The 72,089-nt window shown below is 42.7% G+C and overlaps 1 protein-coding gene and 1 long non-coding RNA gene across 2 annotated transcripts; one reads left to right on the forward strand and one right to left on the reverse strand.

Annotated features, from left to right (window-relative positions):
• Positions 1 to 23,305: 23,305 nt before the first annotated feature.
• Positions 23,306 to 24,144, reverse strand: LOC124070888. Its single transcript, XR_006845252.1, has 3 exons — positions 24,052 to 24,144; positions 23,919 to 23,980; positions 23,306 to 23,410 (listed from the first exon to the last, which is right to left on the reverse strand). It is a non-coding gene; the product is annotated as an uncharacterized LOC124070888 (long non-coding RNA).
• A 3,239-nt stretch (positions 24,145 to 27,383) lies between these two features.
• On the forward strand, positions 27,384 to 58,120 carry LOC124071025 (CXADR-like membrane protein). Its single transcript, XM_046411450.1, has 9 exons — positions 27,384 to 27,432; positions 27,578 to 27,690; positions 27,746 to 27,818; positions 47,100 to 47,257; positions 49,110 to 49,308; positions 54,482 to 54,649; positions 55,023 to 55,145; positions 57,146 to 57,287; positions 57,742 to 58,120. The coding sequence occupies exons 1-9, from the start codon at positions 27,384 to 27,386 to the stop codon at positions 58,118 to 58,120; spliced, it is 1,404 nt and encodes a 467-aa protein (XP_046267406.1).
• The last annotated feature ends 13,969 nt before the right edge of the window (positions 58,121 to 72,089 follow it).

Below are 72,089 nucleotides of genomic sequence, written 5' to 3' on the forward strand. Positions count from 1 at the left end.
GTCTGCTCAACAGCGAGCGTTAATCTGGACAATCCTACTCCCACCTGCACTAGATGTAAATGCTATTCATTCATATAATATTTAAATTTTATTTACCTATTTTTCGGTAGCAGGGACATAACGAATTTCACTGCACATCGTACCGTGTAAGATTGTGTGTGTGACAAATAAACCTATTTTGTATCTTGTATCATTAACATGAACAAATTGAGATTGATCTCATAAATAAGACCATTAAGACCAATAGCCAAATTAACAGGTGGAAATAACATCCTCTACAAATATTGATGAAGGGTAAATCCGAGCACTGACTTTCATGAATCCAACTGTTATCACAAGTGCATTCACAACAACCACAGATGACAAGTTAAATTATAACTGGATGTATTGACCAGCAACAACCATCCAGAGATAAGTATCACTTTGCAATAAACACTATTAGAATCTACACACATTAACTACTAACTAGGGAAAAACCAAGATGGCGCCAAGGACGGACGCCCTGGTGTTTTGGTGCGCTCTGTCTCGTCTGTTTTTGTGTAATTATTGTGTGTCCGCATGCTCTTACACCAGAGAAGAGCTCATGAACATCAGATACTCCACACCAGTTGACTTATCTCCAGTTTTTTTAGCATCTGCTGCGGATTTAATCCGCATTGTAGTCAAAAAAGTGAGGCGCCGACGCAGAGGAAAGCGAGCGGGTGCACTCGTGCGCCTCCGCAAACGCGGAACGCGCACACCGTTACCTGGGATCTTTCTCTCTAACGCACGCTCACTCTGCAACAAAATGGATAAGCTGGCACTGCTGATGAGAAATAACAGGGACTTTTCTTCATCTTGTGTTTTGTGCTTCACGGAGACGTGGCTTTGTGAACAGATACCGGACTGCGCGCTGCAGCTGGAGGGATTCCAACTTCTCCGAGCGGATCGTCACAAGGAACTTTCCGGCAAAACTAAAGGTGGAGGTGTCTGTTTTTACATCAACAGCGGCTGGTGTACCGATGTGACTGTGATCTCCCAGCACTGTTCACCTGCTCTGGAATACTTATTCATACACTGTAAGCCGTTTTATTCTCCGCGTGAGTTTGCTTCATTCATTCTGGCCGCTGTTTACATCCCGCCGAGTGCGGACGTGCACGAAGCTCAGCGCGTACTCGCGGATCAGGTACTGTGTGTGGAGCAAACATACCCAGACTCCTTAATTATTGTCCTCGGTGACTTTAATAAAGGAAATCTGAGCCAAGAGTTACCCAAATACAATCAGCTGATCAAATGCCCGACCAGAGAAGAGAACACACTGGATCACTGTTACACCACAATAAGCGGAGCATATCGTGCAGTGCCCCGCGCCGCTCTTGGTCTATCTGACCACGTCATGATCCACCTGATCCCCACATACAGACAGAGGCTGAAGCTCGCCAAACCTGTGGTGAGCACATCTAAAAGGTGGACCAGTCAGGCTGTGGAGGAGCTTCGTTTCTGTTTGGATTCAACGGACTGGGACGTGTTTAGGGCTGCTACAGATAGTCTTGATGAGTATACTGATACTGTAACTTCATATATCCAGTATTGTGAGGACAGTATTGTGCCAACACGCACCAGGGTGAGTTATAACAATGACAAACCCTGGTTCACAGCTGAACTCAGACAGCTGAGGCTAGTGAAAGAGTCTGCTTTCAGGAGTGGGGATAGAGACAGCTACAAAGAGGCCAAGTACAGGTTTAGCAAGGAGGTGAGAAGCGCTAAATCACTGTACTCTGAGAAAATTCAACAGCAATTCTCAGCTAATGACTCGGCCTCTGTGTGGAAAGGGCTTAGGCAAATCACCAACTACAAGCCCAAAGCCCCCCACTCTACTGACGACCTGCGACTAGCCAACAGTCTGAACGAGTTCTACTGTCGCTTTGATGGACTATCTGCCGGCCCTGACACCCCCACTCACCCCATCAACACGGCCATTCACACCCCCCACACCCCTGAAGTCATTCCACCAGTATCCACCTCGGACCCCCCCTCCTCCACCACAGCCCTCTTTATCCAGGAGGAGGACGTTAACAAGCTGTTCAGGAAACTGAACCCTCACAAGGCTCCTGGACCAGACGGTGTGTCCCCCTTCATCCTGAGACACTGTGCAGATGAGCTGACTCCAGTTTTCACAGATATTTTCAACACCTCTCTGGAGTCATGCCATGTGCCAGACTGCTTCAAAGCCTCCACCATAGTCCCAGTCCCCAAGAAGTCAAGGATCACTGGACTTAATGACTACAGACCTGTGGCACTGACATCTGTAGTCATGAAGTCATTTGAGCGCATGGTTCTGTCCCACCTCAAGTACATCACAACCCCCCTCCTGGACCCCCTACAGTTTGCCTATAGAGCCAACAGGTCTGTAGACGATGCAGTCAACCTGACACTACACTTCATCCTGCGGCATCTGGACTCCCCGGGAACCTATGTTAGGATCTTGTTTGTGGACTTCAGCTCTGCCTTCAACACGATCCGCCCAGCTCTCCTCCAGGACAAGCTGTCCCTGCTGAACGTGCCTGACCCCATCTGCCGGTGGATCACTGACTTCCTGACAGACAGGAAACAGCATGTGAGGCTGGGGAAGAATGTCTCGGACACCCGGACCATCAGCACCGGTACCCCCCAGGGCTGTGTACTTTCCCCTTTGCTCTTCTCCATCTACACCAACTGCTGCACCTCCGGCCACCAGTCTGTCAAGCTGATTAAGTTTGCAGACGACACCACCCTCATCGGTCTCATCTCAGACGGGGATGAGTCTGCCTACAGGAGGGAGGTGGACCGTCTGGTGTCCTGGTGCGGTAACAATCACCTGGAGCTGAATGCCCAGAAGACGGTGGAGATGATCATCGACTTTCGGAAAGTGCCAGCTCCATCGCTCCCCCTCACCCTGACAGACACCCCCATCTCCACGGTGGACTCCTTCCGCTTCCTGGGTACCACCATCACCCGGGACCTCAAGTGGGAGCTGACCATCAGCTCCCTCATCAAAAGGGCCCAGTAGAGGATGTTCTTCCTGCGGCAACTGAGGAAACTCAAGGTGCCTACCAAGATGATGGTTCAGTTCTACACAGCCATCATCGAGTCCATCCTCACCTCCTCCATCACCGTGTGGTATGCTGGGGCCACCGCCAGGGACAAGCACAGACTGCAGCGTGCTGTGCGCTCTGCTGAGAAGGTGATCGGCTGCAGCCTTCCATCTCTCCAAGACCTGTACACCTCCAGGACTCTGAGGCGTGCAGGTCGGATCACAGCTGACCCTTCTCACCCTGGACATGGACTCTTTGTGAAACTCCCTTCAGGCAGGAGGTTACGGTCCATTCGGACCAAAACCTCACGCCACAAGTTCAGTTTCTTCCCCTGTGCTGTTAGACTGTTGAACACAACTGACTAACATGCTGCCCTGCACCTTAGCAATTAATTTTGCTCATTCACTGTCCACCTGCAGTTCATTTGCACTGTCTACCTCACCCACTTGCACTATACTCCACCCTGCACTACCTTACTTTGAACTACCTCCAGTAAAGTATTTATTTCACTTATTTTATTTTGTGTTACCTTATTCTATTTTATTTTTATTATTTTTTATTTTTTTATTTTTTATTTTATTTTATTCTTCAATTATATGTTACTGTTATGTTCTATGTATGCACCAATCACCAAGACAAATTCCTAGTAATGTGAAACCTCTTCACTTACATGGCAATAAAGTCTTTTCTGATTCTGATTCTGATAACACAGGTACAGCAGCAAGGGTACATCTATACATGTATATGGGTATGCATATATATAGGTACAGGAGTGTGTGTGTGTGTGTGTGTTTGTGTGAGAGAGAGAGAGAGAGAGAGAGAGACAATAACGGAGTCAGTAAACTGAAGTTTATCTGATAAAGTATTGGTCCGTTAACTGGTCATGCGCAAGCTCGCGGAACTGATGAGGGTGGATGATCGGTAACAAAAAGTAAATAAGTGCAGCATTTACAAGTCCAAAAATTACACATTAACAATGCTATCTTAATAATGCCTCTGCCCAGACATAAGCCTCTTTCTGGGAGTGTTGTTCCGATTCTTCTGAGTTTGGAAAAGAAATACTCCGCTTGAACGTCCACAGCCATGTCCTTGGCTGGGTGCTGACGGCCTATTTCTTCGCCCCTCTGGCGATGCTGAGTATTGATGTGTTCCTCAGCTGCAGCGGGGAAAATCCTCGTCCTCGTTAACGTGAGATCAGCTGATTGCGCAGTGATCCACGTTGGAAAAAGGAAAAAAGGAAAAATTAAAGGAAAAACACAGCAGTCTGTTTCTCAGCCTGCGAGTTGAAGACCCAGGATTTCAAAGGTGAATAATAATCAAAAGTTTGAATGTTGCTCCCTTTCGGTGACCTGGACACCTAGGAGAGCCTGGAGTAGCTCTCACTAACTGTCAGTCACTCTAGTTCAGGTCTCTTGAGGTACATGTAGGCCGCTCTATTGTTCTCCTGAGCACATGGCCAGAGGTTCCAACAGTACCGTCACCCAGCCTCCCTGGTTTCCCGGCTGCTCGGGAGCTACTGGGCACTGGGGCTAAAAGGAGCTACACCAGATCGGTCCACACCGGCTAATGGGGGCTGGCTAACTACAGCAGATAAAGATTTTGTTTCCATGGTTCGAAGCTGCATTTCCAATTCACTAAGCTGCGCCTCCAGCGCTACAAGTAAACTACATTTATTACATTTACTCTTTTCACTAAACGAGGCAAAGGAATAGCTAAACATGTGACATACTGAGCAGGAGTGCGAGAGGGAGACAGAGAAGTCATCGCTAATGAACCGGCAAAGATAGCTTAGCGGAATTTAACAGATGCTAATTAATTATAAGATTAGCATGAAATGGCTAAAGTGAGTGATAAAATGTTTGACTAGAACAGGTGTTCAAAGTATCCATCCATCCATCCATCCATCTTCTTCCGCTTCATCCGGGGGCAGCAACTTGAGCAGGGATGCCCAGACTTCTCTCTCCCCAGACGCTTCCTCTGGCTCTTCTGGGTGGACCCCAAAGTATTCCCAGGCCAGCCGAGTGACATAGTCCCTCCAGCGTGTCCTGGGTCTTCCTTGGGGCCTCCTCCTGGTGGGGCATGCCTCCCCAGGAAAGCGTCCAGGGGGCATCCGAAGCAGATGCCTGAGCCACCTCAACTGGCTCCATTCGATGTGGCGGAGGAGCAGCTCTACTCCGAGCTCCTCCTGGGTGACAGAGCTCCTCACCCTATCCCTAAGGGAGTGCCCTGCCACCCTGCGAAAAAAGCTCATTTCAGCAGCTTGTATCCGAGACCTCGTTCTTTCGGTCACGACCCAAAGTTCATGGCCATAGGTGAGAGTAGGAACGTAGATTGACTGGTAAACCGAGACCTTCATCTTACGGCTTAGCTCCCTCTTTACCACGACGGACCGATACAACGACTGCATTACTGCTGTTGCTGCACCGATGCGCCTGTCAATCTCACGCGAGATACTTAAACTCCTCCACTTGAGGGAGGAACTCTCCTCCAACCTGGAGGGGGCAAACCATGGCTTCAAATTTGGAGGTGCTGATTCTCATCCCAGCTGCTTCGCACTTGGCTGCAAACCTCCCCAGCGCATCCTGAAGGTCCTGGCCTGAAGAAGCCATCAGGACAATATCATCTGAAATTCTGTGGTTCCCAAACCAGACACCCTCAGACCCCTGGCTGCGTCTAGAAATCCTGTCCATAAAAATAATGATCAGGACCGGTGACAAAGGGAAGCCCTACCAGTGGCCAACATGCACTGGGAACAGGTCCGACTTACTGCCGGCAATGCGGAACAGACTCCTGCCCCGGGAGACCGCACAGCCCTGAGCAAAGGGCCTCGGACCCCATGCTCCCGGAGCACCTCCCACAGGATGCTGCGGGTAACATGGTTGAATGCCTTCTCCAAGTCCACAAAACACATGTGAACCGGTTGGGCAAACTCCCATGAACCCTCAAGCACCCTGCGGAGGGTATAGAGCTGGTCCAGTGTTCCATGACCAGGACGAATACCGCATTGTTCCTCTTGGATCCGAGGTTTGACTATCGGCCGGATTCTCCTTTCCAGTACCCTGGCATAGACTTTCCCGGGGAAGCTGAGGACTGTGATCCCTCTGTAATTGGAGCACACCCTCCGGTCCCCCTTCTTAAAAAGAGGAACCACCACCCCGGTCTGCCAGTCCAAGGGCACTGTTCCCGACTGCAGAGTCATGTCAACCAAGACAGCCCCACAACATCCAGAGCCTTAAGGTACCCAGGATGAATCTCATCCACTCCCGGTGCTCTTCCACTGAGGAGCTTCCCAACTACCTCAGTGACTTCAGCTTGGGTAATGAGTGGATCTGCCTCAGGGTCCCCAGCCTCTGCTTCCATGACGGAAGACGCGTCAGCAGGATTGAGGAGATCCTCGAAATATTCCTTCCACCTTCCAACAATATCCCCAGTCGAAGTCAGCAGCTCCCCACTTTCACTGTAGACAGTATTAGCAGGGCACTGCCTCCCCCTCCTGAGGCGCCGGACGGTTTGCCATAATTTCCTCAAGACCGACCAATAGTCCTCCTCCATGGCCTCCCCGAACTCCTCCCAGACCTCCCAGTGTTTTTGCTTCCATAACCGCTCGGGCTGCTGCACACTTGGCCCTCCGACCCCCGTCAGCTGCCTCGGGGGTCCCACAAGCCAACCATCCTTGATAGGACTCCTTCTTCAGCTTGACAGCATCCCTTACTTCCGGTGTCCACCACTGGGTTTGGGGATTGCCGCCACGACAGCCACCAGAGACCTTACGACCACAGCTCTGAGCAGCAGCTTCCACAATGGAGGTGGAGAACATGGTCCACTCGGACTCAATGTCCCCAGTCTCCCTCGGGATCTGGTCAAAGTTCTCCCAGAATTGTGAGTTGAAAACCCCTCTGACGGAGGGTTCTGCCAGACGTTCCCAGCAGACCCTCACAACGCATTTGAGTCTGCCAAGTCTGTTCGGCTTTCTCCTGATCCAGCGGATCCAACTCACCACCAGGTGGTGATCGGTGGACAGCTCAGCCCCTCTCTTCACCCGAGCATCCAAAACATATGGCCGAAGGCCAGATGACACGACCATGAAGTCGATCATTGACCTCCGGCCCAGGGACGCCCTTATGCATGAACATGGTGTTTGTTATGGACAAACTGTGACTAGCACAGAAGTCCAACAACAAAACACCACTTGAGTTCAGATCGGGGAGGCCTTTCCTCCCAGTCACGCCCCTCCAGGTGTCACTGTCGTCGCCCACGTGGGCATTGAAGTCCCCCAGTAGAACTATGGAGTCCCCGGTTTGAGCACATTCCAGTACCCTTCCCAGGGACTCCAAGAAAGCTGGGTACTCTGCACGGCTGTTCGGCCCACAGGCCAAGACAACAGTGAGAGGCCTATCCCCAACCTGAAGGTGCAGGGAAACAATTCTCTCGTTCACTGGGTAGAACTTTAACACATGGCGGCTGAGCTGGGGGGCTATAAGCAAGTCTACACCAGCTCACCGCCTCACACCATGGGCGTCTCCAGAGTAGAAGAGAGTCCATCCTCTCTCCAGGAACTGGGTTCCAGAGCCCAGGTCCCGTGGGCGGAGACCCGGCCACTAGACACTCTCCTGCGACCCCCAGCCCCAGGCCTGGCTGTAGGCTCCCCAGTAACGCCAATCCGGGCGAAGTACATGTCCTTGTTGTTTTATCATTCATTCTGAACTGCTTTTGGTCTGACCTGTCACCTAGAACCTTGGGAGACCCTACCCGGGGCATTAAGCCCTTGACAACATAGCCCCTAGCATCATTCAGGTGCTCAAACCCCTCCACCACATTAAGGTGGCGGTTCAAGAAGGGGGTGTTCAAAGTAACAATGTGAAATTACTAGCTGTAGTGAATAGCAGAACAACTTAAGCGATATTAAAGAGCAAACAGAGCTGGTCGTAACACCAGTAACACACAACAACAGGAAATGACATATGACGCTTACCGCAGCAGGAAGCCCACAACAACATTGAATACATTCCATAAAATACTAGGATTCACTGTCCTGTTATCATTGTCATTTAAATATACACCTAGGTCTGTTGAACTCCTAAAAGCACGATTGTTCAACATGCCAGTGCTTGTGCCTCTATGTCTTGTGTTCAAATGTAATATCACATAAACTTTAGAGTGGTGTTCTCTCTAGTCTATTTTCCCTTTGATTAGAAAAAAATCTTCCTCATTTTTTTCCGTGTTTCGGATTAGAGTTCAAACCAAATCATATTTGAGATCAGATCTTTTACCATTTTTCTGATGATGGCAGAAAGTAATTGTGCTGTCAACACCAGAGAGAACGGTTTCTTGCCAAAATGCTTTATTTGTCCTCTCCTTTTTCATTTTTAGTCAACATTTTTCTTTTTTGTATTGGGTTGTTCAGCCCTTTTAAATTCAGGGTGTTAAGTTATGATGCTGGTAATACATGACCATTTTCATGCTTAAATAAATAAATATTTAAATAAATAAATAAATATATATTTATAGACTCTCAACTATCAATTGTCAGTGCACCCATGTACGTGTGTGCATGTCCAGCTGTGTCTGTAAGCTCATATGTCCATTGCAGACTGCTGGCCAGCTGGGTCCCTCTGACATTGTTTTGAACTCTACCATAAGATTAGAAAATGACAGCTACTGGCTACATAGCAAGCACACACTACAGTTCTGCAGGCAGAAACACTCAGCTCCATATTACGCAATCTTTGCAGTTTCTTTTCTCACTCTTCAACTCCAGCAACCTTATACTGCAGATTAAGCCATTTTTGTTTTCTTTAAAAACATGGAAAAATATGATTTGTGAAATCTTTAGCAGATTAATTGTAATTTCAATCTTTCCAAGGAAAAATCAGCTTATAGGTGAGAGAAATCAAGTACTTCAAACAGCTGTTTGTTCTTTCATAAAATTTCATTTAATTGATCTTTTAATTAACTCTTTTGTTTCTGCATCTGATCATTAAGCATATCATTACTGATATGGAGGACTCTATGCAGAGTAAACCTAAGGAAGGCTGGACGGGACAACATCCCTGGTGGGGTTCTCAGGGAATGTAAAGACCAGTTAGTGGACATTCTCTCTTCAACATTTCTCTGAGCAGAGCCATCATCGCAAAGTGCTTCAAAGAAGCCACCATCATCCCATACCTGTTGCACTCATGCCCAATATCATGAAGTACTTTGAGAGGCTAGTCATGAGACACATAAAGGACCTGCTGCCCCCCACCCTGGACCCCCTGCAGTTTGCATATAATCCCAACCACTCAATTGATGATGCCATCACCACTGTGCTCCAACAGGCTCTCACACAGCTGGACAATAAGGACACATATGTTCAAATGCCGTTCATGGACTTCAGCTCAGCATTCAGCACCACCATCCCTCAGCAACTGGTTAGTAAGCTCAGCCTCCTGGACCCCTCTACAACTGGATTCTGAACTTTCTAAATGAGAGACCACAAAAAAGTCCAAATTTCTTGGTTTCCATCCAGCAGACAACCTCAACTGACCCTCAACACCAGCTCCACTGTTAAGAAAGCAAAGCAGTCATCAGGGTCTCTCTCCCCTCCATCAAGGACATCTACACCACATTTTGCCTCTGCAACGGCATCAACAGTGTGGATGACCATGCACACCCATCACACAAACTGTTCACTCTTCTGCTTTCTGCCAAAAGGTAAGAAAGCATTCAGATTCTTACGATCAGACAGCTTGTTTCCCCAAGCCATAAGACTCCTCAGTTCTAAGAGGCTGACTGACATTAGCTACACAACACAACAATGCACAACACCACTTTACACATGACACTGTTTACAATGACTGCTCAACCCATACCTTATACTGTTTACAATAACTGTCCTACATGCACTTCATGGCATTTGTGTTCACTGTTCTCACTTGCACTGTGTGAATTCTTTGTGCACTATGTATAGTCTGAATAGCCTCTGTGTTCTGTGTATAGCCCTTGTGTGCCATGTGTAGTCTGGATTGTTTGAACTATATATAGTTGTGTACAGATTATATTTAACCTCTCTTGTAGTGTTAGTGTAGCACCTGGTCCCTGGAGGAACGTTGTCTTGTTTCACTATTCGGTGTACTACTGTAAACAGCTGAAATGACAATAAAAAACACTTGACTTGACTTGATAAAATCAGATTCCAGACTAGGTATCTCAAGATTATTGTTAAACATGTGTGGCTGTATTTTAGATAGCTCTGAAGTATCAGAATTTATCAAGAGGATGTCTGGTTTACTCCAAACAATTTTACTGTAAGAACATGGGCTTTATGTGTGATATTTCAGATGGGTAGTAAATTAATCAATACTAGATTTAAAACCAATCCTGTCAGGAAATTTAAGATGTTAAAATGTTTTGCCTTTTGTGTAAATTGCACAGCATTTCTAATGGGGAAATGCACCTATTTCTGATGCTGATGGATGCAGTTGATGTAATTTTTTAATCTGCTGTACCCACATATAAATTTGATTTGTGTATCCTTAGTGGTTACATAGCCAAATGTCAATAATAATTTGAAGCATGAGACAGGATTTGTTTAATTAATTAACAGGCTAACCAGCTACCAGGACTCAGGAAGCAAATGCAGGCCTTTAGTGTCAAAGTCCTGTGCAATATACTCTAAAACCATAGGGATAAACCATAATACTTTACTTTAGAAAACACAGCCACTGACAGTAATTTCCAAATAATTTCTTCACAATGAATATGGATAATTCTTATTTTTAATTTTTGTATTTTTTTTTTTAGAATGAATGAGAAAACATGGGTGGAAATATGGCAACTTGTGAGGAAAATTTCCAAATGTAATAGAAGCAAAGAGCCTCAGTTTAGAATATTGTATCATTTATTATTTGGTACTCCAAGACTGTTGTCACTCCAAAGTTTTGTGGATTTATGTCATGGAAATTTTCAGCTGTAAGATCAAATAATATGTTTTGGTGTCAAGCTGGGGCTTGGGGCAGGACTCGGACGCAGAGACTCGGCATCGAATTGACAGACTTTATTGATAAAGTCTGAGACACAATCCTCTTGGCACCCTGCAAGGTGCCACTTCCTCATCAGCTATATCCATTCACATGAACATTCACACAGTGATGGAACACCCATAAGGAGCAATTTGGGATTGCCACTTTGACATGCAGACCAAGAGGCCAAAGATTGAACCCTGGGCAATGCTGGACAACCGTTCTACCTCTTGAGCCACAGCTGCTATTACTAGCCATCTTCTGTAAAACCTCTTAAAAAGATTTGGCTGATTGTGCAATTTTTAAAATTAATTTTAGAGACATTATATGCATGGACTTCTTTAAAAACAAAAACATGGCTCATACAAAATTAATCTCTCAATCATCACTCATGACCAAGTGTGTGGCAGTGCCTGTCCAGAGACCCTGTCCACTACCTGTATCTTGTTTATTTATTATTTTCCCATTATTATGCTGGTTCTGGACATTTTTCTGTGTCCACAGTTATGAAGAAAGATGGTTGATTGTTGAGTCTCACTCAAAGGTTGTCAAATATTTTGAGTTATGTTGTGAGTTAGTAGTGATTTAACAACCAGGGAATGAGACTCAGCAATCAACTACCTTTCAATCACTTAATTATGTGTTTGTGAACAGTAAATGGCAATTGCTGCAAATTATGCTTTTAAAGTCAGCCTATGTAGAAATTAATGGGATATTATAATTTCAGCATTTAATCATTAAAATGTTGTAGTAATGTATTTCAACAAAACGAAACTATTTGCATATATTTAGCCCTGTACATATTTATGAATTGGATAGCACAATTTAACCTCTGCTTACAAGTAGGTATTGATGCAGTGAGACAGACAGGCAAGCAATTTCCAATCCAAGTGTCACGCCTTGTGTTTAGGTTATGCTTTGTCTTTTGGTTTTTAGTCCATGTGCCTTGTTTTATGTTTGTCTTGTCATGTGTTTCCATGTATTATGTGGTGTTAAAAGTGTCACTTCCCCTGTGTGTCTCTTTTTCATGTAGCTTTGCTTTGGTTTATCATGATTGCTTTCTCCTCCCCTTATGTGTTTCACCTGTTTCTCATTATGTAGTCTATTTAGTCCTCGTCTTCCCCGTCACTGTTTGCCGGATTGTTTTTGGTCTTCATGCCAGAATATTCTTGTTTTTGTCACGCCATGATTTTTGCCACAGCTTTATGTTGATCCTTGTGCCACAGTGTGTGCCTGTTTGAGTTATTTTTGTAATAAATAAAAGAATATTATTTTGGACCACCACCTGACCACCTTTTTTGAGATTCTGCATCGGGGTTCAGCTCTCTGCATCAGCGACGATGCTGCTCCTTGACACCAAGTTAGAGTTAGAGTTTTGGTAGTAGAAGTTCTAAAGCAAAAAGAAATAAAGTAAGGCAAAACTGCAAATAGGACAAAATGAGAGATCATTAGTGAGAATGGACTGATTGCACACCAGACATTTTGTCTCATCTCAGCTGAAAAAACACAGGTGAACATCATTAATGACAGCTCAGTTCCATTAAGTGCCTCAGTAACAGTGAACCAGCACACAGAATAGTAGGACCTCCTCTAAATGGAATACAGCAATCATCAATACACCAGTTGTGCAGCACTGACAAGGAAATGAGATGCAGGTGAGGAAGTGGATGTTAGGTGACTGCAGGGCAGGAAACATTGGCTGGATGTGGGTAAGAAAAGTAAGAAAGAGAAAAAGTCACAGGGAATGCAGTGGACAGCCCAAAGATGGCACATGTGGGGCGTTAGAGGAAAGCATTTGGTCTGTGAGAAGTGAGCAGGGGGTGGAGACAGGGACAGAGAAAGGCAGAGAGCTGAGAATGAGAGAGTGTGGCTGAAGGGAGGGACTGAGGGCTAAAGAAGACATTGTTATACCATCTAAAATCTGTTAAAATGAATCAGTTTTAAGATATGACAATGTGATGGTTAGGGTTTGATTAGGATCAAGCAGAAAGAGAGTTTGCCAGGAGTAGGTGAAAGATGATGGTGAAAACACATTTCTACAAAGTAATGTCAATGAATTAAAAATATAGAATGTAAAATAAGTTATTGCATAAATATTTACCTCTCTTTTAGTTGCCTCACAGTTAGTGAAATGGAGAAATTACCTAAGTGCCACGAATGGGTTTCAAGTGATTGTAGTATAAGAAGAAGAAGAAGAAGAAGAAGCTTTATTGTCATTGTACAAAATACAACGAAATTTCATTTGGTTGCCTCTTATAGCAGCAGCAACGTGTCACATTCACAGTCAGTCTTGTCTATTCCAGGGGCTTTTCCACTTACTTATTTATTTTTTAATTACATCTTAAGCACAGTTTACACCAATATTTCTCTCTCCCTGGACTACTTCCAGTTTTAGCCTAAGTTACTGTTGGCCTCAGACACCATTATTTTTGTATAATATTTTGTATAATATTTGTATTATATCTTTGTATAATATTTATTTTAAAATGTACAACTATTTTTTTAAAATAACTGTTTTATGCAAAATTACAATAACATGTTCATTTCAGGCTTACAGTGATTATACTGAAGTTACATCGACAGTGTGAAAGACAAGACAAGACAACTTAGACAAGACAAGACAACTTCCCATTTTTACATGCAAAGGGCTTTACATGACATCATAGCAACTATCATAAACAGCTCACAACTACACACCTTCCATAGCTTACATGCCCTTAAACTGTTGTACCTTTTCAGTACAGCTGTATCTTGCTTTTCTTTCAGTCATAATCAGAACATAACATGACTATTTCATGCTATCATATGTCATTGCATACTACAACATTAGCTCATCACAACTTACTTGGAAATTATACCACAGTGCAAGCTCTCATGACTCTGAGCCTGCCAGAGGGGAGGTTGGAGAATAGACTGTGTCCTGGATGGGTGGGGTTGTTGTGGATGTTTATGGCCCATCAAAGGAGCTGACTCGAGTGAATCTCCTCTAGGCGTGGTATTGAGGAGCCAATGATCCACTGAGCAGTCTTGATGATCCGCTACAGTTGTTTCTTTTCATTTGCAGTGCAGCTGGCATACCACACTGTACACTGTACTTAAGGAAGTCAGTGATGAGTCAACCTCTGGTGTTGAGGTTGAGGTGGTTGTTACTGCACCAGGTTGCCAGTGCTTGGACTTCCTGCCTATATGGTACCTCGTCATCATTATTGACCAGTCCAACAATGGTTGTATCGTCTGCAAATTTGATGAGGGTGTTGGAGCCATGGGTGACGACACAGTCATGAGTGTACAAGACAGTACAAGACTGGACTCAGAACACAGCGCAGGGACACACCAGTATTGAGGATGATGGTGAAGGATGTGGAGGTGCACATACTGACATGCTGGGGTCTGTTAGTCAGGAAGTCCTTGATCCACAGGCAGAAGGAGGTTCCAAGTTGCAGTGTCTGCAGTTTGTTGATCAATCGACTGGGGCTGATGGAGTTGAATGCCGACTCCATCAGCAGTCATTTTTGAAATCCACAAACAGCATTATCATGTATGTTTTGGGACTTTCAATGTGGCTGAGGGTGATGGGGATGGCATCATCTGTGGATCTGTTGGACCTGTAGGCGAACTGATGTGGGTCAAAACCAGATGGGATATGGGCCTTGACATGTTGTAACACTAGTCTCTCCATGCATTTCATGATCACCGGAGTTAGGGCCACAGGCCGTTAATGATTCAACCTTGTGATGGCAGAGCATTTGGGCAGGGGGATTATGGTGGCATTCTCCAGGCAGGTGGGGACAGTGGCTTGCTGCAGCGAACGGTTAAAGATGTTGGTGAATACAGCAGCAAGCTGATGGGCACATGATTTCAGCACTCTCCCTGGTATTCCATCTGGTCCTGGTGCTTTGCTGGTGTTGATGCTTCACAGGACTCAACCTGGTGTTGTTGGATGTGAGGGGCTGTTCATGCTCTGATGGTGTCAGCTGTGTGTCCTCTGCCTGTCTGCTGTTCTCTTCAAAGCATGAGAAAAAGGTGTTAAGTTGATTTGGTAGAGAAGTGTTGGTGGGGGAGGTGATGTTGTGACATTGTTTGTAGTCTGTAATGTTCTGGATGCCTTTCCACATGGAGTGGGGGGGTCGCTGAAATTGGCCTCTATCTGCTCTCTGTATTTTGTTTTAGCAGCCTTAGTGCCTCTGTTCAGGTCCATTCTAGCCTTCCTGTAGGCCTCTCTGTCTCCTGAGCTTAGTGCTGAGTCCCTGGCCTGGAGTAGTGCTCTCATGTTGGTGTTGAACCAGGGTTTTTGACTGGGAAATTAGCATTAGCTCGCGGGTGGATATAAACAGCAGCTACACTTAGATGTGTGTTTGTAAAAAAACAAAGATAAGATAAGATGAACTTTATTGAACCCGCAGTGGGAAAATGTACTTGTTGTGGCAGCTCACAGGAACAGAAAAAGAGTGCAAAAAGCATAAAGTGTGCAAAAACAGTTACCAAGAAATAGAGATAATAAATTAAATTAACAATTTACAGTACAGTAAACACAGCATAATATACAGCTATATACAAGTCCTCATAAGGGAGGAAAAGAGGTCTAGACCTTTGAATTATGTGGTCTAACAGCAGCGGGAATTAAGGACCTGCGGTAGCACTCCTTCCTACACTGAGGGTGTAGCAGTCTGCTGCTGAAGGAGCTGTTCAGAGTCTCCACTGCCTGATGCAGAGGGTGAGAGGTGTTTTCCATGACGGATATCAGCTTGGCTAACATCCTCCTCTCACCAACCTCCGCCACGGAGTCCAGTGGGCAGCCCAGGACAGAGCTGGCCCTCCTAACCAGCTTATTTAGTCTCTTCCTATCCCGGTCTGCATTTTAACAGTAGAAGCTCTAGGTCTGGACAGCAGTGTCTCTCAATAAAGGCAGTGTCCATGCACCAGCTGTTGTTGATATAGACGCACACACCTCCTCCTCTTGTCTTACCAAAGTCTGATGTGCGGTCCACCCGGTAGACTGTCTGGGATGTTTTCATGCAGCCAGTTCTCTGTTATTACCATGATGCAGCTTTTGTTGAAGCACACTTGCTTCCCCGAGTAGGTTGATGTGAAAGAGTTAAAACAGAGTCGTCGATTAGCCTTAAAACAGAGTTATTTATTTAGAAATAAAGATCTTTGGAGATCCCGCCACAGAGTACAAGTCTGTTTCAGCCAAACGCCAAGTGGGATCTAAAGCGCTCAAGGAAGTACATCATTATATACTTTAAGATAACACTGGTTGTTAGTCTCAACACCTTTCCACTCAAGCCAGAGGGGAGGGGTGGTGTATCAGTGTCTTCGCCCATCGGTCAGAGTGACTCGAGATATGGTGTCCGTCTCCTACTATGCATGATACCTCTATCTCCCTCAGCGTGTGCAGTCCTGAGACAAACAACCAGTTCTACATGATTATAACATTATGAATTATACCAAAGCATTAAACAGAATAAGGCACGTTAAACATTTATTAATCCACACTGTCTATCCGGTTGTTAACATCCTGTAGCTTGATCTCGTTGTGGCTAGCCTAGCTCTGATGCCGGCTTGTTTGCCCCGCTTCAGACGTCTTTCACAGAGCCTCCATCGCTTCCTCTCTGTCCGCTCCCGCCGGAGTCGAACCCTTCCGGGGTCCAGCCAGTCCAGTTTTGTTTCAGACTGATAAGTCCGGCAAAAGTATAAGTCATTCTCAATGTGTAGCCGCTGACTATAGAGGAGTACCGGGTCGCTGCGTCTACACATGCCGCCATCTAGGAATGCTATAAAGGTTCAGTCACTGGTTAATCAGGAATACTGAGAAATGGCTCTCGAAAAACTCAAGGGGATAGATACAAAAATATTTCCAAGTTGCTGAATATCCCCTGGAGTTCAGTTAAATCCATCATTAACAAATAGAAGGAATATGGCACTTGTATATCTGCAGGTCATCCCACACTGAGTGACTATGCAGGAAGGCCACCTACGACTACTTTGAAGGAGGAGGAGGAGGAGGAGCTGTGATGGGAGAGACGGCATAACACAACTGCTGCGTGGGTTCTTCGCTAGTCAAACCCACTGTTCGAGAAAGCATCCATTAAATCTCAGACAAAGTTCACTCTCTCTGGCATCAGTGTCATCAATGAAATTCATACTCAGATGCTGCAGCCAATCAGTAGACGGCTCACAATCATAAAACCTGTTCTTGGGCGGATTGATGTCAAATCTTGCTCAACTGTGGCGCTTGTGTCACAGCAGTGATAGCCTTCCTTCAACATAATTTGATCAGCATACTCAGACCTACACAAAGGAAAATGATATTATGAAATTTGCAAAACAATTCAAGCAAACTTGTTTCACTTTGTCATTATGGGGTATTTTGTGTAGAACTTTGAGGGAGAAATTTATCTATTTAGCAATGAGACTGTAACATAACAAAATGTGCAAAAAGCGAAGTGGTGTGAGTACTTACTGGACGCACTGTATTGTTACGGCATGTTTTTTTATGCCTGTAGTAAGTTAAGAGAAGAAAAAAACACAACAAACCTGGAAAGGTAGCATGCACCAAAATGGTTTTAATCTCTACAGAGAGGATACAACACACAGAACCACGCGGCAGTAAGTAGTTCAGAGTTGTGCCCCACTGACTGAAGACTTCATCCCATTTTATACTTTGTGATGTGTCTCTGGTCCTTTGTTTGGAGCTTCACAAACATTCCTCCACAGGCTGACAGAAAACAGACAGGGTGCAATAACTGTTAGTGCCCCATTTCATGGTTTTAGATCTCTTCCTGACCTCTGCTTTATCCAGGACGTTATTTATAACGGGGTTATAACAGTCAGTTCACCAGATCATGACTTGGTCACCATAACACTACACAACTAAAGCTACAGATTAACTACATCAAGTATAAAGTAAAAGTATAACATTATGTCATTGTTACTACAAAGCATACAAAATTTTCATCACAGTATGTAAATATCTGGTTTCAAATGTGTAAGTGCAACATTCTGTACCAATTAATTGTTGGGATTCATGGAGTATGTTGATTTGCAACATTAGTGTCATCATCTAGTCGTTTAGCCAAATCTTTCCAGACTGTTTTTAATCAGCTTCAGAGAATTGAAGTGGACTAAACATAGGCAAAGGAATAGACGTTGGCATATTTTAACACCACCAACAATTGTTGAGGTTATGCTCTCGCGCATAATTAATTATGAGACTGTTTTCTCTGTTTACACAAGGCCAATATGGGGTAGCTGCAGTTGTGTCAGTATGTCTTAAAAATTTTGTCAACACTTTTCCCTCTGTCTCATTGTCACTTCTACAGCTCACCAAATGATCTGAATTCTTCTGATAATTTACTGCCCATTTTTTACAATCCAGAGTTTTCTTTCATTGTTTCTTTGTAAAACAACACAACTCCAATGGTCTTGTTGTGTGTGATGTTGACGTGAATCTTACCTTCGCCGTTCCAGATGTGCTCACTTACATCTCAAACATCTCTTTATCATACACATTTCAGCAGTTCTTTACCCTATAAGAAACTATGAGGATGAGCAATGTAGCAGTCATTAGCAGCATATCTTTCAGTTGGACATTCCAGGAAAGTCCTCTATCTCCTCGCTATCAGGAATCCTCCAAGCCGCACACTCCAGGAGCCCACCAAACAGGAGGACGAGGAGGAACAGTCCCTCCATTACTGCCCGGGAGGCTGCACCTCCATGTCAAGGACAACTTACACCTGTAGACATGCTGCCCAAAATCATGAGCAATTCCAAAGGCTTAGTGGGAATTGATATAAATGGTTGTGACTTCATTAGCTGACAAAATGCAAGTCCATGTGAAAGCATACAGCTCAACAGCCGGCGCTGACATGTTTGAAGACATGGAACAAGTTTCTAAAACATCCCAATCAGTTACAACCATATAGCCATAGTTATCAGATGGTTTACAAGCTGAACTGTCAGTGTAAAGCAGTGCTTCTCAATTATTTTCTGTTGCACCCCCCCCTAGCAAGAAGAAAACAATCCGCGCCCCCCCCCCGACTCTCCGCCGTGACTATAAATAATAGTAATAATAATATGTAATAATATTTAATAATATGTAATAATATGATGCTAACAGTGCTCGCTGGTTTACTGAAGTAGCATTCACACAGCTGCTTATCAGCATGATTGGGATGTAATGTCTTCAAGTGGCGCCTTAATTTATTTGGCTTCATGCTGTCCGCTGCCAGCATTTTTAGACAGTAAGCACACCGGTCTTTCGTCTCCCACTGTAGTCACAGTGAAGCCAAGCGCTACATATGCTTCGTCATATTTCCTCGTCTTAGCTTTCGGGTGAGTTACTTTTGTCTCATTATCTTCGTCTCTCTCCGCCTTTCTTCTCATCCCTGTTAAAAATTTCTTCATGTTGTCTCTTAAGGGTTCGTTTACTGCACTTCATATCGCCTGCTCGGTGCAAAAAAACCGCTACACCATAGAGCTAATACTCCCTGTGCACACTCTGACAATGAGAGCGCCACTGCCAACTACTGTAGGGGATGTGCAATTACACTTTATTCAAGTACGGCAAAAAAAGCATGTTCCCCAGGGTCACACGCGCCCCCCCTGGCAGGGCCCCAAAGGGGGCGTGCCCCACTATTTGAGAAGCACTGGTGTAAAGAATCATGTCAGAATTTGGAATTGTTGTTTGCAGTAAATCTGGTCGAGGTGTGGTGCATTGATGCTCAACATCACATTTTGCTAATGGGAGGAGTGTAGCCGGATTCAAGGGAGGTGAGTGTTACAAAGTGATGTTTGTGTTCGCCTCATAGCCAGAACAGTGTGCTGCTGACGTGTTGGGTTGCTTTGGGTTCTTTCGGCTGACAAAACTGCAATTTTGCTGGTGAAGCCCTGAGACCACATTCAGCCAGTCTTTTCAAAAGCAAAATGGAGTTCATGCAGCATGCCTACTCTTTTGGTGAAGTAGTAAGGAGGTCATTGGCATAATGCAGTTGGGTGGATCCACCCTAGGAAGCTGGAGGTCATCGAGATCCCACTTTACCGCCGCTGTGTAAACCATGGGGCTGGAAACCAGGCCCTGCTTACATAAGAGCTTGAAAGTTAGTTGCTCACTTGTAATATTAACGTTAATAAGGAGAGCCCTTCTAGTAGAGCAGGGGTTCTCAACCTTTTGAAAACTGCCTCCCTCCCCCTCCAAAAGCTGGTTCAATGCAGTTGGGCCCCCCACCTCCTCTCGGTGCCACCCACTTATCATCTGCATTTTTTGCAGAACCTTACACGTAGGTGATGTTAATGTGAGACGTGAGCCTGTTTTGCATTGCAAATATCCTCAGTTTATGGCACAATGCTTGATAAACATAACCTCAAATCATCCTCGATTTGTGCACGATTGCGGTATATAGTTTTGAGTGCAGTCATTTTTTGAGAATCCTGACTCACACAACTATGTAGACGCGAAAGGGAGGAGAATCTTCAAGGCGACTTCACAGAGTTGAGGGTATTCTGTCAAGGTGGGGGTCTCAGCAGGACTCAGACGCAGAGACTTGATTTGAAAAGATCAGACTTTATTGAAGATGCCTGAGACAAACCTCTCGGCAGAGTGAAAAACAATGAGGCTATGAAAATATCCTAACGTGCGTTCTTCTATAAGGGAGAACACACAGCTATGAAACATTAACAACAAAAAGAAGAGAAAAGGAAACAAAGACTGGCTATGAAATTTAACGAACAAAAAAAGCTCCCAAGGGAGGAATAAATCTACAATCTAAGGTAATTAATCTAAGAACAAAAAATCACTCCAACTGGAGGAAAATCTAAACTATCAGTACAAAATGATTCTACAACAAAAAAATACTCTAAGAAGAGGAAAAACTAGGACAAAATCAAACTAGAAACTAAACTGAGCTATAAAAGGTACAACAAAAAAATCACTCACAAAGAGGACGCTACAAAGAGCTTACAAGGCAGGTTACAAAGGCTATGGCTGTGGCTAGGAGAGCTGGTGTGATCACACACGAAAACAATTCAGTCAAAAACAATTTCACCCCCCCTCGCAGCTCATACAACCGCTGTAACACCCCGAGAGTATGTGTGTGTGTGTGTGTGTTGTGTCGTAATCATGTCGTAGTCGTGTTGCAATATGGTGAAAAAGCCATAGCAGCCTAGCAGTTAAAAAATAACTAGCTAGGGCTGAGATGGGGTTAGTCTTTAAAAAGACTGGGATTTTAAAGTAAATAAATTGATAGTGAGATATGGCACAAGCTCTACCACGTCGGTGTGGACGCTTACATAGTAGCACTGACGTCACATCACAGGTTCAAAATACAACCCTCTATTTTAATTGGTAGACTTGAAATGAAACTGTGTGGTTGATTTGTTTGTGTGGTATAATTGTCCAATAATAATTGTCCGCTTGCAGGGTGGCACGGTGGTGCAGTGGTTAGCACTGTCGCCTCATAGCAAGAGGGTTCCAGGTTCGAATCCCGGTCTGGGCCCTTCTATGTGGAGTTTGCATGTTCTCCCTGTGCCTGCGTGGGTTTTCTCCGGGTACTCCGGCTTCCTCCCACAATACCAAAAACATGCACATTAGGTTAATTGGCTACTCTACATTGCCCCTAGGTGTGAGTGTGAGAGTGTGTGGTTGGCGACCAGTCCAGGGTGTACCCCGCCTCTCGCCCGTAGTCAGCTAGGATAGGCTCCAGCTGACCCTGACGGATAAGCGGTATAGAAAATGGATGGATGTCCGCTTGCATTTTGACATGGGGGGAATCTGCTGCAGCTCCTTTGTACTAATAGCCAGTGAGTCCGTGATTTTTTGTGACTCTTCCCCCTCCAAAACCTAACTAACTAAAAATAAAAATATAAAAACACACTAATTTTAGTATAAAACATGTATCAAAAATACCTCTCTAAGGAGTTTTCAATGATGGGCCACAATTCAAAATAATTTTTTGGTGCAAAAATCTATTTAGAATTGCTATAATATAGATGTCTTTATGGTAAATTAGTTTAAAACAACAAATGTATTGTAAACCCAGTTATAGAATATCACAGTGATAAAACAGTACAACAGCATAATATTTTATGGTATTTTATTGAAAAGTACAGCTTTACCTTAAATTACTGCCAGCTGTGGTTGCAAGAATTTCTCTGCAAAAAATATGATACAATTCATATTGAATTACAGTTGGATGTTATTAATTTTGCAGCCTACAACTGATTATGGTTAATTATCAAGGAAATCACAAAGCCCACTAACTGTTTTTTACATATTCTCGATGTAAAACAGACTGACTTGATACAATAACTTACCCAGAATACTTACAAAGCAGTGTTGAAGTCTTGTAAAAATAGCATTAAAAAAATAACTTGCCCATGTAGATCAAGAGTAATGAGTCCGGACTTCACTGAAGAAGACACCCAATGAGTCATAGTCTCATATGTTTAGAATGTTCAAGAATCTGGAACCAGTGTGTATCGTCTCCAGTTCTGCTTGAGGATTCACATGTTGTCACTTAGGTGCGTCACTGTGGATAGGCATGAGCATCTCTGCAGACAAAAACAGAAAAACAATAGTTAGACTAATGATAGTGCCCACACAGAGATAAACTTAAAGCCTTCTGTTGTTAAACTGATCTCCAATGAGCTATATAGAAACCATGAAATTGAGCAGCACTGTGGAATATAGTTTAGTAGGTCACTTTTATAATAAACAAGCATCAGAGCAAAAGGTATAAATGGACACATTTCTACATTCAGGCAATATTAGCGTCTGTGGGCTGTGGACTTGCAGCTTAACTAATACCAAAGCAAGAACACTTTTTTTTTTTTCACAAATAGCAACGGAACTATTTTATGATACATATGCAAAGTTCAATGACCAAAGTTAGCAGACTACCCGACCTTGTGGCATTGTACTGTCATGTAGCATGACAGCATATAACATGTTGGAGCAATTGCTGTAATCATGTTTAAAGTTCCCAGAGTTGAAACATATGCTGGTGATGGCATAGTGGTGTTATGCATCCGTTTCTACTTGTTCCCTGATGCTGTATGTGGCGGCACGAGGGCGGGACCGCCGCATGCTAGGGAAGGGGGCTATGGAAATAAATAATAGTTGCCAGGCAACGCCACCCTGGGAATTTCACCCAGGGAATTCTTTCCACGGGACTAGCTCCACAAGAATAGACGACTCTCAGGTTCGTTCACAGCTGAGGCTCATAAGAACAATTACATTTTATTTACAATAAAAACACCACACGTGAAGCAAACCAAAACTGGGACAAAAATCCACCCGATGTGCAAACAACACAAAAGGGACACCGCCACCAGGACCACCCACCACCGTAGGTTCAGCACCTGAATGGAAGAAACCACAAAAATGAACAGGTTATAAAAAAAGAGAAACAATCAACCAATAACCAAGAAAACAAAAAAAAAGAAAAAAAAGAAACACACACACACTTTAATACACACAGATATACATATAGATACATGTGCTACACGCAGAGAGAAAGCCCCAAACAGCAACGGGAGCGCCAAACGGCCAGCCAGAGGCCAAGCCAGCTGCAGTGGAGCGGCGCACACCCGGGGCGAAGCAACCAAGCCCAAAGGCGAGGCAAGCCGTCTCTCTGACAGCAAGCTGTATCCAGCGTGAAGCGACAAACGATCTCCGGTATGAGGCAAAGCAGTTAGTTGCTGTTACAGCCAAACGATTTCCAGTATGAGGCAAAGCAGCAGTGATTTCCCTCGCTGATCGGCCGACACTGCGCAGTAGCTGGGTTATACATCCCCCTACAATCATAATCATACAGCATAAACAACTCAGAAATGACTGGAGGAGGGACCAAAGCGCTAACCTACATACCAATCAGGCAGTCCTGGACGACACAGCATGGAGCAGAGGAATAGACGCCACACAGAAACGACCTGCAAACAAATGCACAGGTTGCCACAAGTACAACGCCAAGTAGGAGGACACAGGAGAACAACACACCTACCCGCAGCGAGCAACCAGTGGAGCATAGCGCACCCCCAACGGCCTCTACCACTACGCCGGGACGGAACTGGGGGAATGCCAGGAAGTGCTACGAGGCAAGCCAAAAAGGAGACAAAGACAGGTGCTCTCTATCCGCTTTTAAGCGATCTCCTCCCACAATGATTAGCCAAAATCTCAACCCAGCTGAAACTGATCTCTCTCTCAACCCAACCGGTCAAGGCAGATGGCCGCCCATCTTGAGCCGGGGCCTGCTCCGAGGTTTCTGCCTTCTAAAAGGCAGTTTTTCCTCGCCACTGTCGCCAAGTGCTTGCTCAAGGGGGAATGTTGGGCTCTCTCTATTTTACAATTTAATTAAAGAGTTTGGTCTAGATCTGCTCAAATTGGAAAGTGTCATGAGATAACTTTTGTTGTGAATTGGCGCTATATAAATAAACTGAATTGAATTGAATTGAATTGATCGGACCACCGATTGCGTCCTGCCACATGTAGTTATTATAATTCATTTTTGAACTTTAAGATGAACTTTAATTCATTTTTTAGCACTTTAAAATGATCTTGGTTACTAGTTATCACAGTACTGTCAGTCACTTTACTCGTGATAAGAAATGTTCATACCATTTGACCCCTTTGCCACAGTTCTGGTTTCTTATATGTATCGATCTATGAGGCTATTAGCATTTCCTCCTGAGAAGGTTAGAGCTATGCTTTTATCTACCTATCGTTATCAATAAGACTGCTTACATCTAATTTGGCCTTGACAGAACTGTTGACAGAGCTGTTGTGTCCTGACGTGTCTAACAGAACAGATAGAGTCTCATAGAGACATGACTTGATATTATATATTGGAAGAAGTCAGAGCAGGTGTTTCTGCTTAAAGACTCAAGCACTTGATCAGGTGTTTGCATATGTTTGATTTTGGCAGCCTTTCACAGATTACCGGACTGACACAACATTCAGAACCAAACCAACCTGTCCAAGTCAGCTTCTCTATGCCAAGACAACCTGACCTGCTCTTGGCCTGCCGTGCATGTCCATGCATTTGCCAGTGTGTTTGTAGACCTGTTTAACTACTGTCTATCATCACAGTTCACCAGAGATATTGTCTGCGCAGTAAATTAATAGTTCAGGAGCAGGCCATTTCATAAGGTAGATTTACTGCACTTACCAATTTCAGTATTTAGCATTATACTATGTTATGCCTAATTTAACCAATTTATTTAGATCATGTACATACCCTAAATATTTAATATTTATTTCAATATTTATTTCCAAGCCCATATTTGGGACAACTGCAAAAAAATAATACAGGATGAGTCAGGTAAAGAAGGCTGAACCCCGATGCAGAGTCACAAGGAGAGGCTGAGGTGCTAGGTTCCCCGCAGGCTGAAGACTAGGCTCTGTGGTGAACTCGTCATTAGAAACCAAAAATTCGAAACCAAGATGGTGGCGAGGGCGGACGCTCTGGTGATTTGGTGCGCTCTGTTTTGTCTGTTTTTGTGTAAATATTGTGTGTCCACATGCTCTTACACCGGGGAAGAGCTCATGAGCATCAGATATTCCACACCCTTTGATTCATCTCCAGTTTTTAAAGCATCTGCTACGGATTTACTCCGTATTTTAGTCAAAAAAGTGAGGCGCCGATGTAGAGAAACCCTGTCGTTGAGTGTGTTCCTGGCAAGAACCTGATTGTGCCTGACACCCTGTCAAGGCACCCGAAGTCCAAAATGGATGACAGTGGACCAAATGAGGACGTCCAAGCGTATGTGGATGCTGTTGAAGAGCAGGAGAGGCACAAGCCAGTGTTAGAATGCATAAAAGCAGAAACTGTGAAGGATGATGCCCTGCAGCTTGTTAGAAAATACATCATGACAGGGTGGCCACAACATGAAAGAGACGTTAAAAAACTTGCTTTGCACTATTTTAGGGAGAGAGGTAGTCTAAGTGGACAAAATGGATTACTAAAGAGAAGAAAGTGAGATAGATAGAAGAGTGATTCCACAAACCTTAAGGTCCGAGATGCTGGAAAGGGTCCACCATGGGCATCCAGGACTGAACAAATCTCGAGAGAGATACAGAGATGCCATTTGGTGGCCAAAGATCAGCCAAGCAGTGAAGGACAAAGTGCTGTCATGTTCTCATTGCAACGAACACAAACCGAGCCAGCACCGGGAACCACTCATCACCACACCACTGCCTGAGCTCCAAAAACTCACAGCTGACTTGTGTGAGTTTAAAGGAAAGAACTTCTTAGTAGTTATGGACTACTACTCGAGATGGCTGGAGATACTGAGACTTAACAGGACCACAAGTGCAGCTGTGGTGAGCAAGCTAATGAGCATATTCGCACTGTTTGATTACAGATAATGATCCGCAGTTCACCGCTCAACAGTTCAAGGATTTTACGTCCAAGTATGACATACAGCACACAACAACAAGCCTATACTGCCGTTAGGCTAACGGGCTTGCTGAGTGTGTGGTTCATACAGCAAAAAGCATCCTGAGACAACCAGACCCTCAGCTAGCTCCTCTGAGTTACAGGGACACAGTCACTGAACCAACCAACATAGAGTCCAGCTAGATTCCTTATGGGCAGAAGACTACGGGCCACAGTCCCTAAGCTCAGCTACCTATTGAAACCAGTCTGGCCTGATCTGTCGAAAGTGAAGAGGAACGACGCCTATCAAAGAACCTACAACAGGAGATATTCAGCAAAACCACTTCCCGCTTTGGATGTGGGTGACAGAGGCATGTCTCAAAACTGACGCAGCGAAGGAATGGCGGCAGACTGGGGTCATCCAGGCTATGAGTTCAACACTGCGGTCATTTGTTGTGAAAATGCCAGGAGGAGAGAAAATCAGACGAAATCGCAGGCAATTGCAGGCTGAGACCCAAGCGGGGAAAACTCAACTCCACCAGACCACTGTGTTGTCACTCAGGATGTCCTTGGCCCTGCCGGGGTTGAACCAGAGACTGCTGCTGGGACAATGACACCCAGAGTGAAAGTCACACGCTCCGGACAAGTAGTGAAACCTGTCCCACAGGGAGTGGTAGTCCACCCACTACCCTGTAGTTTAGACATTATTCTCTTTATTCTATGTATATTTGTGTTGCTAATTTGTTCGTGGTTAAGAATTTCAAATAAGAGAAAGAAAGAGGAGGACTGATAAAACGTTTATCACCTGGAAAGGGACAGTTCTTAATTTAATAGACTTGAAATGCAAGGTTAACTTCAGAACTAGTATGACAGTAACTGTTAAAGTTCAGAATCCATAATACAATAGCTAAGAGTACTCCTGTGAGTTAAAAGGGGGAGATGTGGTGTAAGCTGGCCTTATGGCGACTTGGGTGTGCTCCCAAGCAGACGACCAGGCCCTTGGAGTCGGTACAGGAGCACTGGTTTTCACGGTGGCGGACAGTTCAGACAGTTCAGAATCCATAATACAATAGCTAAGAGTACTCCTGTGAGTTAAAAGGGGGAGATGTGGTGTAAGCTGGCCTTATGGCGACTTGGGTGTGCTCCCAAGCAGACGACCAGGCCCTTGGAGTCGGTACAGGAGCACTGGTTTTCACAGTGGCGGACAGCCTGGCCCATGGAGTGGGCAATGGAAACACAAATGCTGGGCGAACACAGCTAGGCACTGTCAGTGGGCTGCAGGCTAACCCTGGACCTCATGCGGCTCATGTGCACTTTCCAGACATGGTCCAGACTGGGAGGTGACCTGATAGCCAGTCTCATACTGGTCAGTTTGTTCAGTCAGGATGAGTCAGGTAAAGAAGGCTGAGTCCCCATGCAGAGTCTCAAGAAGAGGCAGAGGTCCAAAACAATAGTCTTTTATTGCTTTCAAAAACTCAAATTCACACACTTATTGTGGCAAAAGAACCAGAAAACTGTGGTGACCAATTATGGCATGGCAAGACAAGAAATCCCTGGCATGAACACAAAAAGCATGGAGACAAAAACATAGCATCCAGACATAAGCAACGAACTGACAAATGTGACCAGGAAGACAAGACAATAAGACACAGGTGCAACACATTAGGGAGGAGAAAGCAATCAGGATAAACTAAAGCTACATAAAACAGAGACATACAGGGGAAGTGACACTTTTAAAATAAAACAGGACAGGACAAAACCCTGGAACATAATACATGGAAACACATGACAAGACAAACATGAAACATGTAGACTGGAAATCAAATGACATGACACAACCAAAAACATGGTGTGACATCAAATAAATATCAGTAATAACATGGATGTTATGATTTGGCACACCTCTAGTGGTAGCCACTTTTACAGTAGTCATTTACACGTCATAGCGAGGTAAACACCTGTGTAAACGGAAATATTTATTATTGTTTTTTAATGTGTCAACCATTCCAGTGAGGCAGCATGCACAGTACCAAGGCACTGCCCAAAATAAATGTAACAGGACAATGATTACTATGATTAATGGACCTTTTACATATTTAACATTTTGACTTTTCCCAGTTGTAAAAGCACAGGTATATTAATGAAAGCTTCATTCTACTTTAGGAAAGTCCTGCTTTTCCGCATGCTGGTTTGTTGTTATGCCTTACTGGGAGACTTAATGGAACTCAGTCATTATTATTACATCTGTACTTTCCCTATTTAGACATGTCAATATTAGTCCTGAAAACGGGCTATTACACTTGTGCTTAGATGTAAAAATAGCTGTGGTGAAAAGGGCCGATTGCATATAGAAGATATGATGTAGCTACACAGTGCTAAGAAAAAGAGTGAACCTAAAGTTTTCTGTTGTAAGGAGGTAAAAGAAGACAAGATAGTATATATCCTTCTAAGTGAAAGAAGTTGCAAAATAAGCAAATGTCTAAATCCAAAGTCACACTCACAGACATAAACAACTGGGCGTTCCAAGGGCCCTACAAAGCAAACAAGTATCACATTTTGTTTGCTTGTGGCTTGGTCCCTTTGATGTACATCAGTCCCTCTCTCTCCTCTATTTTTGCTGAGGCTATCCAATAAAACAGATATAAAAAAAACCTTTAAAATTTAAGAACAACAGCTTGCTTACAGTGTTATGACTCAGAAGCTCATCTTTTTCCTGTATGTCACAAGGGCGCGTAAGTGGTGTTCTCCAAGTCCAGATACATACAAAAAAGTTTGAAAGAAATGTCTGAAATGTAGCAGGAGAGTGTTGAAGCACACTTGCTTCCCCGAGTAGTTTGATGTGAAAGAGTTAAATAGCGTCGTTGAATAGCCTAACAGAGTTATTTATTTAGAAACAAAGATCTTTGGAGATCCCACCACAGAGTACAAGTCTGTTTCAGCCAAACGCCAAGTGGGATCTAAAGCACTCAAGGAAGTACATCATTATATATACTTTAAGATAACACTGGTTGCTAGTCTCAGCACCTTTCCACTCAAGCCAGAGGGGAGGGGTGGTGTATCAGTGTCTTCGCATGTCGGTCAGAGTGACTCGAGATATGGTGTCCTTCTCCTACTATGCATGATGCCTCTATCTCCCTCAGAGTGTGCAGTACTGAGACAAACAACCAGTTCTACATGATTATAACATTATGAATTATACCAAATCATATAACAGAATAAGGCACAGTAAATATTTATTAATCCACAAGAGAAAACCTTGTATATATATTTTTTAAAAAAAGACAAGATCATCCATCCATTCATCCATCTTCTTCCGCTTTATCCGGGACCGGGTCACGGGGGCAGCAGCTTGAGCAGGGATACCCAGACTTCCCTCTCCCCAGACACTTCCTCCAGCTCTTCCGGGTAGACCCCAAGGTGTTCCCAGGCCAGCCGAGTGACATAGTCCCTCCAGCATGTCCTGGGTCTTCCTCGGGGCCTCCTCCAGGTGGGGCATGCCCGGAACACCTCCCCAGGAAGGCGTCCAGGGGGCATTCGAAACAAATGCCCGAGCCACCTCAACTGCCTCCTTTCGATGTGGAGGAGCAGCGGCTCTACTCCGAGCTCCTCCCAGGTGACAGAGCTCCTCACCCTATCCCTAAGGGAGCGCCCCGCCACCCTGCGAAGAAAGCTCATTTCAGCCGCTTGTATCCGAGATCTGGTTCTTTCGGTCACGACCCAAAGTTAATGGCCATAGGTCAGGGTGCAATGTGGTTTGGGCGACAGCTGTGGAAGGGGATCCCGGCGACCCCGGACAAAAACTCTGGGCATAACCTTAATAGATAAGATGGAACACAAGATCAAACATAAGAGTTGGTAGCTTTCATCTAATATTTCTAAGCACTTAACTCTTTCATGGTTATTGTTGTGTTGGGAGAGGCCTTTATTTCATCCCAGCAGTCTTTATGACCCTTTGTTTGAAATCTGTTTGAAATCTCACCCTTCATACCTAGGTGTGAAACTTAGTGTAAATTCAAACTGGATCCTCAATGGGCAAGAGCCACCAGGATCCCTTCTGGTGACGTTAAGCATTTAATAAAAGCATTCTTGCTGCGCACCACTGCGCTTTTACCCTGTGCACCGTTGTGACAGTGAGAGCTACTCCTTGGTGCCCCAGATGCCGAAAGGCCCCACCTAGCCTGTTTCACTCTCCTTGATTTTAAAATTTAGACCACAAGTTTTTAACTGGCCGGTTGAGCAACAAGACCATCAGCTGATATCGCCTGATAAGCGCATCGTTGCCATCTGAAGAGCACACAACAGCCCCGCCAGCTTCAGTCAAAGATCACTGAGCACACGAACGGACTCCACACGTACGTTAATTTCTGTTAACTGTGTTGTTGTCATAGTCAAGTCAAGTCAAGTCAAGTCAACTTTATTTGTATAGCCCATTTTTACAAGCAGTTTGTCTCAAAGGGCTTAACATAACATCAGCAACATCCTCTGCCCTTCGACCCTCACATCGACTAAGGAAAAACTCCCAGAAAAACCTTTAACAGGAAAAAATGGAAGAAACCTCAGGGTGAGCAACAGAGGAGGGATCCCTCACCCAGGACGGGCAGACGTGCAATGGATGTTGTACAGGCAGGAAAGCAGTTAACAACATGAGAAATGACATTACTAAAAAGATAAGTAAAACAAAATCTCAACTGTTTAGTTTTTGCTACCACCTCAATATGATTTTAACATTTCACATAAGAAAATTATAGTAATGAAAATTATAATGAACTGCTGTAACGTTCATGTATTCTTTTTTTATGTGACGTTGAGAATCACTATCCTATCAGTTCGATTTCTGCCCGTAGGGAGAACCACCCCGCTGATAGTCGGTACGTAGAGGAATGACAGGCAGATGTCAACAGTAGACATTGGGTTGGTCATAGAGCCGGCTACAGTTCAACTTGAAGATCTGGATGGAGAGATACCTGCAGAAAGATACAGAGAGAGAGAGAGAGAGAGAAAGGGAGGGAGAGACACAAGACTACGAGGAGCACTGGACACACAGTTAGTGACATAAAATAATGAACTGCATGTTATTCTGACGAGGGGAGAGGATAGAAGAGGAGAAGGAGGAGGGGAAACTGCTTGGTGGATCATGTTTGTGTCCCCCGGCAGCATAGGCCTATAGCAGCTTAGCTATGATAGAGATTTAAAGATAAACAGTTAGTCAGGCCTATTCTACCTGTGGCTGTATATCATGAGGTGAGTGAAACTGTGCCTACCAGCCCTACACACTTTATTTGGTGCTAACTATATGCTTTACTAAACAGAAATGTTTTAAGTTTAGTCTTAAAAGTGGAGGTGGTGTCTGCCTGTCGAACCCAGATTGGCAACTGGTTCCACAGCAGGGGTGCCTGATAGCTAAAGGCTCGTCTTCCCGTTCTACTTTTATGAATTCTGGGAACTGTAAGTAAACCTGCACTCTGTGATCTCAGTGATCTATTGGGAATATATGGGACTATTAGATCCTGCAGGTATGATGGGGCTGGTCCATTTAGGGCCTTATATGTAAGTAGGAGAATTTTAAAGTCTATTCTGAATTTTACCGGAAGCCAGTGAAGAGAAGCTAAGATGGGGGAGATATGATCCCTTTTACTGATTCCTGTTAAAACTCTAGCTGCTGCATTCTGGATCAGCTGCAGGTTATTCATATCATAGGACCGCTGTGTCTTGTTGTTGAACATTCATAATGTGATCTTAACTCCTTACTGCTTTGTTGTTGTTGGACCACCGCATTCATTGTTTGTTAAGTTTACTTTGATCTTTTTGTTGTTTTTTATACAGTCTGCACGAGTGTTTTTCTTGTCGAGCCTATCGCCGCCAGCCAATAAACTGATATATTACCAAATGAAGGACCAGTGTCTAGCCCACTGAACAACAGGTCGCCTGTCTTGTTAAAATCAGCCAGTTCATAATGGCTCGGTGATGGTCCACGACCACCTGAGTGTCGGGATCACATAACTCCAGTTTGCTCCATCTCATTGTTGGAAACGTGCATAGATCACGTTGTTCCCCTTTTCATCCACACTCTCTTAGTTCAAACCAAACGTCATATTGAACCTGGTGAGACACATTACTCACATCCACCATCTTTGCACACACACACTAAACGCGTGCTTTTGTGCTTTGCTGTAATACAGCTGCTCGTGTTTCTTGTTTAGCTGTAGTGAATAAAAGATATCTTTTGATTGGAAGTTGTGTCAATCGTAAATTAATATGGTTTTTATTAATAAATTATGTTATATATATATATGTGGTTGTTTGGGATTACTTGCATATTGGTGTGACAATTGCTGGATTCTGACAGCTAGTGTCTCTCAGATATTGATATACTGAACACCAGATTGAGACTGTTTTTCCAAGTTGGTTATTGGTCCCTGGTAACAGGGTGGTGCCCCATAATTGTCAACACAGTTGGTGCCTAGTGCAAGGTTGTCTCGCTCTGTAATTGAAATGAGTTGTCAACAATTTTATCACTATTAATGATTAGCTATGATAATCATTAATGGCCTGCTAATAACAAAACTGTTCGTACCTGTGCACAACAGTTGCTATAACAATTAATCATTTTTTTTTATGCAGTAAAACTAAATAGATGAAAACAAATCACAGCTGCCTTGATTGAATACTACTATCATGGTAATATACAGTAATTGTGCTGTTGCCATGTGTATGCAGTGTATATGCAGTGCAACACACCCAGTGCTGACAACAGCAAAATGCCATGACCTTTTTGATGGATGTCCACTGTTAACATGGTTTGGATCGGCCACCAAATAGAACAGGAACAGACTGCAACAGATAATCAGATCTGCAGGAAAAATCATCGGGGCCGACCTGCCCTCCATCCAGGACTTATACCAGTCCAGGGCCAAAAAACGGGCAGGAAGCATCACTGCAGATCCCCCACACCCTGCACACAAACTGTTTGATCTGCTTCCCTGAACCATCGCACTGTTTGCACTACATGTACATATATTTATATGTTGTTTATTCTTTTTGTTAATACTTTATTATTGTTATTTATTATTATTATTATTATTTTCTATTTTTTTGTATTTTTGTATGGTGCCCAGGAGGGAGAAAAATCCGGAGTAAAATTCCTTGTATGGTCACATGTACTTGGCAAATAAAGCTGATTCTGTTTCTGAAAATGATTCTTCTCTTGTACAGCATGTAGACAACAGCATATAGCTGACATGGCTACAAGTCGGATTGCATTTAGTGTCAAACACTATTGTCTGTCACTGGGTGGTACAGCAGGACCTTTCACAGTAACACGCTTGCGCATTTACACACACACACACACACACACACACACACACACACACACCAACCACTTCGGTTTTACTTCACTCTCATTTTCACATTTATTGTTTTTTTTATTTTTTATTTTTTTTTACCCCTCAATTTCCCAGGGCCCAGCCTTCTAGACATTATTGCAGTGTCAATTGTGACTGCTGGTTCAATTCCCACTTTGGGGGGAATTGAACCTTCCTTGCCAGGAAATATGTGACTATGCAAGAGACAGAATGAAGTGTGTATTTATGAGAGAGACAGAGAGACAAAGAGAAACATTTTCAAATAGTGGGATACAACTGTGTGCTGCAATTGAAAACAACACTAGATGAGCCCAATGAGAATGAACCAAAACTATTTGGCTGCCTGCCCCATAAGTAAAGTTGTGGACTAGGCAGCTAAATAATGAGATGAAATGCTTTATAAAGCTCTGTAAAGCTGATTGGAGTAGATTCCAAAAATAAATAAAACATAAACAAACAGAGTTACAAATAGTTTGCAAGCATATGTAGAAATTTATACTTTCAATTCAATTCAATTCAGTTTATTTATATAGCGCCAATTCACAACAAAAGTTATCTTATGACACTTTCCAATTTGAGCAGGTCTAGACCAAACTCTTTAATTAAACTGTAAATACAGAGAGCCCAACATTCCCCCTTGAGCAAGCACTTGGCGACAGTGGCGAGGAAAACCTGCCTTCTAGAAGGCAGAAACCTCGGAGCAGACCCCGGCTCAAGATGGGCGGCCACTGCCTTGACCGGTTGGGTTGAGAGAGAGAGAGAGAGGGAGAGGGAGAGGGGGTGGGGTGTGAGAGAAGGAACACTCAAGCAGAGATGCATAGCAGCAGTAATAATACCAGAAGTATCGGAAATGTAGATAATTTTAATGACAATGAAGTATACAGAAGGTATTATGGTGATTTTGATAACAATAGTAGTAACAATAATAATGGCAGTAGCTGTACTGAGTCGTAACAGAATTAAATCAGATTATGACTAAACAGTAGTAATCACAGTAGGTTTCGAGCAGGACGACAGCAAGACCGCAGCAGGAGGTCTAATCACGATCTATTGGAATCTGCGGGACAAGAAAGCACAAGGACTCCAGGGAAAAAGTTGAGTTAGTAATATGCATTAATGGGACATAGATGTGTGCAGAAGGAGAGGGAGAGGAAGAAAGAGCTCAGTGCGTCATGGGAGGGCCCCCGGTAGTCTAAGCCTATAGCAGCATAACTAGGGGCCGGCCTAGGCCAGTCCTAACTATAAGCTTTATCAAAGAGGGGAGTTTTTAGTCTACTCTTACATGTAGAGAGGGTGTCCGCCTCCCGGACCGAAACCGGAAGATGGTTCCATAGTAGAGGAGCTTGATAACTAAAGGCTCTGGTTCCCAATCTACTTTTGAGGACTCTAGGAACCACAAGTAGCCCTGCATTTTGGGAACGCAAAATTCTGGAGGGATAATAGGGTACTATTAACTCTTTAAGATAGGATGGCGCCTGACCGTTCAGGGCTTTATATGTGAGGAGGAGAATTTTAAAATCTATCCTGAATTTTACAGGTAGCCAATGTAGAAAAGTCAGTACAGGAGAAGAGAAATATGATCTCTCATGCTGGTTCTTGTCAGTAGTCATGCTGCAGCGTTCTGGATTAGCTGGAGAGTCTTTATAGATTTATTGGGGCAGCCTGATAGAAGGGAGTTACAGTAATCCAGTCTAGAGGTAATGAATGCATGGACTAATTTTTCTGCATCTTTCTGACTCAGGATGTGCCTAATCTCTGCGATATTGCGGAGGTGAAAGAATGCAGTCTTTGAAATATTCAATATGTGTGAGTTAAAGGACATGTCCTGTCAAAGATCACTCCTAAATTTCTTACAGTGGAGCTTGAGGCCACAACTAAGCCATCTGGCAATGCAATATCACTGCATAATAAGGTGTTCGGGGCCCTGAACAATAACTTCAGTTTTGTCTGAATTTAGAAGTAGGAAATTGCAGGTCATCCATGTTTTTATGTCTTTAAGACATGCCTGAAGCTTGACTAGCTGATTTGTTTCATCTGGTTTCATTGATAAGTACAATTGTGTGTCATCCGCATAACAATGAAAGTGTATGGAGTGTTTTCTGATAATATCACCAATGGGGAGCATATAAAGGGTGAACAGGACAGAACCTTGGGGAACTCCATGACTAACTTTTGTGAGTGTGGACGACGTATCATTAACATGAACAAATTGAAATCGGTCTGATAAATAAGACTGAAACCAGCTTAATGCAGTTCCTTTGATGCCAATCAGGTGTTCCAATCTGTGCAGTAATACAGAGTGGTCAATGGTGTCAAATGCAGCACTAAGGTCTAACAGTACAAGAAGAGAGATAAATCCCTTGTCTGATGCCAGGAGGAGGTCATTTGTGACTTTGACCAATGCTGTTTCTGTGCTATGATGAGCTCTAAAGCCAGATTGAAAATTTTCAAATAAGTTATTATTTTGAAGAAAGTCATATAACTGTTTGACGACTGTTCTTTCAAGGATCTTGGAAAGAAATGGAAGGTTAGATATTGGTCTGTAGTTGCTTAAAACCTCTGGGTCAAGTGTGTGTTTTTTAAGGAGAGGTTTGACTACAGCTACTTTAAAGGACTGGGGTACATAGCCTGTTATCAGGGACAGATTGATCATGTCTAATAGACAGGTGCTAAGTAAGGGTAAAGCTTCTTTGAGAAGGTTAGTAGGGATGGGGTCTAAGAGGCATGTTTTTGGCTTGGATGAATATACGAGTGAGTATAGCTGATGGGGATCAATAGGTGAAAAGCAGTCAAGATGATTGTCTGTTTCTACTGTTGGTTCTAAGACACTAATGTTTGATGTTACATCAGTACCAGCTGAGGTCAGTAGGTGCTGAATTTTGTCTCTAATGTTTAAGATCTTGTCATTAAAAAAGGTTATAAAGTCATTGCTGCTAAGGATCACAGGGATACAAGGCTCGATAGCACGATGGCTGTCTGTCAGCCTGGCTACAGTGCTGAAGAGAAACCTGAGATTATGCTGGTTATCCTCAATTAATTTCGAGTAATAGGCTGCTCTGGCAGTCCGTAGGGCCTTCCTATATAATCTAAGACTGTCTTGCCAGATTGAGCGAGATTCAATAAGTTTGGAGGAACGCCATTTCCTCTCAAGTTTTTGCACGTTTTGCTTTAATTTGCGAACCTCTGTATTATACCAGGGTGCTAGTTTCTTTTGCTTTATGAGTTTCTTTTTTAGCGGAGCAACAGAGTCTAAAGTTGTCCTTAGTGGTCGATTTGAGAGGGATTATTGTATTGTTCACTAGTATGGGGACATGATACTGAAGTTAATGACAATAGAACTGTTTCTTTAAATTTAAGTGCCTCAAGTGTAGGAGTTTTTTCTTGGTGGTATGAAGTCAAATAGTATAAATTCAACGTTATTAAACAGTGGTCAGACAGAAGAGGATTTTGTTCAAAGACTATTAAATGTTCTACATCAATGCCATATGTTAGAACAAGATCAAGAGTGTGATTGAAGCAATGAGTGGGTTTATGTACACACTGACAGAAGCCGATTGAATCTAAGGGAGAGATAAATGCTGCGCGAAGGCTATCATTACTATCATCCACGTGGATGTTGAAATCACCCATAATAATAATCTTATTAGTTTTAAGGACCAGACTCGATAGGAACTCTGGAAATTCCAATAAAAAGTAAAAAGAGTATGGGCCAGGAGCGCGGTACATTACAACAATAAAAATTGGTTGTATTGTTTTCCAGGTAGGGTGTGAGAGAGTAAGAATAAGGCTTTTAAATGAATGGTAGTTGACTTTGGGCTTTGGACTAAATGATAGGTTTGGGTCAAAAATGGCGGCAACTCCACCTCCTCGGCCGGTGTCTCGAGGAATGTGAGTATTAATATGACTTTGGGGAGTGGATTCATTTAAGCTGACATATTCTTCTGGCCGAAGCCAGGTTTCGGTTAAACAAAATAAATCTATATTATTGTCCAATATTAACTCATTCACTAGTACAGCTTTAGATGAGAGAGATCTAGTGTTTAACAGTGCACATTTAATTCTCCTATTTGTTGTAGCTGTGGAGGTGTTGGTGTTGATCTTTATTAGATTTTTATGTATAACTCCTCTTTTTGAATTTGGTTCAATTAATTTAAGTGGTCGGGGGACAGACACAGTCTCTATGTGCATCACAAGTCTGTGAGGCCTGAGCCTTTTGAGGATGCCCCTTTCATAGTCAATCATGATACTATCAGCTGTTACCAATGAACCTGTTTACCTATGGAATGTTTCAAAAATGTTTAAGCATTACACAACTTTTCCAGTCCCTGTCTCCCTGTCCCAGCTGAAATGCATTCAATTTCAGTATAAGCATATATTTACAATAAAATATATATATATTTTTGAATAAAGCAACTACATAAATAATTATGCTGTGGACATCTTTCAGTGAGTGACTAAAAATTAAATAATTATCCATTCTTACAATTATTCCTTCTTATCATCAAACCTGGTTGCAGGCTCATCTTGTCAGCCTATCATGTCTTTGAAGGCAGCTCTCCTCACCATTTTATAACCGCTGACCAAGGGCAAAATCTGATTGGGTTGCATGACAAGAGAGTGACAAAGCTGTGACTAAGTTTTCTGCACCGATGGGGGAGCAGCAGTTGTGATGACTGCAGTGATGATGGTGATGTCAGTGTGGTGCTGACATGTCACGGCTGTCCTCATTAAAAACCCTTGCATTCCAAGCACACTGTACAGCTGGCTCTGCTGCCAGATTGCAAAATTACTGAAGGGATAGATCAATTAAATACAGTCAGAGGTCAATCCTTGAGAAAGGCCTTGTTTTGTCAGGGTTCTAAAAAGGCGTGGTAAAGGTGTGTAGGTAAAGATTCCAGAAGGGAGAGGGAAAAGTTCCCGCCCAGTTCAGCTCCAGATGGGCTTCAGGTAAACACAGCATACACTCACAGAGAGAGAGAGAGAGAAGGGGAGTGGAGAGGAATAGAAAATACAGCCAAGAACCGATATTATGACATTCATTATTGCAGGTTTTATTAAAGGTATGGCTAAGTTGCAAAATGTTTAGTCATGTTGAAGGTTGTTTACTTGACCTTTGGCAAAACAGTATTTCTGGTAGTGAAACAGAATTGTCAAAAGACTTTAGTGACAGATCTTATGTGAGCTCGTCATGTCTTGATTCAGTGTTTATGTTTTGTTTTGTTAGTTGTCACCCATTGTATTGTCACTACCTTTGTACTTCCTGACTTTGTCTGCTTCCCTGTGATTATAGAATTTTTTTTCTGATTCTGATTCTATATATACACAAGATGTAACAAGACACTGCTGAAACTAATTAGGGAAGAGTGAATAATCACAGTTCCTCCCATATTACCTTGCCAGTTCCTTTGGTATCTCAGAGTCATTCATTCCAGCATTCTTTCTTGTGATTCCAGATTTTTGGAGTCTGCTTGCCTTATTGATCGCTGATAAAGCCTCTGGATTTATTTGCCCACTTGTGAACCATACCTCTTCCTGTGAATTGGAGATTGTGAGTTTTACTGAAACCAGCTCTCTGAGTCGTGCATTTGGGTCCTATTTGCTGTGTCCTGCCAGACTTAACCTTTAATAAAAGAATCTTTGATGTGAAATGTCAATCTATGTTTCATCCATTGTCAAACACATCTCCTATAGATTTGACAAGTGGCTGTAAAAGATTGGTTCTTCCTGTTAGTTGGATTCTAAGTGACCTATTTTCAAGGTGGCAACAGTCTTAAACACACACACACACACACACACACACACACACATATATATATGTGTATATATATATATATATAATGTGTGTATAATATTTTTTCCAGCCAATCTGGAAATGGTATCCTTGGTGTTTTTTTATTGCGAAGTTGTCTAATATACAACATGTTACTGAGACTTGGAACAATTAATCCAACTGTACGACTCACCAGTTGCTGGGAAGTAGGCTACTTGTACAGTTGTGTAACCAGTTCACTGAGGTTGTTGTGTGTGTCATTTGCACACAAAAAATCATGTAGAGAAGGGTGGACTTGTTTTGCGGATATTCATTTGGTCTAATCAGAGCTTTAGCTTCTTAATCATAGCCTCAATTTTCATTGCATTGTTAGTGCACTACTAAATGCATGTATAACAATACCAGTAAATCATATGATGTCGTTTTTCTGTTACAATGTGTTTTCCCAAAACCTCTACATCAGACTTGTTACTGTTAGTGGTCATGCTCCCTCTAGCATCCTGGTTAACATGAAAAATGCATTTAAAGAAGTATTTCACTGCTGGAAAGATGGTATTGTCTAATTGGGCTTTGCATGCTGTAGAAAAATGCAAATATTTTTGAAACTGGTGCTGTATAAGAGGGATGAGATGAGCAGAGACTTCTGTATTAGGCCACTTCCATTGGACAAGCTTGACTATGCCTGAAAACAGAAATAGTAGGAATAAATTATGGAATGCTGTATTTTGGGATGATAATTCTTGCACTACTATTACTACACGGGGTAGTCGTGGATCAGCGGTTAGGGTGTCGGACCTGTAACCGGTGGATCGCTGGTTCGATTCCCTGTACCGGTGTCCATGGCTGAGGTACCCTTGTGCAAGGTACCTAACCCCCACTGCTCCCCGGGCGCTGCACGCAGTCTCCCACTGCCCCGAGTTTGCTCGGTCCTGACTGGTTTTGAAATCAGTAACTCAACATCTCCAGGGTTTGTTTTCAAACTTTTTTATTTTAATTACAGAATATTTCTTGGTTTAATACAATATTCTGGTATAATTTATCAGTGATTACGCTCAAATACTGATGCAGGTGAGTGAATCTATGCCAGCAATAGCTGTGTTCAAAAATAATCAACAGCAAGAGGCACAAACCATATCTATGCTATTGCTTTGATTTGACTCAACAACATGTCCTCACTAATGAACATGACTTCGAACCCTTATTTCATACCAATTATAACTTTGTCTAGCATTTGATGAAAAGGGTATCTAGAAGAAATAATATTACAATATCACAGTGCATATAGTGTATATGGACAGCATGTCCCTGATGATGAGACAGTGAGTAGTTAGTGAATATAAAAAAATCTCTGATGAAACATTTTTGAAATTTTTGTTCCTTTACATAAGAAACATGTGAAATTGTTTTTAACTCTGGTATATTTTCTTAAGTGACGTGAATTAGTTTTTGATGTGTTAAATATGAAAACTTTGTCAGGATTGTGGCTCTCCTGGTATTTGTTCTCTCTCCTGCCCCTTGCCTGCATCTGTGTGTGTGTGTTTCCTGCTCCAATCTGGAGTGAAGCTGGGCAGTCTTACCTGAGGTGCATCTGTCCTGAGTTTTCTGAGCTCAGCCTTTTTAAGACTGGTTTTCACCTACCGTCATTGTCAAATTGTTCCTTTAATCCTTTTGGAAATCTTACCCTTTTGTTATTGGTGTCCAGGTTCACAGGCTATTGTCTGCCAGTCCATTCAGCTCAGTCTCTGCCCTTGTTTGCCTCCTTCTGGATCCACCAGTCTCCAGCTCCAGAGGGGAATCCTTTTTTTTGTTCATAGAGCCCATGTGCACTCACCTGCTGTCCCAGCAACCTGGATTGAACCTTTTGTTTGTCAATCTAAACACTCTGTTTTGGTGGAAATATTCTCATTTAGTCTAAATAAAAGTTTCGTTTCTTATGCAGAGAGAAAGACACATTAAAATAGCAGGGGTGTATTATGTACTGTGTTTACTTATAAATTGTTTTTTATTATTAACAAATATTAAATAATATTATAATAATATTAAATTAATATTAAATTTATTATTACTGTTTTTGCACACTTTTTGCTTTTTGTACTCTTTTCTGTTCTTGTGAGCTTCACATCAAGTGAATGTGGGATCAATAAAGTTTGAAAGTTTGAGTGTATATTTGAAAGTTTGAGTGTATATTTGAAAGTTTGAGTGTATCAATAAAGTTTATCTTAATCTTAATCTTATTACAAAGCAAGTTTGACATAGACAGGCCTCCTTCCAATATCAAAACATCTTTTACACAGAGGGTTCAAAGTGGGAGTATTGCTCCTCATCTGTCCATGTAAAAAGTTTGAAGAAGTAAAATAGTGTTACAGAAGGCCAAAGTTTGTTAATCGCTCTGTGTGTGTGTGTGTGTGTGTGTGTGTGTGTGTGTGTGTGTGCACGTGTATGCGTATTCCTGTAGCTGTGGGGACAAAAATGTGTTTGCACAGTCACATTGTGGATACCTGCCCTACTTATGGGAACAAAACACAAGTACTCACAATGTAAATCATTAAATATTGAGGTGAAGACTTGCTTTAAGGTCAGGTTGAGGTAGGGTTTGGTGAAGGTATTGGTTGGGTGGTTAAGTCTCAAGGAAATGAATGTAAGTCTATGTAATGTCCCCAAAATGATGAAAACAAGACTCTGTGTATGTGAGTGTAAATAAAGTTGTTCCATGCCAAAAGGGCCAACAGTGTCCCATGAAACAAACTTTGAACATTTTGGATTTTTTCAGATGAAAGAGTGTAGGAGTTCAGACTTCAAAAGTGGCAACATACCTCTCTGCCCCCATGTTTATCTGGAGTCTAGTTACCAGATCTATTTGAAGTCATGTCACTCTCCATTGTGCTGTAAGTAGGTTGTTTGTATGTTTGCGGTTTTAGGCCTTTGAAGTGACAAGAACAAAATAATGTTTTATGAAACAATAAAATAATTTTAAATACGTTAGGTATTTCTTGTTTTGATGGATAGAATGTATGTGACAGCAAATTGTGGTATGAAAATTTAGGCAAGTGAGAATGAAATCTGATTAGAGTGATCTGTGTGAAGAGTGGATATAAGCATAACTGAAATACAAAATGATTGTATGTGACAGGCCTGTAATGAGTGACCCGATTGTATGTCCCCTGGTAAAAATGCACACAGATTTTTTTCTCTGAATTTTAAAAACACCAAACCACAAATCAAAGAAGCTGTCTTTCTTGAGATACAGTTTTGCTCTGACATTCTACGGGTGGTATGGGTTCTTAAAGAACAGCAGTACAGCTCTTCCAGGGAGGGTAGAGGGCAACTGATGATCTGGTGACAACTCATTTAATCCTCAGTGTGTGCCTCACCTCATACTCCACTGTGTCGATGTGGTTGCTGGGGGCTGGTGGGTGTAATGTGGATGCCTCCTGTGACTCCACCTTGCGTGCAAAGAAGAGGTTCAGCTCCTCTGCCTTTTTGATGCCTCTAATCAGGTTGGCCCTGGCAATGCTGTATTTTGCCCCATGCCTGAAAGCAGTGTTTCTGTCCCTCAACAGGCTTTGGACCTCTTTTATTATCCAGGGCTTCTGGCTGGGATAGACTTGGATGCTTTTGTCCACAGTGTCAGTGGACAGTGTCTATGTAGCACTTTATATAGCCCAGGAAAGATGCTGTGTAATCCTCCAGGTCATGTTGTTCAATATCAAAATATAAGCTGAGATTCATACACCTCTTTGTTATTGAATTCAGGTGTATTCTTTGGCAGTTTTCAGGGGCTGGGATAGGCCCCTTACTTCCAGTGAAGGGAGATCTTAATGCTTCGTTTTGGATAACACTATGTTTCCAAATGTGTGGCAACAGTTTGGGGAAGGCCCTTTTCTAATCCAACATGACTGTACCCCAGTGCACAAAGCAAGGTTCATCATAGTTGGATTTCTTTGGTGTGGCCTGCAGAGAGCCCTGACCTTAACTATATAGTGCACATTATATCCGTGATTTTCCTCAAAACAATCAAAAAATATAATAGAAGTTGCAGCAAAAGACATAAAAGTTGATTCATTTTGAGTACCGGCTCCCCTGTGTCCTCCTCAAGTATTTAAGACTGCAGTGGAATGAGTGCTTGCTTCAGAGAGCAGCTAATGTGCAGAGAAACAGGGTAGAGAAATGTAAGATAACGTAATAGATACATACATTATTTGCTGGGTGTCCAACTAACTCTGTGCCCTGGCAAGCATACACAACTAAAACATTTTTCTTGTACTTTTACTTGTCAGATATTTTGTAGGTTCTTTGAGCAAATGTCAGAGGCCAAAAGTTAAATTGAAAATGTGTACACAACACATGTAGGAATTCTTTTTATTCTTTCATCTCTTACTCTTTGCTTTCTAACTTCTCATTTTTTGTCTTCCTCAGTTCATTATTAAGGTATTAAGACTGGTGCAGCAGAACCAGAGAAATTGTCTTTTCTATCCTACACACTTTTCTTCATCATCAAAACTTGCCTAGATTATCCACAATATCTTTAAGAGTAGTGGGCTACAGAAGTAAATCCACTTCTTTGCACACAAACTGCTCCCTCTGGAGTCATAAAGGGATTCATACAATTGCTTTTTTCATCTAGCAAACCTGTAAACAGTTGATGGGGAGAAATAAGGAAGAGTATAAGCATTTGTTGTTGTTATCACACCTGCTTCTTTGGATGAATCATAATTTACACAGAAGTAGGCTATAGGAATGTAAACCCAGCTATTGCATATACAATATCATGATAAGTCTGAAGATATATTTCAAGGCTAACAGCTATCAAGAACAATTTTTCAGCCTAGCACTTCCTTCATATTGTGGTTTTGCTTCATTTGACTACACCCAGCAAGGAGTGACACTAAAGATGGACAGAGATAAGATAAGATAAGATGAACTTGATTGATCCCGCAGTGGGGAAATTCACTTGTTGTGGCAGCTCACAAGGACAGAAGAAGAGTGCAAAAACCAAAAAGTGTGCAAAAACAGTTACAAAAGAATGTAGAGGTAAAATAAATTAACAATTTACATGGTAAGTAAAAACAGCACACTATAAAGCTATATACAAGTCCTCGTAAGGGAAGAAAGAGGACTAGACCATAGAATTGTACAGTCTAACAGCAGCGGGAATGAAAGACCTGCAGTAGCGCTCCTTCCTACACTGAGGGTGTAGCAGTCTGCTGCTGAAGGAGCTGCTCAGAGCCTCCATTGTCTGATGCAGAGGGTGAGAGGTGTTGTCCATGATGGATGTCAGCTTGGCTAACATCTTCCTCTCACCCACCTGCTCCACGGAGTCCAGAGAGCAGCCCAGGACAGAGCTGGCCCTGCTGACCAGCTTATTTAGTCTCTTCCTGTCCTGGTCCGTGCTGCCTGGTCCCCAACATACCACAGCGTAGTGAATAGCAGAGGCTACCACAGAGTCATCAAAAGTCCTTAGAAGGGGCATGCACACTCCAAAGGACCTCAGTCTCCTCAGGAGGTGGAGGCGACTTTGGCCCTTCTTGTACAGGGCATCGGTGTTATGTGACCAGTCCAGTTTATGGTTGAGGTGAACACCCAGGTACTTAAAACTGTCCACAATCTCAATGTCCGAGCCCTGGATGTTCACTGGTGTATGTGGTAATGACCTTCTCCGGAAGTCAATCACCATCTCCTTTGTTTTACTGGTGTTTAAGCACAGACAGATGACAGGTAACTAAGATCATCAGCTGCATGTAGAGCTTTGATGTTATAAACACAATACAAGCACATCAAATCACCTTAGCTGTTCTGATGAACTTCAATTTTTTCCTTGTGTTACACTGGGGAGATAATTCTGTATTGAATGAAATTTGCTTCTGGGTGAATGTATACAGCAAAAACCAAATGGTGATGGTGATATGGTTAGCATCTTCATATTACAAGTTTGACATCTGGAATGCATTGTCTAGCTTTAACTGCATTTGAGCAACACCATTTATGTAAACAGAGACTCAGCCTACGCTAGTCCTGCCAGAGGTCTCTCCCTATCGAGCGCAACAGCTTGATGTTTACACCTTGTATTTACATTTATTAGCTATCACATTGCACCATTATTTTACTGTCCATGTTTTTTTGTTTTTTTTGTTTTTTGTTTTTTTTTTTGCAATTATTCATCTGATCTACCAGCTATGTGCTATTACTGATACATGCAAATACATGCACGAAGAGGGGAAGATTTATTTATTTATGATTCTTGTGATAAAATCATATGCTACCACTTAACATCAAGATGCAGGAAGAAACAATTAGGAGATCTAGGAGAATGTGCTTTGAGGATAGAGTTTGCACTCCTTTCCTTCTTCCTAAGAAGTGTTCTGTCATGCCATCCTCAGTCTGGGGCAATGTCCTACTGGTACAAATGAGTAAGCATGTGTGACTTTGGGAATTTGCAAGGTGACCACATTTCCTCACTGTGTCCCAGTGCTGCTATAATTGGTTCAGTGAGAAGTCTACTGGGAGGAGCAGGAGAGACTTTACTGGAGATAAAGCTCTCCATTGCCACATTTAAGTGAGGACCTGACTAGCCAACAGGCTCTGCACCTATTGTTGTGTTAGTCCTTTACAGACAGGAGTGTGTATGCATGCTGTCACATGCAAAGTCAAAACAGAAATCCACACATAAACTCAAATATGCATAAATCTGAAGGTAAAATACACGCTTATAATATACACATCTGGAAAAAACACACACAGGCACATTTTAAAACTGGCATGCACAGTAGCAATTTAAATGCACATGTGCAGACTCTGCGGCTGTCCAGGCACGTGCACATTTAAACATACATACACGTACACACACACACACATATATATCTGCTCTATTTTTGCTCTCCTACATTGAGCACAAATGTGTCCAGCCAGCAGGAAATCACAGTCCTTACCGTTGATCAGTGTCCAAGGAGGGATAAGTAAAAAAGGGGGAAACAAATGGAAGCTCAGGCTTTCATCCTCAGCCTCTTGGTAATTCCAATTCAGAGATCAGTGTGTCCTGCTGCAGTTGGTAAACTGATACAGCATATGAATTTTACCCATTGTACCATCTATCCTCTTTGATTTGAGCTTATTGTAAGTATAAGCTCCATCAGACTGCCAGAGTATATCTGTATCTCTGGTGGCACATTGTCCTTGAAAAAATATTTGCTATTATTTTTATTATTTATTCATAGTGAAATCAGTCACATTCATTTTGGTTTATTGTTCTGAACTATATATTTATTGTGTCCCTGCTTGATTTAAATATCATCAGCATATAGCATTTTCATTGGTTTGATCATTTCATTGTGAAAGTGAAATTACAGCTGGTATAGAAATATAGAAACGAGTATTGGTAATATAAATATTGAGTTGTGAGAAAAGCTGCTTTTTTGGTGACTGGAGTTTGATTTTTGAAACCATACAAGTTACACAGTTTGCTGTCTGATTTGTAATTATTGTTGCCTATCAATATTTAATATCAGATGCAGTGAACAGTAATTTTGGACTGATCTGTCTCTCTACAGTCCTGCTGGATGTGCTGACAACATGTGCACAGACAGAGATGAGGAAGGTTGTTGGAGACAATGCCACGTTACCCTGCCACCATCAGTTCTGGGTGGGTGATGACCCCACACTGGACATTGAGTGGCTTCTTCTTAGGCCAACCAACAGGCAGAGAGTGGTGAGTGTCTCACCATGCAAGAAATTAAGTATTTACTGACAACAGAACAAACAAGATTAGAACTCATGATTCATGATATTCACGGATGCTTCAGTGCATAGCTAGTGTAGTGGCACTCCATTTAGTGCAAATTCTTTTGTACCACCCTTTGCTGCCAGTCTAACAACCAGCATTTGAAAAACGCGAATGAAATCTTCTTTTAAAAGGTTTACTTAAAAAACATAAAGGTACACATTTCACTAGACTCGATATGACTTGGTCAAAAACTGTGTTGCGTCCAACGTCCAACTAGCTGCAATCTGACTTTAACGTGCAAACAATGACAGAATGACGTATTGTTGTTGGAAGCCGAAAATACAGAAAAGTTCTTTATAATTTATACATTACTAAATTATGCCTTTTAGAAAATACAATAATTATGAATTCTTATTAAATTATTTTCACCATATTTTAACCTTTTTAACTAACTTACTACAAATAAATTAACCCTTAACTGGCTGTTACAACTAGGATCAGCAAATCAACACTATATTAATGTTGAGTCACTGGTATAATCGAATTTAGATTACAAAATATTTTTTAGGCAGATTAGATTAGAAGGAAAGTGTAAATTACTCAGGTACTGTATATTAATTGCACTAGAATTAACAATCTGATGTTTTGACCTCGGTGAGGCCATATTCTGCACTCCAAGACTCACCAAAAGAGACAGCCAGTAGGTAAAGCAAGACAGTCATAGTGGGTGAAATTTAGCTGAAGCCAAAGCTAGACTTAGTAAAATCTTAACTTTAATATAATCATTTCTGGCCATGGGGTAACTATGGTTCAGGAGGTAGAGCAGGTTGTCACACTGTCCTTGCAAGACACTGAAATTTCACAGGCATATGAGTGTTCATGTGAATGGTTATCACCCCTTATGAGCAGACGGCACCTTAAATGGTATCCTCCACCACCAGGATATGAGAATGTGTGAACTTGAACTAGTGAAGGCTGTTTGGAGAAGACTAAAAAAAGCATTATATACTAATAAGTACAGTCCATTTAGCATTTATTCTCCCTTGGTTGTAATCTGTAAATGAAAAAAATATGCATGAATCAACATCTAGGTAATTCAGCTAAAAAAGAAAAACAAAACCCAAAAACATTTTGAGTTAAATCTAAATGTCAGTCATCTTGATAGTTTCACAAATTGTTTTTACATGTAGGTAACATAGTTAAGAAAGCAGAAAGTTCAAGTTTTGTTTATAAGTACATGTCATTTTAGGCATCATTCTATGGATGTCTGTCTTTGGGTCAAAATAAGATTCAGAAGACACGAAATTATGGCATATTTACTAATCATATTGAAAACACGCCTCCATGTAAAGGAGAGGACAAATTGCTTTAGAACTAACATTGTTAAGACTTTGTCCAAGGACTCCAAGGCCTCACATAGTAAATTATGCAAAACATATCACAGACAGTGGATTATACATACAATATATACATAATTTAAAATGATATGAAGCTGCATTACATTTAGAATCATCATTAAGTTGAAGACTCTTTAAATAGATGAGATGCAAGAACGGATTATGAGCATTAAGAGCATAAAGACACAGTACTTTTCACTGGAACAGACCATGTTTTTTCATCATCATGTTTATGTTGCATCATATTTATGACCATGATAAATAATAAATAAAATATATGAACGTATATATACATTGTTTTACACGTCATGTCTGGCCTTCTGTATACTATAGACGCACTGTAATTCCCAGTTATAATAGAAACATTTCACACGTTGCACTACACTTGTATCTTACCTTTTTTACTTCTTCACAACCCTTTCATCAATTTTCCCTACCAGGTGATAACGTACTTCGCTGGACGGGTCCTTGACCCTAACGAAGCAGAGCATGGTCGTGTAGCCTTTGCTGGAGAGTATTTAAAAGGTGATGCCTCTCTGCTGATCAGTGACTTGTCTCTGACAGACTCAGGAGAGTACAGCTGCAAAGTCAAAACTGGTGTGCAATACCACTGGAGCACCATCAGACTCATAGTGCTGGGTAAGTGGAAAGCGACAGTTATGTTCAATAAGAAAAAAAATACAGACAGAAAGAGGACTCGTGACAACACTGTACAACGAGGTGTCAGAAAACCCCTTAGCGCTAAGCATTAGAGATGTCATTAGTTTAGCACAACACACCGTGGTACTCTGAAAGCCCAGTGTTTGTTTGAAAGTTCAGACCAATGCTTTTAGCTGGGGAGCTCTCATCCACAGTACATAAAATAAGATAAAACACATAATAAGTAAAGAACATCATTTAGCATTTCTACACACCCCTGGACAAACTCATCACTCTTTGGCCATATGATATATGCACTATGCAAGTTTTTGTAGAAAAGACAGAGTTCAAAGTTGGTGTGGAAATACAATGAAATTTAAAAAAAACAAAAGGAATCCAGGCACTCCAAAAAGTAGAGAATGTGTCAAATGAGAAAGGAAAGATCAAGATGTCTTTGTTGTAGTGTCTGAATCATTAAAGAAGGGAAATCGTATCAAAAGCCATCATGTCATGTTGAGACCAACAGGTGTTCATCTGAACTCGAAACAACAAACAACAAGGGTGTCAAAGTCGAGCATCGTGGCTGACGAAGCAAAAGGCTGAACCCCGACACAGAGTCAAAAAGGCAGGCTGGTGGGCGGAGGGCAGAGGTCCAAACTTTTAGTCTTTATTTAACAAAATCTAAACTAAAAAAAAAACACACACTTACTGTGGCAAGCGATCAGAAAAACTGAAACAAAAACTCCTGGCATGGCAAAACAAGACTAAGATCTCCCAGCATGGGGGGGAAAAAAAAGACAATACAAAATCTTGGCATGGAACTCACAACAAGTTAAAGTAACGCTAACGCTTTGACAAAGCTGACTGGGAAAACGAGGACTAAATAGACCAGACAATGAGACACAGGTGACACACATTAGGAGGGAGAAAGCAATCAAGAAAACCAAAAGCAAAGCTACCTGAAAACAGGACACACAGGGGAAGTGACGCTTTTTCAAAATAAAACAGGACATGATAAAACCTTAAACATAATAGAAACACAAGACACACATGGAACATGACACAAGGACTCAAAGACCAAAAGATAGAGAATCAAGACGTGACAGAAACCTTGAACATATAACATGAAAACACATGAGAAACAAACATGAAACATGGCACATGGACTCAAACATAAAACATGGAAACACAAGAAACATGACACATGCATTCAAAAACAAAAGGACAGAAAACCAGGATGTGACCAAACCCTGAACATAAAACATGAAACATGGCACACTTCAAAATCAGCAAACAGAACCAGAACATGACAGAAACCTTGAACATAAACCATGAAAACACATAAGACTAACATGACACATGGCACGTGGACTCCAAAATCAAGAAACAAAGCATAACAAAAACACCAGGCATGACAAAGGGTTTCTCCTTGTCCGTATAACAGCCAGTGGCTAGCAGTCACATAACCCAGATAACAACAAAGCAGGAGACACACACAGTATTATAATATTTCCATTTATATAAAACGTAGAAGATAGATGCCCATATACAGTCATACTAATGTGTATGTGCGACAAGTTAAATGTGATGGTCTCTCTTTTTCTGTTACAATATAATTAGAATTTATTTAATCCTTTAGAAAAACAAAATAAAACTGCATTGTGGTCTTGTGTGTTCATCTCCACATTTAGGAAGTGATAAAAAGTTACGTGACCACACACATGAACACAAGAACTTATGACTTCCATCTGGTATACATAGTGATGGAATACAGATTTCGAATTGATTTATAAAAAAGAGCATGAACCATGAACCGCCACCTTATTGTGGTGTAGGTGTTTGAGCACCTTAATGGTCCTGTAAGCTATGTTGTCAGGGGCTGTTTGTCCCTGTTAGGGTCTCCCAAGGCAAACTGGTATTGGGAGAAGGGCCAGACAAAGTGGGGTTCAGGACGACCACTATGAAGAGGAAAAAGGACAAGTGCACCCTGAGGTTGAGAGATACCAGAACAGAGTCGGTCGGACAGAATAGAGTCGGACTCACCTCTATGCACAGCTTGGGCTTTGGAACCAACCTCTTTGAGAGGGGTTGGACTCTTCTCTGTTCTGGAATTGCTCCAGGTAAGAGACAGAGGGCAGGTGTGGGGTTACTTATGTTTAAATTCAATTCAATTCAGAGAAGGAGCACACAAACAGAGATATGTTGCAGCAACAATAATACCAGAAGTATTGGAATTATAGATAATGATAATGATGAAGTATACAGAAGGTACTATGGTGATTATGATATCAATAGTAGTAACAATAATAATGGTGCTGTAATAATGGTACTGTATTACAATGTTATTACAATAATAATGTAATAATGGTACTGTACAGAGTAGTAAGAGGATTAAAATAAATTATGACTAGACAGTAGTAATCGCAGTAGGTTTCAAGCAGGACCACAGCAAGAGGTCCAACCACGACCCATGGGAACCTGTGAGACGAGAAAGCACAAGGACTCCAGGGTAAGAAGTCAAGTTAGTGGCATGCATTGATGGGACATGAATATGTGTGGAAGGAAAGTTAGAGGAGGAGAGAGAAGCTCAGTGCATCATGAGATATCCCCAGCAGTCTAAGCCTATAACAGCATAACTAGGGACCAGCCTAAGCCAGCCCTAATTATAAGCTTTATCAAAAAGGAACATTTTTAGTCTACTCTTGAAAATAGAGAGGGTGTCTGCCTCCCAGATCAAAGCCGGAGGATGATTCTATAGGAAGGGAGCTTGATAACTAAAGGCTCTGGTTCCTGTTCTACTTTTGCGGACTCTAGGAACCACAAGTAACTCTGCATCCAGGGAGGGTAGATTTCTGATTAGATAATAAGATAATAAGATACTATGAGCTCTTTGAGATAAGATGGCACTTGACCATTTAGGGCTTTGTGTGTGAGGAGGAGTATTTTAAACTCTGAGTTTTTGTCAGTACAAGTGCTGTGGCATTTGGGATTAGTTGGAGAGTTTTTATGGACTTACCGGGGCAGCCTGATAACAGGAAGTTGCAATAGTTCCACCTGGAGGAGAAGATTTCGGTGGAGCGTGCGCAATGTTTTGGATCCTTTTTCAGGCTCTACCTTATAAACTGGTCTTTCATCCACTTTTTCCACTGCATGGTGCACTACCTGCTCCCAGTAACTATCATTAATTTGAGAGCCTTATTCTTTGTCTTTCACACCCAACCTGGAAAACAGTACAACCAAATTTTATTGTTGCAGTGTACCATGCTCCTGGCCCATACTCTTTTTTTTTCTTTTTAGAGTTTCTATTGAGTCTAGTCCTTAAAACAAATGAAGTAATTATTATGGGTGATTTCAGTATCCATGTGGACAATGATAACAATAGCCTTTGCACAGCATTTATCTCTCTTTTTAATTCAATCAGCTTCTCTCAGTGTGTACGTAAACCCTAACTGTTTTAATCACACTCTTGATTTGTATTACTTGACAACATACCACCAAGAAAAAACTCCTATACTAAATACCTCTCTGATAGTACGGTGGCTAAATTTAGGGAAGCAATTCTATTGTCATATACTTCAGTGTCATGTCCCGGTGCACAATCTGATCCTAAAGAAAAGTCCAATGCCAATTGTAGTCCCTCTCAAATGGATCATTTTGTTGAGAACACTGCAAGCTCACGAAGCATAACACGTAATTCAATTGCCCCTCTAAAAAAGAAACACATAAATCAAAAGGGACTAGGACCATGGTATGATACTTCGCATAATAACGCAAAATGCACAAAAACGTGAAAGGAAATGGTGTTCCTCCAAACTCACAGAATATTGCTCAATCTGGAAAGACAGCCTTAGATCATATAGGAAGGCCCTACGGACCGCCAGAGCAGCCTATTACTCAAACTTAACTGAGAATAACAAGAATAAACTGTTCTGCTTCCGCACACACCGCCTCCTCCTGCCCTCTGTCCGGCGTGCTCTGCTACACCAGTCCAGTGTTCCCAGGAGCTGCAGTCTGCCCAGTGAGGCTCTGAGTTGAAGCGAGGCTGTTGCTGTTGTTGTTGTTGTTGTTGTTGTTGTTGTTGTTGTTGTTGTTGTTGTGGACGAACCGTCCCTTATTTTAAAAAGTTTGCTTCGGCTGTACCTTATACGCTTATTCACACAAGCAAGACAGGCAGAGTTGGCCAAAAAGTTACCAAAAAGTCATGATTTTACCTCAATGAGTTTCCTGGAGCTCTCTTGATGTTCCCCTATAGCTTGTGTTTACTGTATTGCATCCATAACTGACAGATACAGCTATCCATGCAATGTGTAGCCTGACAATATGCAAATTCATCTGCAATGAGCATCAGTTCTTTCTGTTTAGACAACTTTTCCTGTTGCTCTACTAAAAACAGGAAGCCAAGTCTACCCTAAGTTTATTGTTGCACATCAAGAATCAATCAAGAATCAAGAGTCTTTATTGTCATTATGCAAGCATAACAAAATGTTGTGCAGATTCTCGGCTTAAAAGCACACATACAACTAGCAGCAGAAAATTGAAATTGCACATTTAAGAAAAATATAAAAATATAAAATACAAAATACAAGTGAGGCAAATAAAGTGCACTTAGTGTCAGTCTATGGTATGCTGTGTGTGTGTGGCTAGACGGGGGAGGGTGTATGTCTGAAGTCCTGTAGGGGGGTGGGATGTGAGTGTTTCACTGCAGGGGGGTTATTGCTTTTACAGCTCTGGGGATGAAGCTGTCCCTCTGTTTGTGCTGGTTTTAATGTTCCGGGGAAGCTTCCATCAGGGAAGCGGTACAGGAACTTCCCTGATGGAAGCAGTACAAACAGCCGGGGTGAGTGGGATCTGTGGCGTCTTGCCTTCTTCTGGACTAGGGCAGTGTAAACTGAGTCCAGATGTGGTAAACTGCAGCCCACAATCCCCTGTGCTGTCCTCACCACCCGGCTAAGTACTTCCTGTCCTGTGCTGTGCAACTGCCATACCACACAGTCACACTAAGACACAGGATGCTTACAATTGTGGCCCTGTAAAAGTTCACAAGCACATACTGTATGCAGGGATGTACTGCAATAGCTTTAAAGCACAAATCCATATTTATACAGTTGGGAAATTCTTTTTATTATGCTTTAGCCCCTAGTATCAGTATTTGTGTCTGCTTGTCTATCCACAGTGAAGCCATCTAAGCCTCAGTGTTGGATTGAAGGGAAACTGTTGGAGGGAGGTGATGTTAAGATGAGCTGCAAGTCTAGTGATGGCTCTGATCCCATCCACTACAAATGGGAGAGGGTACTCGACAAGGGAAAATATGCTGGCAAGCTGCCTCCACTAGCACTAATAGGTAAGACCAATCACACACAGCCTGTCAGTTATACCAGTTATATTTTTATTTTGTTACCAACACAAAGCCTAAAATATAAAAATGCAATAAAAATGAGAGCAAAATGACTAACTAAAATAAATAACACAAAGCAATGTATCTAATTCAAATAATTTGTCTATTTCTGCTTCTTTTGACTACTCTTATAAACATATATGTTCCCAGGCAATACAGTAAAATCTTTTTCAACTTGTAAAGAATTTAGAAAAAGTACGAATCTTTTAAAACAAGACTTTTTCACAACTGCTTTGTAATTTCTCTTAATTCGGCAGTACAAACATTTAATTCAGTGCGCCAGCCTTATGTCCTGTGTTCTTTTTGTTTGTACTATCAGATTTGAAAAACCCAGAGATTGTGGCATTGAGGAACCTGACCAAGGACAGCACTGGAGTCTACAAATGCACAGCCAGCAATGATGTGGGAGAAGAGAGCTGCACAGTGGAGGTCAAGATGCACTGTGAGTGGGCAATGCTGATGTTCAGGCTTATCTGTAATGTATTTTTGAAGAAGAGTATTCAAGTGAAAAAATAATTGTAAAATGCCCGCTTAATCACTTGCTCTTGCATTGAATTTCTTGCAGAATAGGCACAAAATCTGAAACTCTTGATTCAGAAGATTGTTTTCTCACAGGATCGGAAAACTCACCCACAAATGACTTTCACACACACAACCCATAGTCCTCCATGTGAGAGTTTTCATGACATTTGCTGATTAGCAGACAAATAGAGTATCACTAGATGGATCTTTTAACCTATCCTAAACAAATCTTTAATGTATTAATATCGCAGAAATTAATCTAAGTAGGCTAGTCTAAACAGATGGGTTTTGAGTTTGGATTTGAAATGTGGGAGTGAGTCAGTGTTACAGAGGTCAGGTGGAAGTGAGTTTCAGAGCTGGGGAGCACAACGGCTGAAAGCTCTGCTCTCCATGGTAGCAAGACGGGCGGGGAGGGCGGGTGGGCAACGAGATGTAGAGAGGAGGAGGATCTGAGGATACGGGGGGGTGATATGGAGGGGTGAGGTTGTGGATGGCTTCAAAGGTGAGGAGAAGGATTTTATAGGTGATGTGGTGTGTGATGTTTTGGACCAGTTGTAGTTTAAGGAGGGTTTTTTTGGGAGGCCAAACAGGAGGGAGTTGCAATAGTCTAAATGGGAGGTGACTAGCCTGTGAACAAGAATGGCAGTGAAGTGAGGAGTGAGGGAAGGATGGAAATGGTTGATGTTACGGAGGTGGAAGTAGGAGGACCAGGTGACACTATTGATGTGGGAGGTGAAGGGGAGAGTGCTGTCGAGAATGACCCCCAGACTCTTTACCTGAGGGGAGGGGGAGATGAGGGGGGTCATTGAGAAGTTATGGACTTTCTTTAATGTGGATTTTGTGCCTGTCAGAAGAAGTTCTGTTTTATTGCTGTTTAATTTGAGGAAGTATGAGGTGAACCAGGATTTTATTTCATGAGGCAATTGGTGAGGGAAGAAGGTGGGAGTGTGGAGTTGGGTTTGATTGAAAGGTAGAGCTGGGTGTCATCTGCGTAGCAGTGAAAGTGGATTCGATGTTTGCGGAAAATGTGACACGGGGGAGATGAACAACAGGGGTCCCAGGGCTCTGTCCTCCTCACACCTGTGGTGACGGGGACTGGGTGGGAGGTGTGTGATTTTAACTGAGTGAATTGAGTTCGACCTGAAAGGTATGAATGAAACCATTTGAGAGGTGTGTTTGTGATGCCAATAGAGAATAGTCTGTCTAGAAGGATGGCGTGTGAAATTGTGTCAGAGGCTGCACTCAGATCAAGCAGGAGGAGAATGGATAGTGAACCGGAGTCAGCAGCATATACACATATACTGAATTTTTCCTCTGCATTTAATCCATCCTTGGTTGAACACACATGCAACAACCAGTAAATTACATGCAGTGAACACACACAGGAGCAGTGAGCTGCCATGTCAGGTGCCCAGATAGCAGTTAGGGGGTTAGGTGCTTGCTCAAGGGCACATCAGCGGTTAATAATGGATGAGGGAGAGCAATGATCACACCCAAATTTTTCCTGGTGGGAACTGAACTGACATTCCTTTGGTCACAAGCTGCTTTTCCAGCTACTTCTCCAACCTCAACGTAGAGCACTGATGGTCTTGTATGGTTGAGAACTCATCATCTTGTACTGGATACCACTGTCAACAACTTAGCATAACAGCTGCATGTAAGTCCCAAGACCAATAAAGGGCATATTTTAGAAAAGATGCACCTGAAAATTAAAGTTATTCATGTAGGATTTATTGGGACAGCTTGTGAAAATGTGGAAAGCTTTACTATTTGCGGTTCTAAATTACTCTCTAAAATCATTAAATAAACACAGCAGAAAACATATCTCAGTTTGAATATTGCTTTTAAGTTCAATATCAGTATACTCTCTTACATATCTTATACTCTCTGTTTCTGTGTGTTTTGTGCTCTCATGCGTAGATGTAAGAGGAATGGGTGTGGTAGCAGGGGCAGTGGTTGGTGTCTCATTTGGGGTCCTCCTCATCATCCTTATCATCTGGTTGGTGTTTCGCAAAAAAGAGAAGAAGAAATATGAAGAAGAAGAGACCCCAAATGAAATTAGGTATACAATAGAGAGAAATTTTCTCTGCCCGTCACAATGAATTTTTACAGTCATTACATAGACAGGAAATGAGCAATGTCTGAAGTAGAATATCAGAATTACATAGAGATGAATACCTAATTACCTAAATGAATATTAGAAATGGCTATATTTACAGTATTTATTGGCAATATTAACAGTGAGACTTTTATTTTTATTTTCACTTGGTTATCTGTTTGTTTGTTTGTTTTTCCAGAAAGGTGACCAATCATATTAGCAATATGGAAATGTCAAAATGAATAATACAGGCAGGTGGGGATTCCTCCTTGTCAATAATGTAGCCAGTGACAGAGCAAGGAAGAAGGTTGAGAGCAAAACATTTGTTGTATCCTGCTCAGTAGTAAAAACATTACTTTAGATTTTTGTATGTGTTTACGAAATATAGCTGTAGCATCTAACAATGTGCTCGTTCCAGGGAGGATGCAGAGGCTCCCAAAGCCAGACTGGTTAAGCCCAACTCCCTCTACTCATCCCGCTCTGGCAGCTCCCGTTCAGGTACTTCCTCCACCCAGTCCATGGTGCACAACATGGGGCCTCAAGGCCAAAGAGCCTGTTTTCCAGCTGTGGCAGCCCTCAAGAAAAACTGCGAAGCCTCAACCTTCCCTCAGTCTCCATCTGGCTATGTTCAGACAGTTCCCAAGACTCCTGAACCACATTCTACACCAACCTCCATGTCTACCTCAAACTCCAAGCCCAGCCCTCCTGCTAAACAAAGCCCTCAGAACCTTGCACAGGTTCCCAGGACCACTCCAGTTATGATATCCCCCCAAACCAATGCCTTCCAGACTGTGTAGATGAGATGTAATTGCACATGCTGGTTGCATGGACTGATGATCTTGGCAAGGTGCTCACTAACACATTTTAACAAATTCTGAGAGAAATAAGTCTTTTGTGTCCATATTTTTTCTTAAATTCAACTTGAGAAAAATGGTAGTAAAAATTAATGTTTTGCATTTATATTGTCGAGTGCATTTTCTTACCATTGACAATATATTGAATACTTTCTCCAATTTAACTGTTAGAGACACTCTTCTTTACATTAAGAATATAGAAACAAGTTTATTTTGGTGTTATTTATTGACACACTGTTACCTGACCAAGACCTGTGTTCATGGACTGTGAGGTTGAAAGAGATAGAGGAATTGAAACCGAAGTAGGAGTTGTTTTCATATAGAAGGAGAGGACTACACAAACTGGGGAGTGAATGGGATGAAGTAAAGCTGAAAGCATGAGCCTGACTAACATTGGATGCAGTATATTCATCCAGTAATACTTAAAAAATACTTTCCACAATTCTTAAGGGATTGGGAATAGTTTCCTCTTTACCCATCACCATACATTTGGTGATAATAAGATGGGAGCTCGAAATTAGATAAAAGTGAGAAAGGATTAGATCCACTTCGCTCCAAAAACCTTTTACAAAATAATAATAAGGTCACCTTTAGTTTTTAACCTCAACTTTGGAACGACCAGAGGATATGAGGCTTATCATAGCCAGACCAAGACATGCGTTAAAAGTGATCAGTAAAATCTTAAAATTAATTCTAAGTTGGACTGGCACCCAGTGGAGGAAGGCTAGGATGGGGTGATGTGATGTCACTGTTAAAACCAGTGAGAAGCTTAGCTGCTGCGTTCTGAACTAGTTGGAGGTGTGAGAGGGACTAGTGGGAGACGCCGGACAGAAGACAATTGCAGTAGTCTAAACTGGAGAAGATGAAGGTATGGATCACCTTTTCGAGATCAGACCGTGGGAGGAGTGCTTTTATTCTTGAGATCTTACGCAGTTGGATGAAGCAGGATTGGACATTTTTTTTGACTTGGGGGTCAAAGCTGAGGTTTGAGTCAAATATAGCACCTAGGTTTCTGGCAGTGAGTTTTGACTGGTGTACAGAGGACAGAGGTTGATTGGTGTGTGGGGATGTGGGGGGCTAAACAGTATGATTTTTGTTCTTGAATTGTTAAGTTGAAGAAAGTTTTGGGCCATTCAACAGTTTACATCATGAGACAGTCTGTTGTGGGATACTGGGGGTCTGGAACCTGTCCCAGTTGATTTTGGGTGAGAGGCAGACCAGTTCATCACAGGGCTGACATACAGAAACAAACAAACTCACAGGAAGGAAACCAAAGTACGTTGTGCTGTGGTAGAAAGAGACATTCCAGAGAAATGAGATGACTGAGACACACGTGTTCAGAGTGGGGATATCTCTTTATTCACAGTGACCCTACTAACAGCGTGGTCACAGAGTCTTTCAACGTTTCAAAAGACAACATCCCTTTTTATTACCACAACAGGCTGTATGAATGTGTATGTGCATGAGCGTGTGTGTGTTGGCTAGATTTCAACTTTATCAGGGTCCTTGACTGCCAAACCCAGAGACAGGGGGATTTATCTTCTCAATTTAGTTTATCTTGCACAATAACCAAGGTCACAGAAATAAACACTTCTAGTTAACACTCCAAATTATGGCACTGATACATCCACCAATGCTAGGCAACAGTTCAACAACAAGGGTACAACTGGATGCACATCAGTCAATTGTCCTTTGTCAGCTACATTGGCCAAAGTGGCTCCCCATTTCCCTAAAAGTTTGTTTAGCCAATCCAGAGACAGGCTACCTCCTCTACCAGCATTTTCCCTCAATTCTGCTTTTAGCTTTTGCAGTCTCTTCATAGCCACTGTGAATGATCCATCAGCATTTGTGTTGTTTGGAATTTATGTACAGCAATATTTTCCGAACACTTGACATGCACCTCCCCGTTCTGCTGTAAGTCATTCTAACACCTGTCAGTTTTGTCATGCAACTATAGTAGTTGCATGTAACTGTTCCCCCAATGTTTTAAACAGTTCATTGCTGTAATTAGTGTACCTCTGTTGGCTGTAGTAAATATAATTTATCCATGCCTACATTCTTATTAACTGTAATCCAGAGCAACATAGGCATGTGGACTCCAGGGCCTGACAGGGGCTGGCTGGCACTGGCTCTGTCCCAGACTGCCTAGTAATATCAACATTAGAATGCTTGTCACCAGTTTGTGCCACACTCTCATCTTTTTCATTGTTCTTTATCAGTTTTATACTGTCCTTGTTTTCTCTAGGAACTTTGGTGCAGTGATACCACATCGTGCTTACTTCCACTTGAACAGCCGTTGGCATTGCTCTTACGACTGTGTAAGGTCCTTCACGTCTGGACTTGTGTCACTTTCGCTGAAAGACTTTCACGTACACCTGATCTCCTGGCACCACTTGTAAAACTGGACCCTGGTCCTAGTTGGCCTCTTCTCAATCTTCTGGCAGCACGTTCGTGAGAAATGTGTGTGGGTTTGGCACTTCAGCTGGTAGTTCTTTCACGTCATTCACCATTCTCAAATCATGAACCAACCTATATCTTAATATATCCGCTTTTAATATTGAAAAAATAGAAGTGTTGGATACATTAAGCATTTTAATCAATACTCCTGCTTCAATTAACCCTTCAATTGTTTTACTTATTCCTTCTTCTGCTTCTGGTCTCAATGCGTATTGAGTGTGGCGAGGGAGTTGCACAATTGGCTTTAACTCCGCCTGCACAACATCAACATCATCTGCAAAAAGCAGAGAAGAAATCCTGTGGTTCCCAAACCAGACACCCTCTGGCAACTGGCTGCGCCTAGAAATCCTGTTCATAAAAATAATAATAACAATAACAATAATAACAGGACCGGTGACAAAGGCCAACATGCACTGGGAACAGGTCCGACTTACTGCCGGCAATGCTCCTGCTCCGAGACTACAGAGACCGCACAGCCCTTAGCAAAGGACCCCGGACCCCATACTCCCGGAGCACCTACCACAGAATGCCACGGGGAACACAAAACACATGTGGACCGGTTGGGCAAACTCCCAAGAACCCTCAAGCACCCTGCGGAGGGTATAGAGCTGGTCCAGTGTTCCACGACCAGGACGAAAACCGCATTGTTCCTCTTCAATCCGAGGTTTGACTATTGGCCGGATTCTCCTCTCCAGTACTCTGGCATAGACTTTCCCGGGGAGGCTGAGAAGTGTGATCCCTCTGTAATTGGAGCACACCCTCCGGTCCCCCTTCTTAAAAAGAGGGACCACCACCCCGGTCTGCCAGTCCAAGGGCACTGTCCCCGACTGCCATGCGATGCTGCAGAGTCGTGTCAACCAAGACAGCCCCACAAGGTCCTCAGCCTCTGCTTCCATGATGGAAGACACGTCAGCAGGATTGAGGAGATCCTCGATGTATGACTTCCACCTTCCAACAATATCCCCAGTTGAAGTCAGCAGCTCCCCACTTCTACTGTAAACAGTATTAGCAGAGCACTGCTTCCCCCTCCTGAGGCGCCGGATGGTTTGCCAGAATTTCCTCGAGGCCAACCAATAGTCCTCCTCCATGGCCTCCCCGAACTCCTCCCAGACCCGAGTTTTTGCTTCCACAACCGCTCAGCTGCTGTACGCTTGGTCCTCCGGTACCCATCAGCTGCCTCGGGAGTCCCACAACCCAACCATGCTCGATAGGACTCCTTCTTCAGCTTGACGCCATCCCTTACTTCCGGTGTCCACCACTGGGTTCGGGGATTGCCGCCACAACAGCCACCAGAGACCTTACGACCACAGCTCCGAGCAGCAGCTTAAACAATGGAGGCGGAAAACATGGTCCACTCGGACTCAATGTCCCCAGCCTCCCTCGGGATCTGGTTCTCCCGGGGGTGTGAGTTGAAAACCCCTCTGACGGAGGGTTCCGCCAGACGTTCCCAGCAGACCCTCACAATACGTTTGGGTCTGCCAAGTCTGTCCGGCTTCCTCCTCCACCAGTGGATCCAACTCACCAAAACATATGGTCAACACTTTCATTATTGGTGTCAAAATCTCCCCCACACCAATAGACTTTTGTTTTTTCAGCTAGTTTTCTCATCAACATTCGATAGTCCAGGGCATTTTGTCTATACATTCCCAATGGAGAACACAAATTTTGATTTGTTGATTTTGACACAGGATCATCAAATTGTCCATGTTTGCCACAACATCAGAGGGGGAGGCATAACATCCTGTGCCTTGTTGAAGCACATTTGCTTTCCCGGGTAGGTTGATGTGAGAGAGTCGTTGAATAGCCTTAAAACAGAGTTATTTATTTAGAAACAAAGATCTTTGGAGATCCCACCACAGAGTACAAGTCTGTTTCAGCCAAACGCCAAGTGGGATCTAAAGCACTCAAGGAAGTACATCATTATATATAGCTTAAGATAACACCGGTTCTTAGTCTCAGCACCTTTCCACTCAAGCCAGAGGGGAGGGGTGGTGTATCAGTGTCTTCGCATGTCTGTCAGAGTGACTCGAGATATGGTGTCCTTCTCCTACTATGTATGATGCCTCTATCCCCCTCAGAGTGTGCAGTACTGAGACAAACAACCAGTTCTACATGATTGTAACATTATGAATTATACTAAAGCATATAACAGAATAAGGCACAGTAAATATTTATTAATCCACAGCCTCTGCACCCATGACAGGTGCAATGAATTCATTTGGCTGCTCTTTCATGGCTTCAGTGTCCGTTATTGCCACGACTGCAGCCTATGACTTTGCTTACTTCTTCCTCTGCAGTTCACCCAGTTGCAGTTGTGCAATCTTCCTCTGCATGTTTTTGTTCATGCATTTGTCTCTCATCGATATGCATTGAACTCAGTTCCATCTGCTCTGGGCTTCAACATCCAGACGTTGTTAGCTTTCAGTATATTTCCCACAGCAGGAGCCCCACAACATTGTGCCCATATGGCTTTAATGTCCCCCAAAATCAGCAGTTTGCTCACAGTCTCTTCTTCATATGCTCTGATCCATTTATTTGCACCCACATGGATATCGGGCAGCCGACCAACCAGCCCAGTGAGGTCCAGCGTCTGCCACGGTACATAGTGCCTCTCAGTTCCCTTTATTAACATTGGATATTGCCCATCTGTCTATTGATAAGGTCGCTTTATGTTTGGTCTTAGCCTGTCAGGTCAAAATCACCTGAGAAGTTGACCACTCCGGCCAGGGACGGATACACCCCTGCCAGTTTCTGCTTGGAATTTGCTATGTTCTGCTTTCTGTAGTTTTTTTTCCCTGTAGTTTTCTCCTTCTCCTTTAAACATGTTCAAAGTTTTTATTTTAAAATCTCTTTTATCTGTCTTTTCTAACTTTTATCTGTTATTTTGTGATCTCTGATTCGCCTTTCCATGTCCTTACACACTGTCACGTCAAATGTGCTGTCTTTAGGCCATGCAGAAATCGTTTTTGTTCGTTTCTCCCACTTTTCAGAAAGTTTGAAAATTCATTCAAAAAGCTCTGGGTGTTTGGTCCCAACCAAGGCTGTAGGTACGATATTCATTATTGCTTGTAACTCCTTTAAGTTATTCTTTTTAGAAAATAAAGTGGAGGGAATGCTCCTTTAAAGATTTAATTTCTCTGTTGTTACAACCCCGCTCAAAGGCTGCAACCAAGAACGGGAGCAGAGACGAGGATAACTCTAAATAAGCTAAATTTATTACAAAATATCACACAACACCAAATCATAATAACCAAAATCAGTATCAGTATCAGTAGTGTAGGCATGCATGGTGAGGGGTAGGTGTATGGATGCAAAAACCAAATAAACCAAGAAAATAAATAAACCAAAAGCCTGCAACACCGCAGCAATCACATGGTGCGTGTGACCCGAGGAAGGAGGACCGCGCCCAAGACTGAAGACCAGAGGCCCTTTAAAGGCAGTGCACTGGGCCCAGGTGCAGCTCATCAGCTAAAGATGTCCCCTGCAAAACAGAACATAAAGAGCGACCACTAGAGGTGTGGAGGGGTCGTCACACCCTCCCCCATAAGAAAGGGGTTCCAGTAGGAACACCTGCAGCTCTATATGTAAATCAACTAAACAAAATTACAAATTTTACATTCATAATTTGCTTCATACCAGTTGTTCTCCAGTCAATCAACTAGCCATGTCCAGATCCCTCAGCAGCTCCAGCGCCTGAAGCAGTCAAGAGGAACAGAACAAAACACAGTAGAGCGAAGAGATAGACAGTCAAACACTCTAAGGAAGGGGTGCTCTGGACAAAGCATCAGCCACAATATTCTCTGAGCCTCTGATGTGACAGATATCCAGGCAGTAGGCTTGCAGGTACAACATCCACCGCATCAACCTGCAATTTGGGCAGCGTACTGAATTCAGAAATGTGATAGGGTTGTGATCCGTGTAAACAGTCAAAGGAATACTGGAGCCAACATAAACATCAAAGTGCTGCAAAGCCCAAATGAGAGTCTCTTTCTCAATCACAGAATAGTTTAACTGATAGGCATTGAACTTTTTGGAATAAAAACTCACGGGACGATCCATTCCATCATCCCCAGCCTACAACAACACTGCGCCAGCCCCCACATCACTGGCATCCACCTGTAAAGTTCTCAATTGCCCTGACTTTAGCTTGAACTGCACACACCTTTCCCTGCCCTACAACTTTGCCAAGGTAGGTGACCGTAGCCTTTTTTTTTCAACAAGTAAGCAAGGTGAAGCCCAACCTGAGGATGAATGCTGGGCAATGCCATTTTCAAGCATGTATTTAATTTCTGCTTCCATTAGTTTGTGCTTCTCTTCAGATACGCAATAAAAACGCTGGCGAATGGGCTGTGCATCGCCAACATTTATATCATGCTCTATAACACGCGTTTGAGTAGGCGTATCCCCAAATAAACAGGAATAGCTACGAATTAATGCACACAACTCAGCACATCTCTCTCCAGATAGATGACTCAGTAGGGATTCAAGTTTACCTAGTGTCTCAGAATTTTTCAGTTTGCCGTGCAGCAAACTTTCATCTGGCACCAACACTCCGTCATCACCGTCAGTGGGAAACTGGCTCCTCACTGCTGCTATCGAGGAGGGAGACTTGTGCTCTGAAGAATAGTAAGGCTTTAACAAATTAACATGACAGAGTCTGGTGGATTTCCTGCTTTTTGGTGTAGACAACAGACAATTTTGTTCAGACACCTTACGCAACACAGTAAAAGGACCAGTAAATCTAGCCTGGAAGGGAGAATGAACCACTGGTAACAAAGCCAGGACCTGATCCCCTGGACTAAAGTCATGCTGTTCAGTTTTTCGATCATATAGCCGCTTCATTTTCGTCTGGGCGTACAACAACTTCTCCTTAGCCATCTCCCCAGCAGAATATAAACGATGACGGAATCCATTTACATAATCTATAAGATTACTCGGTGGCTCAGACAATGCAACACCATCATGAGCCAATGTAAGTGCTCAAGCTCATTGGGGCTAAAGCCCGTACTTTCCTGTGATACTTCCCTAGCAGCTAGTAGCAACCATGGCAACCGTTCCTCCCAATCTTGGTTTAACTCAACACAAAAGTTCCGCAACAATGACTTCAGACTTTGGTGAAACCTCTCTAAAGCTCCCTGACTCTGTGGATGATAGGCAGACGCCCAATTATGTTGGATTTTTAATTGCTTCAATACCTGAGCAAAAAGTTTGGATGAAAAGTTTGATCCTTGATCACTCTGGATCACCTTTGGAATCCCAAAAATAGAAATAAACTGCATCAGAGCTTTGACTATTGATTTTGTTGTAATGGAACGTAATGGATATGCAGCCGGGTATCGTGTACTTTGGCACATTATAGTGAGCAAATAATTACTTCCTGCTTTGGAACGAGGTAAAGGTCCCACGCAATCAATGATCAAGCCCTCAAAAGGTTGTCCAATGGCAGGAATGGGGCACAATGGAGCAGATTTAATGTTCTGATTAGGCTTCCCTGTCATTTGACATGTGTGACACAATCTTATATAACGAGACACATCTTTCTTTAAACAAGGCCAAAAAAAGTAGGGTAAGATGTAATTGTAAGTTTTACGCACCCCTAAATGTCCCAATTGATAATGCGCTGTCTTAAGGATGTCGTCACGAAATTTTGCAGGCACCACAGTCGGAAACACTGGCTTACCTACAAAGTCTTCCCCATGTGGCAACCATTTCCTCACCAAAAGTTCACCCTGCAGCAGGTAGCCACCAGCAACACTGTTCACATCCTCAGTGGCAAGGACAAACGCGAACAATGGTCTGAGGGAGGGATCAGCTCTCTGCTCCACTACCAGATCACTGCGAGATACAGACAACAGTGAGTCATGGACAACAACCATATCCGCCTCACTCACCTCTCCGTCATTCAACTTAAATTCTTCCTTGGCACGACTCCCAGTTCGCGTCACGGCACAGGCTGCAAACACTTCCGGAAAACACTGAGCATTCTCATCCAGGTCAACAGACACAGTAGGTGTCGACGATACAATTGGAGGAGGTGGCCTATCAGGCCACACTCGACTACCCGCCAGGCCGTTACCAAGGATAACATCCACTCCTTCAATAGGCAGCGCAGGTCGAACACCAAGAGCAACCTCACCCTGGACCAAACCACAGTTAAGAACCACAGAATGCAAAAGAACAGGAACAACATTCATCCCCATCCTCTGCATTAAAACAAAGTCTCCAGTAAAATGGCAGCACTGAGTCCAAAATGTATGAATCACATGCTGCAGTGTCCCTCAAAATTTTGACAGGGACCCTGACATTACCTTTACCCAGAGAGACCCAGCCATCAGACACAAAGGCAGAAAAATCAGTTTTTTCCAAATTACTGGGTTCTCCAACATCCATCTGGTTGGCCTGTGAAGCAAAAACAGGTTCCACAGAAACTGCACAAGCAGCTGAATTTGCCGGACCTCCAACAACTCCGCTTTTAGCATTAACTTTTGGGCAATTAGCTTTCCAGTGCCCCCTTCCCCTACAGAAGTTACATATCTTTGAAGAGTCAAAACACATCTGACCTTGTGGGGCATGTTCAAACTTACCGGGGCGTTGTGGAGGCCTCTCCTCCCATCTACCTGGATTACGACGCATACCACCCCCCTCTGAGATCCTGGAGACTCGGTCACCCCTGTGTGTCAGCACATACTCGTCAGCCAGAGCAGCAGCCTCAGTGGCAGTCTTCACTTTGTGCTCACTGATATATACAGCGATGTGGCTGGGGACAGAATTTTTAAATTGTTCCAAAACAATCAAGTCACACAGAGCAACATAACTATCTACTTTTAATGAATTCCACCACCGGTTGAAAAAGGTAACCAGATCTCTGGCAAATTCCATATGACTCTCACTGGTGGATTTCTCCCAAGCTCTAAACTTTCTACGGTAGGCCTCTGGAACTAACTCATAAGCCTTTAACACAGCAGCTTTAACTGTTGAGTACGCTTTACTTTCTGCCACTGTCAAAGCAGAGTAGGCCTCCTGCGCTCTACCCGTCAGCACACATTGCAACAACAATGTACACTCTGGATCCGACCACTCCCTGCTCTCCGCTACTCTTTCAAACAGCGAGAAAAATGTATCTGGATCACGCTCATTGAACTGAGGAAGTACACGCAAATTACTAACAACATCAAAAGACGTGGTTGATCTACCCAAGTCTGAGACTGGACTAGCTGTTCCAGCAGGAAAACTTAACCTGCGCTCCTCCATCTCCATTTTTTTTAATTTCTGCCTCTCTCCTTAAAAGTGCCAACTTCTCCATCTCTGTCTGCAAAAGCAACAACTCTCTCCTCTGCTCAAAAGTGAAACTTGCCTCGCCACTGCCAGACATATCCACCTGACCCACCTCAGGATCAACAGCCTGTTTCTTAGACCCAAGCATACCTCGATCAACGAGATTAGCCTTTATAATGCTTTTAATATTATCCTTCATACGTTTATCACCAACATCTAAATTAAAATAGGAACCAACTGTTCACGCGAGCAGCTCTCCAACAGCTCCTCTGACGACGCTCTCAAAAACTCCCCCACACTTGCCATAACTACAACGCATCCACTAACACATTCACTCACCTGATGTGTCTAATCCGCTCAGCGCAGACGGTCCTCCACACACACAGCCTTGACGTCACCGCGGCCCCGTCCCCCTAACTGCCTAACCAGAAGACTAACTAAACTGCACAGCAGCACAACTAGAGGTGTGGAGGGGTCGTCACACTGTGCAGGACTTGGTGCAAGTAAGGGAGGGGGAACTATTTTTAACTTTCTGTGTCTGTGTGTCTCTCTGGGCCAATTGCCAAATTGTGAGTCACGGTACTACAATGTCCAAACAAACTTTACTCACCCCTACTGGTCACTAACACCAACTACACTTGACTCTGGAGGTGTCTCCCTCCTGTTACTCACCGTCAATTCTTTTAACCCTTTCTGTAACTCCTCCAAATCTAACTCAACAATTTTAACTGTGCAGCATAACTTTTCTTTCTGTGCCACAGCCTGGCCTAACTGCCACATCCTCTTAGTCTAATTTACCACTTCTCTTCTCAAACATACAACTTACATTAACTTTGCTCACACTTGCTAACTGAAGGATACAATTAGACATGCTTTTCAGAATATACACACATTGCAGATTTACCGAATGAGACGACTTTCATAGACAACATTATGTTCAGGAGATGGAACAATTTTACTCTTTTCACTTTTCACATTCACTATTATTCTTGCACACATTAGCTCTTGACACACTCACTGTCACACACATAAGATTTTAACACGAATACTAACACACCACACACACACAAAACTCTCAACACACACTGCCAGTCCAAGTCAGTTGGGTTAGTTGTCTTCAGTCAGTGGGTGTTTTATCAACATTTGTTTTGTTTGTTCTACCTGATTTCCTACTTATCAGTTGCTTTCTGCACCCCTTTTTTGTTCAGGAGATTTATGGAACTTAATGTTATCCTTGCCTGGACAATCCTTTCAGAAATCATCCAGTCACGGACACTTTATTGGGAATTGAAAAAACTGGTTGGCCAGACCAGCCCCCCAGTCATGGCCTCAATTTTTTCGCTTGGTTGAACTTTTGTAAGTTGGAAATTAGAGAGGTCTATAATTCACTCTTAGCTAGGAGTTATACACAGATAATATAATAAATAATATAACAATTATTAAATTATGTGATGTGATTAATTATTTGTATAATATAAATTATCCACTGAAAGGTCGCCCCAACTAAGGCTGAGGATCTGACTGATTCAGAGGAAAGTCAACTCATAGGTCGAGTCCGGTTCACTCCTTTACTAGTGGAAGAGATGTGGTTCTTGTTCACGTATGTTTATTATTAAGTGAGTACAGTCGGGTTAGGGTTTCCCAGTTAAGAGTATTGCCGCCCAACAGACTTCACCATAGCATTAACTGATCTGCGACGCTAATTCACAGCTGATTAGTAGCGTGGCTCACGCCATGCACCCGTAACCATTTAGTTTCTCAGCCACGGTTATCATACACCCAAAACCAGGGGGCCCTGGCACCAGTTTTCACAAATACACAGTGCTTCACAAAACTCTTATTCCAAAGCAACCAGCTAGAGCTTTTCCAGCTCCATTCTGTGTCTGGACAGCTCAACTTTTCAACACACAACAGGGACCCAACCTGTCCCTCAGTTTTTCACTCAAACAGCCCATCTAACTTCCAGTCACACTGCCAGATATGCCCAATCTGCCAAATTAGGGTACCACGCTGCTTAACCCGTCCCAGAGTGCCTTCCGTGCTTCTCATAAATACATAAACGAACACAATAAACACAGCCTTTTTATAGTTTTGCTGGCAGAACCTTCATGTGCACATTTTTTCACCTTCGACCTACCTCCCCCAAATCCCAACCACTCTCTCTCTCCCCAACAATGTTCAGAACAACTTTTGTTCCAATAGCCTTAAATCAACAGTTCATTTTGAGTGGATCCACAAATTACTGAGACTTCAACCCTCGCCCCCGGCAGCAAGCACACTGGTGTAGGCTTAAAGTTAACCTACCTTGTGCTGCAGCTTTGTTCAGCGGCCTCGCTGTGGGACTCACCGGTCCCCCTCCCAGCTCAGGAACCAGACCCGAATCACATCAATTATGTTGTGGCAGAAAGAGATGTACCTGAGAAATCAGATAACTGAGACACAGGTGTTCTGAGTGGGAATATCTCTTCATTCACAGTGGCTCTACTAACAGTGTAGTCACAGAGTCTTCCAACATTTCAAAATACAATATCCCACAGCAGGTTGTATGAATGTGTATGTGCTTGAGTGTGTGTGTGTGTGTGTGTGTTGACTAGATTTCAATTTTATCATGGTCCTTGACTCCCAAACCCAGAGACAGGGGGATTTATCTTCTCAATTTAGTTTATTTTGTACAATAACCAGGGTCACAGAAATAAACAGTTCTAGTTAACACTCAAAATTATGGCACTGATACATTTGCCAATTCTAGACAACAGTTCAGCAACAAGGGTATTACAAAACTTGTCTCCATGTATGTGTATGTGGTGTACTTTTGCTCTTTTCCAAAGGTGACACGCATCCAACACCAGTCTAGGTCATGGTTACCTGTAGCCATTGTTTTCTCATGTCTCATACAGTCTGACAGACTGTAAGCGCACTCCAGTATGTTGTTGGCTCACACAGCTGTCACATATCTGTACAACAAGCTTTAGAATTCTCTAAAAATGAATAATAAATAAATGTTGCCATTTTCCTTATTATGTCCTCGCTATGTGATTTTATTGTTTACATTTCACTTTATTGCCTTAGTTGTTGCTCTAACTGATTTTCCCTAGGCTAACATCACTTGACCACTGCACCTCATTACTAAATTACTTAATTTGAAACTTTAGTGCTAACAGAAACAGCAGATAACCAGCTGCAAGAAATCATCCCCAAAGACTGTATCAAATAGGAATTATCTAGGTAGTAGTATCTAGAATTCATAAAAGTAAACGGGAGGACGAGCCTTTAGCTATCAGGCACCCCTGCTGTGGAACCAGTTGCCAATCTGGGTTCGACGGGCAGACACCACCTCCACTTTTAAGACTAAACTTAAAACCTTTCTGTTTAGTAAAGCATATAGTTAGCACCAAATAAAGTGTGTAGGGCTGGTAGGCATAGTTACACACACCTCATGATATACAGCCACAGGTAGAATAGGTCTGACTAACTGTTAATCTTTAAATCTCTATCATAGCTAAGCTGCTATAGGCCTATGCTGCCAGGGGACACAAACATGATCCACCAAGCAGTTTCCCCTCCTCCTTTTCCTCTTCTATCCTCTCCCCTCGTCAGATTAACATGCAGTTCATTATTTTATGTCACTAACTGTGTGTCCAGTTCTCCTTGTAGTCTTGTGTCTCTCCCTCCCTTTCTCTCTCTCTCTCTCTCTCTCTGTATCTTTCTGCAGGTATCTCTCCATCCAGATCTTCATGTTGAACTGTAGCTGGCTCTATGACCAACCCAATGTCTACTGTTGACATCTGCCTGTCATTCTTCTGTGCACCGACTATCGGCGGGGTGGTTCTCCCTTGCGGGCCGAAACTGAACTGAATAGAATTGATAGGATAGTGATTTTCAACAGCACATAAAAAATACATGAATGATACAGCAGTTCATTATAATTTCATTATTCTAATTTCAGTCTTGTGAAATGTTAAAATCATATTGAGATGGTATCAAAAGGGAAACTAAACAGTTGAGATTTTGTTTTACTTTTTAGTTATGTCATTCTCATGTTGTTAACTGCTTTCCTGCCTGTACAACATCCATTGCACGTCTGCCCGTCCTGGGTGAGGGATCCCTCCTCTGTTGCTCACCCTGAGGTTTCTTCCATTTTTTCCTGTTAAAGGTTTTTCTGGGAGTTTTTCCTTAGTCG

Source organism: Scatophagus argus, chromosome 14, assembly GCF_020382885.2.
Source record: "Scatophagus argus isolate fScaArg1 chromosome 14, fScaArg1.pri, whole genome shotgun sequence".
Classification (NCBI taxonomy): domain Eukaryota; kingdom Metazoa; phylum Chordata; class Actinopteri; family Scatophagidae; genus Scatophagus; species Scatophagus argus.

Excerpts from the sequence above, each read along its gene's own strand:
- LOC124071025 (XM_046411450.1), top strand. The coding sequence starts at position 27,384 with ATGGCGACTTGGGTGTGCTCCCAAGCAGACGACCAGGCCCTTGGAGTC. Across the intron at positions 49,309-54,481 it reads CATCAGACTCATAGTGCTGG|TGAAGCCATCTAAGCCTCAG; the intron begins GTAAGTGGAAAG and ends GTCTATCCACAG. Across the intron at positions 57,288-57,741 it reads GAGACCCCAAATGAAATTAG|GGAGGATGCAGAGGCTCCCA; the intron begins GTATACAATAGA and ends TGCTCGTTCCAG.